Source organism: Eschrichtius robustus, chromosome 17, assembly GCF_028021215.1.
Source record: "Eschrichtius robustus isolate mEscRob2 chromosome 17, mEscRob2.pri, whole genome shotgun sequence".
NCBI lineage: Eukaryota > Metazoa > Chordata > Mammalia > Artiodactyla > Eschrichtiidae > Eschrichtius > Eschrichtius robustus.
In genome coordinates this window covers 85,408,538-85,478,947 of record NC_090840.1, presented here as the reverse complement: position 1 = coordinate 85,478,947, position 70,410 = coordinate 85,408,538, and the positions used below count along the sequence as shown (strand labels likewise).

Genomic DNA, 70,410 nt, shown 5'->3' with positions numbered 1-70,410 from the left:
GTCCAGTGGATAAGACTCCGCGCTCTCAATGCAGGGGGCCCAGGTTCGATCACTGGTCGGGGAACTAGATCCTGCATGCATGCCGCAACTAAGAAGCCTGCATGCTGCAACGAAGATCCCGCATGCTGCAACTAAGACCTGGAGCAGACAAAATAAATAGTAAATAAATAAATAAACAAATAAATATTAAAAAAATTTAATTTAGAACACACGTGCACACAGCGCACACATGCACACATAGGCACACGCACACTGCTCCCTCTGGTACCCTGTATTCCGGGAGGCCTCCCTCCGAGGGTGACCAGCATCTGGGCCACGGAGGGAAGTGAGGCACCTGCCCCCCAACAGAAGAGCCAGAGGAGAGGGCCGGGGGCTCTTGCTCCTGGTTGGGCAGCGGGGCCAGTGGGACAGACAGACTCGAGTCAGCCAGCTTTCCCAAGGTGGCCACTGTGCAGGTCTGTGCCCGCGGGCCTTGCAGATTCGGATGTTCCCAGGAGGTGCTCTGGGGGCTGGGGGGTGAAGGGCTGGGACCTGGGACCTCAGTGTGTGTGGCGCCTGGGGGGTGTTTCTAGCTCACAGACCGCTGGGCAAACCTGTGAGCGTCAGCTGCCAAAAACACGGACGGCTATGATTGACTAGGGGGTCTTAGAACGAGGCGAAGTGAAAGCCCTGGAATGTCAGCCATGGGCATTGGGAGGCCGGGAGTGGCCGGGGCCTCTAGGGGCGGTGTCGGGGTGAGAAGACCAGGGCACAGTGTGGAGGTGCGGTGCCGGACTGGGCTGTGGACCCAAGGGAAGAACTGATGGACGGCGGGGGATTCCAAAAGGGCCTGAGGGTCTGGCACCGGTGCTGAGTTCCTGTTTTTGGCGGCAGTGCTACGGTTATGTAAGAAGTTAACATTTGGGGAAGATGAGGGAAGCAATTCTAGAAACGCTGCATTATTTTTGAAACATCTTTGTACGTGTGAACTGATTTAAAAATGAAAAGTTAAAAATGTTTTAAAAACAGCACGGAGTGGGCTTGGCGGGAGCTGAGTGATTTTGGGGGTTCTTGTAGGAGGCCGGCATAGGGGGGCCCCGGCCTGCAGCTCAGAGGAGGGAAGATGAACCGTGTTGGGACTTGGGTAGGGGCGTCATGGAGAAAACATTTCAGGTGGATCAAAACTCAGACTGCAAGTGGAAAACTTAGAGGTCTTTAGAAGAAACGTAAGACCACCTCTTCACGTAGTAACAGAAAACATTTTTAAGTAATCCACCGATACGTTCAAGAATACGAACGGTGAAAAAATTTGCCTATCATGATACAGCAATCAAAAAGAAAAGAAGAGATGGCAGGCTGAAAGAAGATTCTTTCAATAATTAGTAGCCACTCATCACGATGGAAGATTAAAAAGCCCAAGAAATTGCCTGGCAGAGGAATCCAGGCTGATGGTTGTGCCTCAGGCCTCTTCAGGAGGACGGGGCCTGGCTCCCGCCCCTCGGGACACGTGGGCCCCTTGCGTCCTGCAGGGAGCGGTCAGTCCTCCCGCAGAGGGGCTCATACTCCCCTGCGTGGTGAGACTGCTGGAGACCATGGTGCCCGAGGCCAGCAGTGAGTCCCAGATAGGACAGAGGTGCATGCGTGTGTTCGTGTGTGTGTAGGTATATGTGTGAATCTCCGCGTGTGTGTGTATATGTGCGTGTGCCTGTGTATGGGCATCTGGTGTGTGTGTGTGTGCTGTGTGTGTGTATGTGTGTTACCAAACTCAGGTCCGGCTGCTCACTGCTCGAAAATCATTACCTGGTCATTGGTTACTTATTCTTCATTTCTACTTCTTTGATCCACAGATCAAAGAAGTTGATCCAGCAGTTTAGCAAGGTATCGTGCGATCAAAACATTTGAAAGGTGTGCTTGAGCCAGAGATGAGTAGAGCATGGGGGGAGCCAGGTTTCAGGTCAGTGATAAGACAAAGGGGACCTCCTGCAGAGAACTCTTTCCTGCCAAAAGCTGCTTACACTTGTGTGTGTGTGTGTGTGTGTGTGTGTGTCTGTAGGGGAAGAAGTGCTTTAAAGCTCCTTCCCAGGAGAGAACTGCTCTCCTGGATGGCTTCACCCTAGGGCCCCTTCTGCTCTGGTGGGCAGAGTTTGGTACTGGGGACCTGGGTCCTCAGCAGACTGTGCCTCTACCTCCCCAGGTGGCGCCACCCACAGCAGGTGCCCAGACTTATCCCACCCCTCCTGTTAAGTACTCACTGTCCAGAGAGGAGGTGGCTTCCAGAGGCTTCCTGGGGAGGGGTCTTATGACCTCCCTCTCGCTATGCTTTACTCAATCATGCCAATTCTGCCCCTTCCGACCTGCCCCCGGCTGCACAGGGAGCAGGGAGGTGACGTTGGTTCCTGAGCTCCTCACGCCCGGCAAAACCACAGGCATGCACAGCGCGGGTGGGGCTCCTGCGTCGGCAGCCAGCACTGCCTGCCCTGCGTGTGCCAGAAACCTGTCCGGACCAGTGGCTTCCCTCACATCAGTGGTCCTAGAAACACACAGCAAAGAAGGCTGATCTGGAAAAGCTAGATGCCACATCTGTTGTCATGTTAATCTACCACGGACACCTCTGTAACTAGCTTGCCCAACCTTCATACGTGGAGGAATGGCCCTCTGACCTGGGAAGCACATGCCTGGTTCTCATACTGGTCTGTCTAATTCTATGTAGAGGAGCAATTTTGTATCTGGTGGTTAATTAGACACAAGTTTGGTGGCAGAAACCAGCTCCTCTGAGAAATGTGATTGAGAACATGGAAATACAAGTGAGAAAACCACTCACCACGGTACAGTGCCTGTGATGGACATTCTTAGTCTTCAAATTACAGACCTGCTGAAACCGCTAGGTGGTGTTTTGGCGGGGGTGGGGGTGGGTGGTGGTGGTGGTGGTGGTCCGAGGAGCTCCAGTTCTTTATGTCTCAGCGCAGAAAGAATTCAGCGAGAGGCAAAGTGGTGGACAGAAGTGATTTATTAGAATAGGATGTTTGTGAGGCTTACAAGCAGGCAGGCGAGCATTGCGCTGCCCTGAGTACTTAGGCGGTTATATTTTTCTAATCAAAGGAAAAGAGGGGAGGGGGAGAAGACCACCTTCTTCCTCGTTCTTCGAGTCTTCCAACGTCAACTCCTCCTACATGTCGAGCAGGGGAGTTTTTGACCCTATATGGTGCATCCGGGACTTTCATGGCACCATGGAAAAGTTATTTCAGGTCTCAGTATAATGAGGGTGTTTCATTTTGAAATGTCACCTTTCCCTAAATTACTGTGTTTGTGTGTGCAGAGAGCATGTCCTAGGGGTCATTAACTTGTTGATATCACTGGGCAGGATGTATGACTTATTTTCCCACTATTGTTTTATTGCCTTGAGGCATGACTTGCACTTCCATTGCATGGCTTTTTTGGTAAGCAAGTTAGCTTGGTTTTGTTGTTAGGCAGGCCTGTCTGGCTTTGACGCGAAGCGACTTGCTCTGCCTTATGAGTCAAGCAAGCCCACATTGTTTCAGGATTTTCTCGTTACTTTCTCAAGTGATCACGAACTGACTGCGGTCTCCCAAAGCCACCTAAAATTGCCTCTCTATTTACGATCCCCTGGCGGGATTTTCGAGCTGACCCTGATTATCTCTATCCCTATCTATTCTCTATCCCTATCCCTATGCTCTTCTGAATCACTGAAACAAACTCTTGATATTTTGGAAAAACTACTTGCCCCTTTTGAAAACTATTTTAAGAACTCATCTTTGGGGTCAGGAGCATTTGCCAGACTGCTTTCTGTCCCCAGAGCAAGGGCAAATGGCGAACTCAAGGTTTTAATTCCCACAGATCGTATCATAGATGTTTACCGACGTTTTCATTAAGTATGGCTAAAATGCTGACGAAGATTTCCTCTGTAACAATTAATGAAGAATCACAAACGTGGGGGACTATATTGTATTTCCATAAACCAAAGTGCCCAGCCAACAGGGTACCCGTGACCAGAAGGTCTCAGGGCCTAACCCTCTGTGTCTGCAGACGTTGCCGTTGTCTTAGACGTGACTGATCTGGGTGGCGGGGGGGTGTCTTGGTGGCCCTGGGTCCTCATGGGGTGGGGCTCTGGCTGGGCGCTGGATCCTCTGAGGCCTGGCTTTCTCACAGGTGCATTTCTTGGCAAGGGCCGTTCCTGGGGTTCTCGGGACCCACGACCTAGCCAATGGGAGAGTTTTTGGAAACATCTTTCTTAAAAGTGTAAGGGGATGACTGGAAGCTCCTTGTCGAGAAGGAGTACCCTGCCTGGGACGTCCCTCAGGCTCCGCTGCCTCTCCTCAGGGGCCACCAGGGACTGTCCTGGGGGCTCCTCACCTGCCATGCCCCAGGCACTCCCTACACAGATGGGTCTGCCCACATTGCCACCCCCCCCAAGGCCCCTCCCCCAACACCCTTACATTCGAGGTCCCTGGTTACCCCGCAGGCCAGAGGGGACAGCCCTTGCCCGGGGTCACCCAGGGGGACAGGACCGCGAGGTCAGGAGGAGGGAGACTGGCCCACCAGGCTGGGGGTGAGGGTACCTGTGCAGGCCCGCTGGAGGCCAGCAAGGTATGCATGGGGTCTTCAGACCCCTCTTCCAGAGAAGCAGCTCCTACCCCGTACACGCCCACCCCCGGACCGCCCCACTGTGTGCCTGTGTGGTGTCACCGCCCACTCGAAGCCGGCTGCCCTGTTGAGGCTGGGGAGATGCGGGAAGGCAGGGTGCTGAGGGAGAGGCTTCTGGATTTCCAGGCGTCAGAGGCCCTGCCCAGTCCCGCCCCCAGGCCCATCCCAGTGGGGAGAGGCCCCCGCCCCACCCCCCTCAAGTCTGGGGTGGCCGCGCCATGTTCAGGGCTTGAGGTTGAGTCTCGCTTGTTTTCAGCTCAGGGAGTGAAGAAGGCGGGAGGAGTTTGGTCCGCTCCCACTCTGCTTGGCGCGGACGCGCAGGGGCGAGCGGAGGAGGAAATGCTTCACGGGGAAGAGCGGGGACCCCCACCGCTGTGCAGAGCTGGCCCCTCCGGGACAGGCGCCCCTATTCCCAGCCCCCAGCCATCGGAGCTCGCCCGGCCCAGGGAAAACGGGCTTGAAGCAAAGTCTCCCTTCGAGGGGGGGGGGGTCACAGGGGACCCCACCCTCTCCCCGATGGGGCTGAACAGCACGCAAAGATCAGGAGGCTGTGGAAAGCGTTTATTTTCGCTGTGAGTGGGACCCCGCCGGACGGGCTGTGGCCTTCGGTCTCCTACAGGCCCCAGTCCAGCCAGCGCCCCTCAGTTTCTGCATCTTGAGTCAGTGGTTAATTGACGGCGTTTGCAAAACATGTCCGGCTTGCTGGCACAGCAGGGCGCTGGGCGCCTGGGGCTGGGCTGGCTGGGTGGGTGGGGCCCCTGCGCCGGGCCCTGCGAGGGGACGAGTCCCGGCACAGCCTGTGTTTGCTGAGCACGCGCGGGTCTGAGCGCACACGTCTGCGCGGGCGTGCTGCGCTGGGACCGCCGTGCCGCCCCCGCGGAGCCGCGATCGCGAACGATGCCCCTCCCCATCTGAGTCCTCGCCGCAGGCGACCTCGCCGCAGGGGTCGTCACAGCAGGGCCCAGAGGAAGGTAGGGCCGGGGCTGAGCAGGAGCCCCCCGGCCAGGGCCCAGAGGCTGCGCCCCGCCGGGGCCACTCCATCACACAGGTCCTTTGCACAGCAGGTCCCGCCCCGCGCTTCAGACTTAGGGGTTATCGGCGCCGCCAGCACCCGCGTGGCTGTGGAAGCTATCTCGCAGGAAACGGCACAGTCCGTGCAATGTGACTCCACCTTCCCTGCGGGCACGGAAGGAGCCGTCTGGGGTGGGAGACCCCCTCTGACCCTCCTGGGGTCGTCCCCCCTCACCCTCTCCCCAGACTCGCTGGGCCCTCCATTCCTCTGCTGGGAGGCTGTCCTGTTCCACCAGGCACCCCCCCCCAGCCCCGCCCCCTCCAGGAGGCTTCTGGGAGCTAGCCCCTCTCTGTACAGATGGGGACACTGAGGCAGGCCGGTGAGGGGCAGGGCTGTGCCCCAGGTGACACTGATGTTGGCCCCCTGCCATTCCCAGAGCCCCCCTCAACCCATCCCCACGCTCTGGGTGCTGGGAACTCACCACTGCCTATGGCTGTGGTCAGGTCGCCCCTAAAGCAAACAGCAGGGCTCCAGTTGCATTGGGTGGGCTGGCACTGGCTGAGATTGCCGACATTGCTGATGCCATAGCAGGTGTAGCACCACAGGCTCAGGGCTGGGGCTGGGCAGGGACACAGGCCCAAGCTCAGAGGGCGGGAAGGCTGGGTTCAGACTCCCACACAACAGGACCACAGCTGTGTGGGAGCATGGCCTCTGGACGGCTGCCTCTGGGCCCCTCTGAAGGAACTGTGGCCCCTTTCCACACTCTCAGGTTCTGGAAGGCAGACCCCTCACATGCGCACAAGCACAGCTTCTCACAGGGCATTGCCACCCATGCCCTTGGGCCAGGTCCCTCGGGTGTCCTGGCACTCACAGAGCTCCGAGCACAGCAGGAGGACCAAAAGGACGAGATGGGGGCCTTTCATGATGCCTGGAAACGGCACTATTCCGTGGGCCCCTTTGGGGTGCCCCAGGTTTAGGCTCCTGCCTCCCCTCCCTGGCTGAGCCCCCAGCACACCTCCCTCCTGTGTCAACTCACCACTAGCTTCAGACTCCTTTTCAGCAAGCCAGCATCTGGAGCCACTTCCCTGGTGGCCCACTGTTATATCCCCCAGAACCCTTGTGCCCCACCCATAGGAATGCAGGGCTGAGCTCACCTGCCTCCACCTGCATCCACCTGTCAGACCTCATCCAGGACCTTGAGTCCCAGACCAGCAGGATGGGTGTCAGCTGGGCCCTGGTGGGAAGGAGTGATTGGCAGACATCCAACCTCTTTCTTCCTCAGAAGCCCTCGCTTTGGGTAAATCCCAGGAAGAAGGAAGCTGGGCGGCTCCCCCTTCCTCAGAACTGCAAAATTGAGACCTTTCAGAATCATCCGTCTCCCGGCCCCCTTCCTTCTCTGGGCCCCCAGCCCCCAGTCCCACAGGCCACCTCCAGTCCTCTGTGCATTCCCCACACAGCTGCGGGGGAGCCCCCTCCTGGGTATTCCTTGTCCTCAGCTTCCCCGGGCACTTACTGTCTTCCCAGCAAGCCTCTTCCTGGCAGCTCGGCCGGCAAAGTGCCTGCTGTTGGTGCCCGCCTGATGAAGGATTTGGGCCAGGAGGATCCTGTCCTTCCTGTGGGATAAAACGGACCTGTGAGGATGCCGCCGGGGGCTGCTCCCTGCAATGTGGGGGGGCAGTGTTTGTCCACCCATCTCCTGAATTAGCTGTGCCCCCAAAGCCCTGCTGTCCCCACAGGCTCCATTTCCAGAGATCTCTCTGGGGCAGATTCTGCCTGTCCATCCTGCTGCTGTCCTATTAGAAATGTTGGATGGGCAAGGCAAAGACTTGGAAGGAAGAAGTGTATTATACTCCAGGTCCCAGAGAGGGGGCTACGGTGTGCGCGGGGGCCACAGAGGAGCATAGCCAGCAAGGTACCCCACAGAACAGGTGGGGAGCAGAGAGAGAAAGGATCTGTGGGCAGAGCCTTTCCCGGGGTCAAGGGTTAGGTTGTTCCAAAGCAAGCCAAGCAAGCAGGAAAAAGCAGGAAGCGAAGTCCCGGGGCTGACCTGGTTATTGAGCTTCAGCTAGTTTTGAGTGTGAGCTCAGATTAGGACGGGGAGACAGGTGTTAAAACTGGAGCAAAAACTCACAATGGAGGATATTTTTTTCCTTTCAGTTCTATTGAGGCATAATTGGACATTCGGCACTGGATAAGTTTAAGGTGTGCAGCCTGATGATGTGACTTACACACATCATGAAATGATGACCACAGTACATTTAGTGACATCCATCATCGCACATAGATGAAAAACAGAAATAGAAACAAATCTTTTCCTTGTGATGAGAACTCAGGATTCACTCTCCTAACAAGTTTCATATATAACCTGCAGCAGCACTCATTCTATTTATCATGTTGTACATTATTACATCCCTAGTACTTCTTTATCTTGTAACTGGAAGTTTGTACATTTTGACTACCTCCATCCAATTCCCCCTCCCTTCACCCCGCCTCTGGTAACCACAAACCTCTTCTCTTTTTCTATGAATTTGTATTTGAAGTATAATTGACCTATAACTCTAGGTTAGTTCCCATTATACAACGTAGTGATTTGATATTGCCATACATTTCGAAATGATCACCACAGTAAGTCTAGTTACCATCTGTCACCATACAAAGGAATTATATAATTACTGACTCTATTCCCCACAGTGTACATTCCATCCCCATGACTTAGTTATTTTATGAGTGGAAGTTTGGCTCTCTTAATCTCCCTCATCTATTTCTCTCCTCCCCTCAACCCCTCCCCTCTGGCAACCACCTGTCTGTTCTCTGTATCTGTTTAGTTATATTTGTTCATTTGTTTTGTTTTTTAGATTCCACATATAAGTGAAATCATATAGCATTTGTCTTTGTCTGGCTTACTTCACTTAGCAAAATACCCTCTAGGTCCATCCATTTTGTCACAAATGGCAAGATTTCATTCTTTATTATGGCTGAGTAATACTCCATTGTGTATATACCACATCTTCTTTATCCACTCATCTATTGATGAGTGCTTAGGTTGCTTCCATAACTTGACTACTGTGATTAATGCTGCAATAAACATTGGGGGTACATGTTACTTTTCTAATTACTGTTTTCCTTTTCTTTGTATAAATACCCAGGAGTGGAATCAATGGATCATGTGGTAGTTCTTTTTTTTTTTTTTTTGTCATTTAAAAAAAATTGGAGTATAATTGCTTTACAATGTTGTGTTAGTTTCTGCTGTAGAACAAAGTGAATCAGCTATATGTATACATATATCCCCTCCCTCTTGAGCCCCCCTGCCCCCATCCCCCCCTCAGGTCATCACAGAGCACTGAGCTGAGCTCCCTGTGCTATACAGCAGCTTCCCACTAGCTATCTATTTTACACATGGTAGTGTATATATGTCAGTGCTACTCTCAATTCGTCCCACCAAGTAACACTTGTTACTTGTCTTTTTGATAATAGCCATTGTGACAGGTGTGAGGTGACATCTCATTGTGGTTTTGATTTACATTTCCCTGATGAGTGATGTTGAGTATCTTTTCATGTGCCTGTTGGCCATATATATGTCTTGGGAAAAATGTCTATTCAGGTTCTCTGCCCATTTTTTAATCTGGATGTTTGTTTTTTGATGTTTAGTTGTATGAGTTCTTTGTATATTTTGGATGTTAACCCCTTGTTGGATATATCATTTGCAAATATCTTCTACCATTCCGTAGTTGGCCTTTTTGTTTTGCTGATGGTTTCCTTTGCTGTGCAAAAGCTTTTAAGTTTGATTTAGTCCCTTTTATTTTTGCTTCTGTTTCCCTTGTTTGAGGAGACATATCCAAAGTAATGTTGCTAAGACTGATGTCAAAGAGTGTACTGCCTATGTTTTCTTCTAGAAGTTTTATGGTTTCAAGTCTTACATTTAAGACTTTAATCAATTTTGAGTTTATTTTTGTATATGGTGTGAGGAAGTAGTCCATTTTGATTCTTTTGCATGTACCTGTCCAGTTTTCCCAACCCCATTTATAGAAGGGGCTGTCTTTTCACCATTGTATATTCTTGCCTCCTTTGTTGTAGATTATGACCCATATAAGCATGGATTCATTTCTAGGCTCTCTGTTCTGCTCCACTGATCTATTTGTCTGTTTTTGTGACAGTACTATACTCTTTTGATGGCTGTACCTTTGCAGTATAGGTTGAAATAAGGAAATGTTATTTTTGTTTTCTTTCTCAAGATTGTTTTGGCTATTCAAGGTCTTTTGTGTTTCCATACAGATTTTAGAATTATTTGTTCTAATTCTGTGAAAAAGGCCATTGGTGTTTTGATAGAGATTGCATTGAATCAATAGATTGCCTTGGGTAGTATGTTCATTTTAATGATATCAATTCTTCAATCCATGAGCACAATATCTTTCTATCTGTTTGTGTCATCTTCAATTTCTTTCATCAGTATCTTATAGTTTTCCAAGTGCAGGTCTTTTACCTCCTTAGTTAGATTTATTCCCAGGTATTTTATTCTTTTTGATGTGAATGTAAATGTGATTGTTTTCTTAATTTCTCTTCCAGATAGGTCATTGTTAGTTCATAGAAATGTAACAGATTTCTATATATTAATCTTGTATCCTGCAACTTTATGAAATTCATTGATGAGCTTTAGTAGTTTTTTGATGGTGTCTTTAGGAATTTCTATATGTAGTATCATGTCATCTGCAAACAGTGACAGTTTTGCTTCTTCCTTTCCAATTTGGATTCTTTTAATTTCTTTTTCTTGCCTAATTGCTGTGGCTAAGATTTCCAATGCTATGTTGAATACAAGTGTCAAGAATGGGCATCCTTGTCTTATTCCTGATCTTAGAGGAAATGCTTTTAGTTTTTCACTGTTGAGTATGATATTAGCTGTGAGCTTGTCATATATGGTCTTTATTATGTTGAGGTATGTTCCCTCTATACCCACATTGTTGAGAGTTTATTTTTATCATAAACAGATGTTGAATTTCGTCAAAGCTTTTTCTGCATCTATTGAGATGATTATATGGTTTTTATTCTTCAGTTTGTTAATGTGCCGTATCACATTGATTGATTTGTGGCTATTGAACCATCCTTGCATCCCTGGGATAAGTCCCACTTGATCATGGTGTATGATCCTTTTATTGTATTGTTGGATTCAGTTTGCTAATATTTTGTTGAGGATTTTTGCATCTATGTTCATCAGTGATATTGGCCTATAATTTTCTTATTTATGTGATATCTTTGTCTGGTTTTGGTATCAGGGTCATGCTAACCTTGTAGAATGAGTTCAGAAGTGTTCTTTCCCCTGCAATGTTTTGGAATAGTTTGAGAAGGATAGCTGTTAACTCTTCCCTAAATGTTTGATAAAAGTCACCTGTGAAGCCATCTGGTCTTGGACTTTTGTTTGTTGGGAGTTTTAAAATTACTGATTCAATTTCAATACTGGTAATTGTTCTGTTCATATTTTCTATTTCTTCCTGACTCAGTCTTGGGGGATTGTACATTTTCTATTTCTTCCTGACTCGGTCTTGGGGGATTGTACACTTACAGGAATGTGTCCATTTCTTCTGGGTTGTCCATTTTATTGACTTATAATTGTTCATAGTAATCTCTTATGATCCTTTGTATTTCTGTGTTGTCAGTTGGATAGTTGCTACTGAGCACATGACAGGTGGCTAGTAGAAATTCAGGTGCTTTTTATTTATTTATTTACTATATGCTACCTGGTCTTTGTTGCAAAAACTATATATCCTGGCCCCTCCCTGATCGCTTCGGAGCAGAACTTCAGAGCTATCTGTGAAGCTGTCTTTTGGGCCTGAAGTCCTCAGAAAGTCCACCAAATAAAACATGATTCTCAGCTTTTAGGTTGTGCATTTTTTTTAGTTGTCGGTGCATACATGCTATGTCTTCCTGATAAATTGCTACCTTATCATTATGAAAAGTCTGACTTTATCTCTAGTTATACTCTTTGCTTGGGAGTCTAATTGCATTAACAGCTTTCTTAGGCTTACAGTTTGCATTGTATATCTTTTCTCATCATTTACCTTCAATCTATTTACTACTGCATCTCAGTTCTCTGACACCAGCTGTGGGTCCCACAACCCAAGTCAGTTCCTGCACTAACTGTCTGGAGTTGACACAGATCCCACAGCTTAAAGGGCAAGGTCCCCAGCTGCAAGTGGGGTCCCCAGGCTACCTGCACATCTGTCCTACTTGGCTACAAATTGGGACTTCCCGTGACCTCCATCCCCATTTTAGTTTTAATGATTTGATAGAACAACTCAAAGAACTCACTAAAAGCTCTGTACTTAGACTACTGTTTTATTATAAAGGATACAACTGAGGAACAGCCAACAGGAGGAGACGGATAGGACAAGGTTCTCACGTTGAGAGTCCCGGCACATCACTCTCCCAGCACATCAGTGGGTTTGAAAACCAGGAAGGTCTCCCAGCTTCACTGTCCAGAGATGTTATTGAGCTTTCATTACACAGACGTGATTGATTAACTTGTTGTCATCAATTGAGCTCAGTCTCCGGTCCCTCTCCTCTCCCCAGAGGTCAGGAGTCAGGCTAAAAGTTCTGACCCTTTAATCATGTGCTTGGCCTTTTGGGGGTGTCCAACCCCTTGCTGGAAGCTATCTAAGGGCCCACCATAAGTCATCACATTAGCATAAACTCAAGTGTGGTTGAAAAGAGTTCATTATGGGGCTTCCCTGGTGGCGCAGTAGTTGAGAATCTGCCTGCCAATACAGGGGACACGGGTTTGAGCCCTGGTTCGGGAAGATCCCACATGCCGCGGGGCAACTAAGCCCGTGCGTCACAACGACTGAGCCTGTGCTCTAGAGCCCGCGAGCCACAACTACTGAAACCCGTGTGCCACAACTACTGAAGCCCGCACGCCTAGAGCCTGTGCTCTGCAAGAAGAGAAGCCACTGCAATGAGAAGCCCGTGCACCACAACAAAGAGTAGCCCCCGCTCACCACAACTACAGAAAGTCCACGCGCAGCAACGAGGACCCAACACAGCCAAAAAAAAAAAACAAAGAACAGTTCATTATGAATAAGAAGGCACTCCTATCACTCAGCAAATTCCCAAGGTTTTGAAGCTCTGTGCCCGGAACTGGAGACAGAGACCAGATATGCTCTTTACTTTATCACGGCCGCCCCCATCTTTGACCATGGACCCTATGGTAACAGGGGCACACGTGTGGGAGCATAAGGGACACAGCAATATTTGGTGGAGGCAGGAGGGGAAGGGGTAGGAAGCCTTTAACTCAATTTCCTAATACGTTTGACTATCAGTATCTGTGTTATAATTTTACAACTGTGCCAGTGTAATACTATATTGTATTATGGTAGATGTGTTAAAGAAAAATGATTCTGACCCTTGTTAAAATGGTAAGGAAGATTTTCTTTAAGACTATTGCAGTAGGGGTAAGAGATTGAACTCAACTCCAAATATAGCCAAGACAGCAGAGGATTTATAGCCAATGAGCTGAGTGAGGGGGTCAGTGGATGGGAAATTACTAAGAGAGATATTGAGGGTAGGGGGGGTTCTTGCTAAATGGACTTAGCATGATATTTTGCTAAACCTGGACTTGGAAGGCCAAAGACAGGACTGGGGTCAAGGTTGAGGCCTGGTCTAGAATTTGGTCAAGGCGGGAGTCTTTCTGAGTTCCTCCTCTTGTTCAAGGAAAGAAGAGACATTCTTCTTGCCTCTGCACAGTGTACATCCATTTCTCATTCGATCGTCTTTTGTTTGTTAAGGACCAGCTGAGACTGGCATGTTGAGACTTGGTAGTAGAGAATATTTGATGGATGGCATGAGCCATCAGGTGTTTAATGAGGAGGATCTCTATGAAAATATAAGAAAAAAAGGGTTAATGGTTTGAGCAGACTATAAACTCAGTGTTCCAGAGGACACTTAGTAGAGAAGATTTCTAGACGCCGGGCTCAAAGGCTCTTTAGATGGTGGAATAAGCGTGACAGTGGCAATCTGGCAGATTCACTTGTTTGCAGTTTGAATGTTTTTGGTGATGGCATAGACATCAGAGAGGTTTTGGTATAATTGCCACAGTCATGGTTTTTTCCTGAAGCAGAACCTAGAAGATGTGGGAGTTCTGGTGCACTTCCTAGAGGCCTGCACAGTGGGAGCTGAGGATGAAAAGTGCCCATCCATGACCGGCTGTGGTGATGAGCTTTTAAGGTTGAGTTGTCTGGCCTCCTTCACAGGGCTTCTTTAGATTTTGAGGGAAAAGTCCAGCTCTGAGACAATCTAGAGTCTCAATAAGGATCTGGGCAGTCGGCTTTTAGTTCTCAGTGATGAGAGTGGGAGAAAATTTGGAAATGTTTGTTTGAAGAACTGTAGTCAGATATTGAAGGAAACTAGAAAAATCGAGACTCTTGTAGGGTCTGACAAACCCGGCAGGGTCCCATCCAGTTAGCAGATAAGTGACAAAGTCTCAAAGACATTGATCAGGACCAGAATCTGTTAACCCATGGGGTGTGCTATAGTTTTCTATTGAAATATAAAATTTCTCTCCACAGTCACTCCCCTTCTCGATCAAGGATAATCAAAGTAAGATTATTCTCATTTACAAAATAAGTCTGCTCTCATTAGGTTTGGCCTGATTATTTACATAAGTGCAGCAAGAATGGCAATTGACCACATGGGCCTTTTGGGGGTTTGCTTTGCTTGCACTTTCCACGTGGAATCTCAGTTTGAACTTTTAAAAGCTTCTTGAGGCTAGGAAGTCAAGCGAAGAACTTGACACCAGACTTTGCCTGCAGTACCTGTAGAACTGGGTGAATTCCTCTCTCTTTGAGATCCCCCTAAATATCCTGTTTCCCGGGCCTCCCAGGAAGTGACCTTCCCTCTCACCTGTAACGCTGGGAACCCTGTAAGCGGGGTACCAGGCAGGTTTTCCCAAGAGGGCTTTGTGAACACTGGTCCATAAAGTCAACCTCACTTCCTTAAAATTGGTCACATATAATTCTGTGCACATCATTCCATATGACATTCCAGTCAAATGTCTTGACTTGGTTATGTAATCAGTGTTTCCAATTATGTCCTGTTACAAGGACAGATTCTTTTTTTTTTTTTTTTTTTTGCCACACTGCACAGCATGTGGGATCTTAGTTCTCCAACCAGGGATTGAACCCATGCCCTCTGCACTGGAAGCATGGAGTCTTAACCACTGGACAGCCAGGGAAGTCCCAAGGAAGACAGATTCTTATTGAACCTATGTAAATAATTATATTGCCTTGAAGAGAAGAATACCCAATAGGAGTTTTTGAATTCTGGGAAGACCAGGCAGGAAGAAAAAGATAAATGTTTCATTTCTGTTTACGAAAGTACAGTCTACTAAATTGTTACTAGTCATAGATAACGAGAACATAGAAAGGAGTTCCTTATGTCTAGAAACAAAAGCATAATCATCTTTTGTTTGTCTACTCAGTCCCATGTCATAATTTTTTGTTCTGTTTGCTCTTGGCTTAGAAGTTTTATAAACCCACCTGCTTCTCCACTAGAGTTCTGGAAAGCCCCACTCAGTCCAGTGGTACCATCTCCAAGTTATGTAAGCAATGCCTTCAGACGATTGTGCCCAGAGCAGCTGTCAGAGTCCTTTCCGTGGTTCTCTGAGACCATTGCTTTTACTGAGGACAAGGCACTTTGGCCTGTAGCTGGTTGCAAATGCTTTCAGGGAAGAATCAGAGTGAAACAAAAACTATATATGGAAGACAAAAGACTTAAAGATCTGATGAGAGTGCATTAAAAAAATTGACACAATTGACAGGAAATATGGCTATTTTTGTGGCATAAAACGTTAAAAATAATAACTGGAATTATGACTGATAACATTATATCGTAGTTGTCTAATAGACAAAGAAGTCCTGGAACATTTGATGGACAGGGAAGTAATAGATACTGACAAATTTCTAGGAATATCAGACAATTTCTAAATTATTTATATTGCTAACATTTTATCCATACAAATATAACCTAGGAAAGGTTAAGCATCTCTTCTTATTTGGCAATGCTTCCCATGCAACTCAACATATCAAATAAATCTCATTATTTTTGATGTCTCTCTTTTTACAAGGTGAAAGAATCAACCCATTCTGATTTTCCAGGGACCCCTGGGAAATCGTTTTTAAATTTATTTTTTATTTTATTTATTTATTTGGTTGCACCGGGTCTTAGTTGCAGCACGCAGGCTCCTTAGTTGTGGCTTGCCAGCTCCTTAGTTGTGGCATGTGAACTCTTAGTTGCAGCATGCATGTGGAATCTAGTTCCCTGACCAAGGATTGAACCCAGGCCCCCTGCATTGGGAGTGCAGAATCTTATCCACTGAGCCACCAAGGAAGTCCCCCTTTGGGAAATCTTAATGTCTGTTTGAGATTCTCAAGATTTCTTTAGGATTTGATTTGGGAAGGCAACGTTACCAGAAATGTCAAAAGGTTTGAACACTTGACTAAATAGGATCATAGGTCTGTGAAACAAAACTTAGTTACCTATTTAACCACAGTGACAATGCAAGACTTTAAAAGTAAATATAGGAGGTAACACAACTGTAAGGAAAAAAAAAAAACAACAATACTCTAGCTCTTTTAAAATGAGAAGACTTCATTCTCTTAATCAAGAACATGATAAAGTCAACACCCAGCACAGGAAATTATTCTGATAAAACACAGAATTTTTGTTTTCTGGGCGGATTACAGATTACTCACAAGGTAAAGAGGGTTCTTTTACAATCTCTTACTAAGAGCAGACCAATAAACTGAGAAAATGTCATCTTTTTAACAGAGAGAGAAAACCAAACTCTAGTTTTACATTAGTGTACTCTCGATACTAAAGTTCACTTAAAAAAATGTTATAAATAAGCCCATCCAACCTTAGCCAGCTTTGACCAGGCAACATAAGATTCCTTTTGTTATATGCAGACAACTGTGCATAGTATTCTGTTTTATAATAGTCTGTTCGAATTCACTTATAGTTAAAAAAATTTAAATCTATCTGTATCTATATTTACATCTATATGACTCCTTTTCTACAAACCTGACACGTTCAACACTCATCCAGGTTTTGTCCTACATTTTCCTTCTCCATCTGGAACAACCGGGCTTTTTACTGTGGGGCAAGTTGCTTTTTACCTTCTATAAAAGCATCTTACTTTCCTTGTGTACTTTTCCTTTTCAAACTCATCCTACTTTCCATGAATACATTGTATAGAAAATTATTTCCTTTCACCCTTTTTGTTTCTAATAGTTTCATTTATATATATTGAACATAATTTTTAACCTAGCAACTTTTATTTTACAGAGAAAACTAGGGAGTAGATAACTGTGAACTGTTTGTCATATACTAGCATTCTGTAGCAGGCTAGCAAATTTCATGACTATACTATCTCACAACTTTTATAGGTCTATGCTTCCTCATAGTACAATTTTTCAATGAAGCAAAAAAAAAAGTTTATTAACAGAATAAAATATATTTAGAACTTCTGTAATATTTAGAAACAAGAAGCCAAAGTATATAAAAGTAAACTTATGTTTAGTCATTAATATTTCAGTAGTTTCTACTTAAAAATGATCTGGGTATTTAATGAATATCTATTACTTAATGGAGCGTTAAGTCTGAAGTTACAAAGTGCCAAGAAGATTTTGGAAACTTTTTAAAGCAGGCATATTATAAAACATAGTAATTGTTGAAATGTCCATTCATAAAACTTTTGTTTCATTTACATCAACTTAATACATGTGGTATTAACGAATATGTTTGGATTAATCATGAAAATTTCATAAGATATTAAACTAAGCTAGCCATCATCTCAAGTTATTTTCCTGTTAACTATTTTTATAGCATGTGCATGTTAGGCAAGTACCTCCAAAATCACAATAGCAGAAAAAAATTTAAATGTAAAATATATATATTTTGTTTTACTGCTGCATTTGATATACATGAACTAATGGACATCAAGTAATTCATTTCAAGTACATCTTTACTTCTACTTTTGTTGAATTTATAATTTTTATAACCTTAAACATCTAGTAGGTATAACATTAGCTTATTTGACTAGTAAATCTAAATAGAATAAAAATGTTTGCTCATGTGATTCTTAATGCTGATAACTCAGAAGACACAGCTTTTTATTTTTTTAAAAATTAAATCAACAATATTAAACTGATCTTATTTACCAAAGATTTAGCCAAATCACATGAACTAGAACAGCATTTGGGTTAGTTTCTATATTTATGAGAGTTTTAGGAATATTTCATTTATGTAAGTACTTGTTTATGTCTAAGTCAATTATACTAGAACAAGCTTCTTTATGGGATTTTATAAATTAATTTGATAATATCTGGAGGTAGGAAAATATCATATATATGTAGCATAGTACATACATACATAAGCATACAGGAAGATACGAACAGTGTCTTAGAGCTTTCATTCTGAAATCCTAGCCATGAGTCAGGCATAAACATAGGGATGCAAACGTCACCGGTTTATAAAAAGAGTTGGCTCTTGTCTTTGCCCCACTTTCTATCTTTACGTGCATTGTGTTTCTGGCAGATGAGGCAATCTGAGGTCACCTGCTCCACCTGCAGGTTAGAGCGTCCCACCAACGCCGTGGAAGAGACTCTCAAGATTTTCTTTCGCTGTGACATGTAGTCTTACAGGAGCTGTGGACTAAATTTCAGTTGAGGTGCTGAGGGGATACCAAGCAGCTTCTGGGCATCCCTAAAGCTCATCTAAGGGGATAAAGCATTCAGTCTGCTTCCGTTCAGCCTTCTCAGCCTGAGGTGGTTGCTTTTAGGGTCTCTGGTCCCTTGAGAGCCCCCCATTGGAGGTGGGCAGCCTAAAATTTGAGTGACTATAGGGATCTGAGGGCTGGAGTGGGAAGGGGAAGGTCCAACAGATGAACAGAGGGATGGGGGGAGATTGGGGTTTGAAGAGGGATGTACCAGAGGATTCAAGGAGCCTGGGGGAAAGGAAGAAGGAGAGGAGGTGATGGGAAGGGAGAAGACTTAGATGAACCACTTGGGGATCTTGAGTTTCCCTATGAGGCCACTGAGCCTCCAAACTACCCTTAGTAAAATCAAGGATTTTTACTAATGAAGGATTTGACAACAAGGAGGGAAGTGGACATGGTTGGCGCCATAGTGGTTGCCGCCATAGTGGCCAACCATATAGCCAGTGGGAGTCTTCAGAGGAGGTCGAAAGAGTGAGAACTTCCCATGGGGAAGAGAAGTGTGAAAGTAACGGCGACAAAGGAAGACAATCCGAACAGGGTGTCTACAAAGAAAACATGCCCCAAATAACAAAGAGCTGAATCCCAACCAAATGATATCCCAATGAGGATTTCCCATGTTCTAAACCAATGATGCCTGTTATGGACTAAATTATGCCCCCCAATTCATACCCTTCAGTACCTCATAATGTGACTATTTGGAGAGAGGGTCTTTAAAGAAGTAATTAAGGTTAAATGAGGTCATATGGATGGGTCCTAATCCAGTCAGAATGATGTCCTCCTAAGAAGAGGCAATTTGAACTGACAGAGAGAGACCAGAGGTGCACAGGCACAGAGGGGCGACCATGTGAAGGGGTAGCAAGAGTGTGGCCATCTGCCAGCCAAGGAGAGGGGCCTCAGGGGAAAATAACCCTGCCAACACCTTGATCTTGGACTTCCAGGCTCCAGGACTATGAGAAAATAAATTTCTGTTATTTAAGCCACCTAGCCTGTGTGTGGTATTTTGTTATGGTACCCCTAGAAAATGAATACAGTACCTTTCAAAAAACCCTGGGACTCTGACACAGCCTCAAGAGAATACTGAGAACCTTAAAAACCAGAATCTGTCTCTACCGTGCTTCATCCAGAGCACCAGCTCTCCATTTATATGGACTCACTGTTGGACCCACCATCAACCAGCCAGGAGTGAAGGCAAAGGCTCCCCAGGTGCACACGTGGGCTTGGGGTCCAATGATGAGTCACATCCTTTCGAGTCATGGTACCAGACTGTTAAAGACAAAGTATTCTGACAGTTGTTTAACTGGCAAGAAAGACTTTTTTCAAGACTATTGCAATAGGGGTCAAAAATGATTGCAAGAGGGCAGAGAGGTTGACCTCAACTCCTAATACAGTAGAGACGGCTGGGGATTTATATCCAACGAGCAAAGTGAGGGCTCAGTGGGTGGAACTTTGCTGAGAGGAGACATCAAGGGTGGGGGATTCCTGCTGATGGCAGGCCAAGGACTTGGACATTGAGGGTGGAACTTGATCAGATATCAAAGGTGGGAGCAGTCTCACTGAACTGATGTAGCAGGATTCTTTGCTAAAACGAGGAGACACAGGCCAAAGACAGGACTGGGGTCAATGTCGAGGCCCAGTTGAGAAGAGGGCTCAGAGGAGCCCGCTTTGAGTTTGGCCAAGGAGGGAGTCTTTGTCAGGTGTAGACTGAAAATAAGGGAATCGATGCTGGCACGTAACTAGAGTCCCACTCAATCACTAACAATCAGTCCAGCCCATCTTGACACTGTCGGAAACGTCTCCCAGGGCGAGCTCACTCGGGTCCGTAGGCTTCTCCTTGATCTTGTCCGCGTTTCAAGATCAGAGGTGGTCTCAGCAAAGTGTGGCTTCACCCCTCCAGGCATCTGGTGGAGCTAAGAGATGGCCTCGTAAGGGCGCCCGTTTTGAAGCATGCATGTAATCTTGGATTTCCTTCATTGCGTTTATCCTTTTACCCTCAGCTATTATTTCTCCTCTCCACTTATACCCAAACTTTCCCAGCTTTGGAAGGGACAGTAGGGTAGGGCCACTGCGCTGGTCTAGACTGCAGGCAGCGATTCTACTCTGAGTCCTGCCTGCTCCATCCACTCCTGGCCATTTAGGGCAGGGTTACACGGGTGCAGAACCAGTGGGCTGTTTCTGCCATTAGGCAATATGGCAGCGTTCACTGTGAGCCCCAATTTTGCCAGATGAAGTGAAAGTACAACCTACGCTATTATGCCCTTAGGGATTCTGACGTAAGGGTTTAAAAATAGTTACAGTTTCCTGCCTCTGGGGCTTGTGGTTGCAGGCCTCGTCCCGCAAGCCCCGCATGAGCTGCTGGGGAGAGACAGGTGGGGCGATGTGGGCCAGAAAGACAGTTTACTCATCATACCAGCGTCCCCTCGCCTTGGTAAGACTGAGGCTCAAAAGGTACAAAGGAAGGCCAAGGAAACCTGTTCATGGCTCCTGTGAAACTGGGAACTGAGACCAGTGCCCTGCCCCCGCCATCTGGGGTCCCTCCAGACAGGGAAATAGGTCACTGTCCTAGCTGGGCGATTTTCCTGATTACTATGGGATAGAAGGTTGCAGCTTCACAAAAGGGGCAGGAATGACTGCGTCTGTGCTCTTGAGTCACTGGGTCCCTCCCCACTATTGTCCTTTGCCCAGTAGCCCAGGCCAATGGGAAATTGAGAAATCCTATGAAGAGAGGGCCACTCAGGACTCTGGACCTCAGGAATGAGGGTGAGGTGCGGGCAGACAGTGAGGGAACGGGGACAGAGCAGAGGGGCTCTGGTTATCCACCTAATCCCGGGTCGGCGACAGAGGTGGGGGCCGAGGAAGCTCCCGTTCCCGTTGCTTCCGTTCCTTCTGTCCTGCGGCAGGGGATGTCTCAGCTCTGGCACTGGGTGGTCATCACGCTGCGGCAGATGATGAGACCTGGGTCCCCTCTGCCATTTGGCGCTCCAGACCCACGTTCTGCCTCCGCCGCGCTGCTGCGAGCCCCGGGGGGTGGCGGGTGGCATCTGGGTGCCTTGAAGGGCATCCTTGTCTTCCGGCCTCCTGCTGGGCTCAGCGCAACGAAAATAGCTGCCTGACGGCTGGAGGTGGGAGAGCATTCATCGCCACCCCCTGCTGCGGTTTTGCAGAGCCTGCGTCCCTCCTGAAGGCCGTGGCTCGCCCCGGTTTGGGATCTCCCTCGCGGTATTTATTTCACCCTCAGCGCTCGGGGCTCCAGCGCACGTTGGCTTCCGGTGCTTCAGCAACACGCGTAGGACTCTCTCAAGCCTCCCGCACCGGCCCCGGGTGCCCACCTGTTTCCAGCTGCAGCCTGGAAATCCGCCCCTGCCCCGTCCTCACCAGCTCCTCGGAGCTCTTAAAATGCCTGACCTTCAGCTACAGGCTTATTCGCTTACAACTACCTACCGGCAAGGTGAGCTCGGCGCGGCGGGTCGGGGCTGGCTGGGGGGACTCCCCGCGCGCTCTGCGGGGCCTGGCGCGGCCACCGCTGCGTAATGGCGCGCGGGGAGCGCGCCAGGTGACCGCCCCGGAGCCCGCAGCAGCCTCGCGCGGCCTCCGGGGGGCCTGCTCCCGGGAGGTAAATGAAAGGAGACAGTTCATTTCAAGGCGGTCACCAGCTGGCCTTCGGGCGCTCGCCCTTCTCAAATGCCAGCATCTGGGGAAACGTTCCGTCCCTTGTAGGCAGCCTGGCGCCACCTTGAGAGGCGGCTCGAGTCGCGCGGGGCGTGTCTGCCTGAGCCACGCGGGGCGCTGGACACAGTCTCTATGGCAGGCCCCGACAGTCCACATACCACCGCATCTCCAGGACCCTGGTCTGCTTCCGTCGTCCCCACCCGAAAACTGGGAGGATGCAGGCTCAGGTGCCTCGGGTACCCGGGGTCTGAGCAGACCTGGCGCCACTCTCTCAGGGGGCGCGTAGACTGTGCCCTGTGACTGTTTTGCTTTTATTAAAATACCCCATCTCTGCTCCCTAAAGTGGCAAGATATTTTTGTCTATGTGTGAGATGATGCCTAATGAGGGAAAAAGGGTCAAATGCTAAAACCACAAAGAAGTCTCTTGAGTCCACAGTACCCAAACAATAATGCTGTTTATTTCTCACTTGAAACAAGCCCTCAATGGGTAACTCGCCAAGGGGGCCCCTGGGGGGTCCGTGTCTCTGGCTCACAAGAAAGCAAAGGACCACCAACTCGTTCTGCGAAACAGGGAGACGATCGGTCCCTCCACAGGGGCTTCTCACGCCAGTGTTTTGCTGACTAGGATGGAGACAAAGCTCAGGAACAAGGTTGACCCCCCCGGTCGCACAGTTCCTTCCAGTTCCTCCTCAACTGTATAATCGGGTAAGATGTCCCTCTCAAGATTAGTAGGTCCTCCATAATTGCAAGTCATAGAACTACAACAACTAACCCAGTAGAAACTGTTAGTAAGAAAATATCTTTTTCTGGGGGCTTCAGGAGGCTGATGGGCTGCATACACAAACGTGCAGTTGTCTGTACAGTTCTTGTAAACGAGCAGTTCCCGAGGACTCAAACCTAAAAATGAAGTAGAGATGCAAATCTTAGATTCCACGATTTCTACTTGCAAATATCAAAGCACGTTTATCTTAACTAGCTCCATCCCCCAAATGTTGTCACACTGCCTAAAATTCTTGACTGAGCAAGAATATCCAAGCCCACTAGAGGTTCTGGTTATTCCATGAAGAACTTCCCCTGGAGATGTTTTTCAACCTACACTGCCACCTCATCTAGGCATCTGGCCTCCCTAAGTCGTCTTATGGTCCCTTGTCCCGTAGCTATACCAATGAGTCGTCCTGTTCGTTGTTTGTCATAAGGATTCCAGGGACCCAGAAATAAAATGGAGACCTGGACACATGTTTTGTTTGGATCCCGAAGATCACACAGACCCTCAAGCAGAGAGCCCCTACAGTAGGGCCTTCAGCTGATTTTCTGCAGTTGGCATGGCCCCTGTAGATGAGCTCCTGCTGAGCCCCTCTGCCTGCTGTTCCCAGCTCCTGGCCCAATATAGAAACGCTGATGCCCCAGGGCAGACCTGACGCACCATCCCAGGCAGAGCCCCACGAACACTGTGATGACCTTCGCTGGAGGGCTCACCAATGGCCTGAACCAACCAATGCTACCTGATCAGGGCTCCCCCTGAGACCTGCCTCGTGAATCCCTGCGTTAAATTCCACAGGCCTCATTCACCTGTTCTGTTCCCCTTGTGTCTCACAGCCTTTGCACAAATACTTCCTTTCCTCCTGGAGCTAGCCAGGATGGATGTACCCACTCGTGCATCTGATGTCACCTCTTTAAACACATCAGAACGAACTAACGGCTACACTCCAGTCACTTGCTTTTCTTTATGTTTCATATGTGATAAAGAGCTCATTAAAGTCCAACATTCAAAAGAAAAGTGCATAATCGTAGGCCAACAACTTTAATGGATTTTCACCAAGTGCATATCACCATGTGACAGCACCCAGCTCAAGAAACAGAACTGGGTGGAAAGCCCCGAATTCCTCCCTCCGTTCCTCCATTCAGGCACTAGAAGTGCCAAGGCCAAAGATAAGAAGGAAGGGTCTGCATTTCTGAGCCTATACATGAGTTTGCCTGCTTCTGAATCAATGCCCATGAAATCCTACTTTGTTTTTGTGGCTACCTTCTCTTCTCTGCTGGTGCTTGTGAAATGCATCCCTGCCTTTGTACATGGTTGTATGCTCTTCACTCTCGTAGTTGTATACTTGCCATTGATGAATATAAACCACAGTTTACTGTTGATGGACATTAAGGCCGTTTCTGGTTGTAACTACCCCAGGTGGTGCTGCAGTGAATATTCCTGTCCTTGTCTTGAGGTGGGGCATTGCGAGTGTTTCAGGAGCTCTGTACCCAGAAGTGGTAATGCAGGGTCTTTGACGTGCTCAAGTACAGCTTTGGCAGAGGCTGTTGAAGAGATTTCCACAGAGTGTACCTGCTTATACTCCACACGATCCCGCACACTTCAAAATCTCGCCAACACATGGTGTGGTCGTCTTTGAATGTTTAGTCATTCCCGTTGGGGTCATTGTATTCTTGTTTCACGTTGCATTTCCACCAAGAGGAATCGTGTTCAACAACTTTTCTTATACTTATTACCCATACAAATTTCACATCTGGTAAACTGCCTTCATGCACTTTGCTCAAATTTCTATTAGATGATCTACTATTTTAGTTACTGATGGGTAGGAAGAAGTTCATTCTATATTCTGAATACGAGTCGTTTAGCAGACATGTGTTTGAAGTGCTTTCTCCTCATCTATGGCGTGCATTTTTACTGTCTTATCAGTACCTTCTCAGGGGCAGACGTTGTGAATTTTTACATAATGCCAGTCATCATTTTTTCTTATGTGACCAGCAGTATTTTGTTCAGTTTTGAAAATTCTTAATTTTCCAAAGGACGTAAAGATAGCCTTCTACATTTTCCATTTTAACAACTTCATTTTTGAGTATTTATTGAGATACACAAATGTCCCGAACCTGCTTCTTTGGCGTGGTGTGAATACCGAGTATGTTATCTCGTGTATCCACCACTCGTCAAGGCAATCAAGAGTCTATCCCCACTCCAGGGCAGGGTCGGCTTCGTCAGAAAGCCTGTCACTGGATATATGTGTTTTCTGACTTTGCTTTTCTCCTCTGTTGGTCTATTTTTCAATCCTGAGCCCACCCCACACTGTCTTCATAAATGAGACAATATAAATGCTCTTGGTAGTTGAGAGTGCAAGTCCTCCAGGGTTTTTCTTCTCCCACTAGCTTGCCTTGGCTAATCCTAGCCCTTTCCATTTCCATAAACACTTGAATAATTGGAATCAACTTCACACGCACACACTCACACACACACACACACACCACCTGCTGAGACTCTGACTGCAATTTCACTGAACTTGTCGATTAATTTTTACTCCATTGGGACTCACCACCATAAGCTTGCTGTATCCTTCTATTGGTTTAAGGCTTTAACTTCCATAGTGTTTTTGCAGTTGCAGTGTGGAAATCTTGCACAAATCTAGTTGGATTTCTTCCTAGGTAGTGATATTTTTGTGCTCTTTGTAAATTTCACTTTCAGTTGGCCAGTCGTTGGTGTATAGAAACACAATTGATTGATTGTTGAATACTGACCTTGTACCCAGGGCCCGTGCTAAATTCACTTGTTGTTTCCAAAGCCTATGGTCTTTGGTGACTTGTAGCAGTGTAATTCCTGTCTTTCCAATCACCATGTGTTTTGTTTCTTCCTCTGGCCTAACTGAACCGACCATGAACTTGGTTCCATGGGGAGCAGAGGTCGTGATGGCAGGCATCCGCACCCCATTTTGACTCAGGAATATCTTCCCACCCTTCTATTGAAATATCATAATTTCTATGAGATAAAATTCCCTTCTGCTTCCATTTCCTTACACTTTTCTTCTTAACTGGGAAAGGGTGTTGGATTTTAACATAAAAATTTCTGCATGTTGATCAACATTCTATGATGTTTCCTATTTTCTTTGTTAATGTGGGGAATTGAACTAGTAGGTTTCAAACTGTAAGTCACAATGCAATTCTGTAATCATTCCCCTCTTGTCTGTCATCACACTTCCATGGTACATTAGTCCCAGATGATGAATGAATATTAATAAATTCTTATTAACTCAACTCCACACTTATTCAGAGTTTATTCATTTCCCCTTATTGTTCTCCTATTCCAGGATCCCATCCAGGGTAGGCATGCATTGGGCGTCCAGCAGGTCCCGTAGACAAGGGTTTTTTGGCAAATGTTTGGTTAGCACCTTTGCATCTCTAGTCATAAGAGATGATGGTCAGAGATTTCCCACTCTTCCACTGTCTTGCTCGGGTTTTGCATTAGGCTTAAGCTGCTACGGTAAATGTGCTGGGGAGCAGCCCCTCCCTGTTTGTTATCTGGAGAGGTTTGTGGAAGATTGGGGTGATTTCTCCCATGAAACTAGTGCGGTATTTGCCAGGGAAGCAAGCTCTGGTTCGCAGGTTTTTTGGAAAGTATGATGGACACTTCAGCCTCCCAATCTCATTGGGAGGCAGTTACGGTTAACAGTGTTTTTCAAGTTTTTGCCCATTTCATCAGGAATCTCACATTTACCACAGGGAGCCTACACATAACAGCCCCTTATTTTCTGTATAAGGTCAGTGAGGGCTGATTGATGCCTCCCTTTCCATTTTGATATTGGCAATGAGAATTTTATTTTTCTTCTTTGTGAGCTCTTCTTCTGTTTTACCAGTACTGTGCATCCTTCCAGAAAACCAACGTTGGCTTTGTGAATTTACCTCGTGTTCATTTCTGCTATCCTCTTTATATTTCCTTCCTCATTTCTCTGGGTGGATCATCTATTCTTCTTCTAACATCTTGAATGGAAGCTGAGAAAACTTTCACCCTGTTCTCTCTTCTACTAGATGCCTGTGATGTGATATATTTTGCACTAAGCACTTTTTCAGCTGCTTTCCCCACACTTTTAACTTGTCATAACTTCATAATCGTTTAGACCTTACTATTTCCCAATTTCTGTTGGGGCTTGTCTTCTGTGAAATTGGTTTAGAAATGCCCTGAATGATCACTAAGCAGTTGGGGATCTCCTGGTTCTCTTTGGAGTAATGATTTCTAGCTTAATTTCACTGTAATAGAGAAGGACCTCTAGGTAATGTCAATCATTTGAGACTTGTTGATGCTGGGTTATATCACGGCATGAACTCAACAAGTAGAGTCATGTGTGACCCTGTAAAAAGCTGTATCTGGTCATCTCTGGGTCTGCTGTTTTATGTGCTGATTGTTCCTAGTTTGTTAACAGAGCTGTTCAGACCTTCTGTAGCAGCGGTTGGCAAACAGGAGCCTTGGGACAAACCCCATCCACCAACCATGTCTGTAAATAAAGCTTGGTTGGAACACAGGGACGATCATATGTTTACTTAACCTGTATGCCTGCCTCCACCCCGCCAAAGACAGTGTTTTGTCGTAGCGACAGAGACTAGAAGGCCTACAAAGCTGAAAACATTTGCTGTCTGCTCCTTCCAGGAAACGATTACTGACCTGAGTCTACCACTGTGGTAAGTTTGTCTCCTTATTCCAGCATCCAAAAGCTGGGGAGAATCTTTTGTGTGGTAGGCATTGTCCCAAGGAGTCCAAGGTGCATCTACTTCTTGGGCCTGCTTTGCTGGAAGGCCTCGCCAGAGGACCACAATCCAAAGGGCGACAAGGAATTGCCCAGGCCGCACTGGGGCATCGACCCACATGACCAGGGACTGCCAAGGCGTGGAGGCCTTGAGATGCAGCTGTCCTCCCAGCCCCTGGAGACATCGCAGGTCACGTGTGCACAGGAGGCCCCACCTGGCAGGGTTTGTGTCTCTGTAAGAGGCTGCTACTGCCCGTTCCTGGGGCTGAGCCTAGTTCTGGGAACATGCTCTCAGGATGGGGACAGAGGAGGCCACGGCCAAGGGGCTGGGCACAGAGAAAGGACAGAGTGGCCCTGTCCCTGAAGCTGCTCAGGTGGGGTGACTAGTTCACAGGTGTAAGAAAGATAATCAGGTACTTACGAGTGGAGACAGTCAGGCAGCGCCTGAATTCATAAGGACACTCTCTAACATTTGGGCAGGTGAAGCTGTTTATGGCCCAACAGTCATGGCATTTCAAATTATAGGTCCCTAGATAACAGAGGGCAGTGTCAGGCTCCTGCTGCGACGTGCCTTTTCCTCGTGACCACCCGCTGCACCCCTCCGGCAGCTGTCCCCTTCCCTCAGCACCAAGGGCTCCCCGAGGCTGCACAGCTGAGCCGTCCGTGGGCTCTGAGCCAGGGCAGGACGGGCTCCCTGGACAGAAGCCGGCTATACCCGGGCGTTTTTCCTGTTCTCAGAGACAGCTTCCCAGGAACACCTCCGGGCGGCCAGGTGTGTGAAGCCTCTGCTCTGTTGATTGGACCCACCTTTTCAAGGAAGGCCTGGTGGTCATAAGGGGCCAAAGGCCCCCTGAGTTCCCTGCACTCGGCCACTCCTGCCTGTTCCAGATGAGGAAGGGCCACAGCTGGAGGCTCCCCCGCCCCCTCAGGCCCCAGGGTCCACTGGTCTTTGGAGGAAGCCTTCCTCCACCCTGACCCTCCCCTTGCTCACGGACACCCGTGCCCACCAACGGCACTGACGATGGAGATCTCAGCTGGCTGAGATGATGAAAGTTCCATTCACACCCTGAAAATGACCCCAATTAAGAGAAGTCTCACCCCCTCCAAGACACAGAAGGACTGATACTCACAGGCTGAGTCAGCGAAGCCCAGGGGCCAGCCCGGGAGGAGCAGTAAGGCCAGGAGGGGCATTGTCCCTGTGGGGCTTCAACCTGCAGCTGAGGAGACCCGGGGCGCAAGTCAGCGGGGGCGTGGCTCCCCCCGGGGGCTTCCGGCTCCCAGCTCGACCAGCACGCGAGTCCCGGCCCCCTTCCCACCCTCCAGCGCCTCTCGCTCCGGGCTGGGCGCTCCTCCGCAGGGACCGGGCAGCAGCCCTTCCCACACACGATGGCTGCGCCCAGCTCAAGCCTTCGTCCTGGACGAAGGCATCCTGCCTGCTCTCCACCGGCAGGGCGCAGCCGGGTCAGCGAGGCCCTGGGGCTGTCTCCACGTGGCCACACGGCCGCACGTGTCCGCGTATCTGCTCGCTGTCTCCCGACCTCAAGGGCGCCTCGTGCAACGAGCTTGAACATCGCCCACGGAGCTTATCTCCCGTTTGCACAAGCACCGCGACAAACGCAGGGGGCGGTGACTAGAGCAGGGGAACGAGTGCAGAGGCGCCGGGAGCCTAACGTGCCCCGTGGCTACGAAGCGTGGACCCCGTGCAATCATGTCTCCCGGGCCTGGGCATCACAGAGCCACGAACTCCCAGCAGGGGAGGGTCTGGGGCTCGTCACACCCGAGTCAAGACGCCAGCACCTGCTCCTGGGGACAACCGCCAGGCGCCGGGCAGGGCCCGCATCTGAAACCCATGTGCACCCCGACTGCTGCCAATGCCCGTGGTCCTCCTGGAAACTGCCCCCCCCCGGCCCCAGGCAGCCGTCTCCCTGGGGCGCCCCCTCCCCCTTGCCAGGAGCAGGACGTGCCCTCAGTGCCCAGTGGGGCTCCTCTCTGAGGGACGCTGCCTCGCCTGCTGCCGCCCGTCACCCCGAGGAGACCCACCCAGCTGCTGGCAGCCCCTGACGTGCACCTGCCACGGCACCAGCTGAGGGGCTCGGGACGGGGGCTGACGGTGCAGAGCCAGCCGTGCCCCTGAGGTGGGGACCATACGGGTTCCTCCCCGGCCCCCCTGCCTTCCCAAGTCCAGCTCTCTCAGGGAAGGCTAGGCCTCGACCCTGCTTGTAGCCAAAGGCCCTCCCGCTCGGGATGAACGCAGGCTGAAGCACCCGGGTGCGGAGGGCCGGGGTGGAGGGGCTCAGCGGCAGTGCCCGGCGGGGCTGCTGATTCGCTCAGCCAGTCGGCCGCCCACGTGGATGCCCCCCACGCCCAGGCCCTGCTTCCCCACTGCCCCTTCCCACGCGGTGCTGCCCGCTGTCCCTCATCTGTCCCCTCGCTCATGCCACCCTTGCTCCCAGGGCTGGTCTCACCAGCGGCTCGTGACCCAGAGCCAACGCCCAGAGGCCCTCTTCCTCTACTTGCCACGCCAGACACTCTGAACCCTCCTGCACTGCAGATACCCGAGTGGATGCTGACCAATTCCTACCAAATGTCTTCACTGACGCCCCGCTGAGACCTTTAGGCTGATGGGAAAATACTCAACAGCTAGGATGAAGTACACAGCAGAAATCAGACCGGAAAGTGTCCACGAGCAGTACAATTTCCTGCACCGTTTGTTACCCCCCAGCGCTCAGAGATTCGGGGTTTGACAGCTGAACAGGCCCTGGAGACGAAGCCAGGGCCCCTGAAAGGTGAAGAGTGGGGACAAAGATTCTCACACCGAGCAAACAGGATCCCCCAGGAGTGAAACAGGAGCAAAGTGTCAGAGAGCGAGGTGGGCCGGCGAGTGTGGCCTGCGGGCACAGAGATGCCTGGCGAACTCACGTGGGCCTGCGCTTCAAGGAAAAGCACGGAAGGAGCGCGCGTTTCTCCACAGCAGGCCTGGGGTCAGGAGGGACGTGACTGTGGGACTGTAAACTTCGGGCAGGAAAATCGCTTTGCAAAGGTCATGAACGTCCTCGTCCTGCGAAATGTGGCAAAAGCATGAGAAACCCCCACTGGAGGGACATGCCTTCCACTCGGTCACTCGGCCTCCAGGCAGAGTCGTGATGACCAGTGCAAGCTGACCACGACGAGAGAGAGGCAGGGTGCTACTCGGGCTGCCACAACCAGGAAACCCGGCTAGGTTTAAGTCCCATTTTTTGAGCTTTAGGACAGATGTGGAGGCACCAAGGCCCAGATGAACTGAAACTGCAGAGAGGGACGAGCCCTTCCCAGGGGAGTCACTGTCATCCCAGGTCCTTTGGCCTGTCTGGCCACTGGCTGAAGACCAGGCTGGCCTCAGGCAGAGGGAATCTGGTAGGGAAGGCCAACCAGGAGGGCTGTCTGGGCTCACGGGGCTGGCAAGGCCCACAGTCTCCAGGACCCATAAAGACCAAGCAGATTTTCCCACGGCAGAGCCTCCAAGAGCTCTCGGTGGATCCTGGGAGACCAAGTGCTCCTGGAAGTTGAGCCTGTGCCCATCACCCCACCGGCATCTGCCATCAGCCTCTGGTCCACGTGTGACAGGTGTTGGGGAGGAGGTGAATGAGCTAACGTCAGAAGGCTGACAGGGAAAACCCTTGGAACTGAAGATTCCAAGTGCTTAGAGGTGAACCTCACTCTCTAAGCATTTTCTCTAAGGTCAGGAATAAGAAAAGGACGTCCACTCTCACCACTTTTATACAGGATAGTTTTGGAAGTTCTAGCCACAGCAATCAGAGAAGAAAAAGAAATATAAGAGATGCAAACTGAAGAAAGACGTCAAACTGTCTCTATTTGCAGAGGATATGATCCTATACATAGAAAATCCTAAAGATGCTACCAGAAAACTACGAGAGCTCATCAATGAATCGGTAAAATTGTAGGATACATAAGTAATACACAGAAATCTCTTGCATTTCTATACACTAACAATGAAAGATCAGAAAGAGAAATTGAGGAAACAATCCCATTTACCCTCACGTGAAAAGAATAAAATACCTAGGAATAAACCTACCTAAGGAGACAAAAGACCTGTACTCTGGAAACTATAAGACGCTGACGAAAGAAATTGAACACGACACAAACAAATGGAAAGATATACTGTGTTCTTGGATTGGAAGAATCAGTATTGTCAAATTGACTATAATACCGAAAGCAATCTACAGATTCAATGCAATCCCTATCAAATCACCAATGGCATTTTTCAGAGAACTAGAACAAAAATTTAAAAAATCTGTATGGAAACACAAAAGACCCTGAAGAGCTAAAGCAATCTTGAGAAAGACAAATGGAGCTGGAGGAATCGCACACCCAGACTTCAGACTATATTACAAAGCTACAGTCATCAAAACAGTAACGTACTGGTAGAAAAACAGAAATATAGATCAATGGAACAGGATAGAAATCCCAAAAAAACCCCACCCACCTATGGTCAATTAATGTACAATGAAGGATGCAAGAATATAAAATGGAGAAAAGACAGTCTCTTCCATAAGTGGTGCTGGGAAAACTGGACAGCTACATGTAAAAGAATGAAATTAGAACATTTTCTAACACCATATACAAAAATAAATTCAAAGTGGCTTAAAGACCTCAATGTAAGACCATGTACTGGACTTCCCTGGTGGCGCAGTGGTTGAGAATCCGCCTGCCAGACATGTGTTTGAGCCCTGGTCTGGAAAGATCCCCCATGCCACGGAGCAACTAAGCCCGTGCACCGCAACTACTGAGCCTGCGCTCTAGAGCCCGCGAGCCACAACTACTGAGGCCCCGCGCACCTAGACCCCGTGCTCCGCAATAAGAGAAGTCACCGCAATGAGAAGCTTGCAGACTGCAACAAACAGTAGCTCCTGCTCACCACAACTAGAGAAAAGCCTGCGCGCAGCAACGAAGACCCAATGCAGCCAAAAATAAGTTAACTAATTAATTAAAAAAACAAAGAAAAAAAACCAACCAGGTACTATAAAACTCCTAGAGGAAAACATAGGCAAAACACTCTTTGACATAAATCTCAGCAATCCCTTTTGGGGTCCATCTACTAGAGTAATGGAAATAAAAACAGAAGTAAACAAATGGGACCTAATCAAACTTAAAAGCTTTAGCATAGCAAAGGAAACCATACACAAAATGAAAAGACAACCTACACAATGGGAGAAAATATTTGCAAACCATGAGAGAGACAAGGGATTAATCTCCAAAATATACAAACAGCACATACAGCTTCAATATAAAAAACAACAAAAACAATCAAATCATGGGCAGAAGACCTAAATAGACATGCAGACATACAGATGGCCAAAAGGCAAATGAAAAAGAGGCTCAACATCGCTAATTATTAGAGAAATGCAGATCAAAACTACAATGAGATATTATACCAGTCAGAATGGCCATCATCAAATAATCTACAAATAATAAATGCTGGAGAAGGTGTGGAAAAAATGGAACCCCCCTACACTGTTGGTTGGAATGTAAAGTGGTGCACCCAGTATGGAGAACAGAATGGAGGTTCCTTAAAAAACTAAAAATAGAGCTACCATATGATCTTGCAATCCCACTCCTGGGCATAAATCTGGAAACAACCATAATTCAAAAAGATACATGCACCCCAATGTTCATTGCAGCACTGTTTACAATAGCTAAGACATGGAAGCAACCTAAATGTCCATCGACAAATGAATGGATAAAGAAGATGTGCTATATATATAAACTGGAATATCAGTCATTAAAAGAATGAAATAATGCCATTGGCAGCAACATAGATGGACCTAGAGATTTTCATACTAAGGTAAGTTAGCCAGACACAGAAAGATAAATATCATAAGATATGGCTTATATTTGGAATCTAAAAAAAAAATACCAATGAACTTATTTCCAAGTCAGAAAGACATTTACAGGCATAGAAAACAAATGTATGGTTACCAAAGGGGAAAGGGGGGTGGGAGAGAGACAAATTAGGAGGTTGGGATTAACAAATATACACTACTGTATATAAAATAGATAACCAACAAGGACCAACTGCATAGCACAGGGAACTGTACTCAGTAGTCTGTAATACCATATAAGGGAGGAGAATCTGAAGAGATATATATATGTATATCTTCATATATATATTTATATATGAATCTCTGTGCTGTACACCTGAAACTAACACAATACTGTAAATCAACTATACTTCAATTAAAAAAGAGATATGTTAATTGCTTGGGAAGCACTGTCAAACAAGTGATGCGAAAACACCCTTAGATTATGTTTTTGTGGATATATGTTATTAGTATAAGTATTCCAGCAATTATATTAAATTCTTAGACATCTGATATGTTATCACTTGTAAGTCTACCTATTATCTTGAGGTGTTATCTGTCACAGAAATAACCCACTTTCTTTGACAGTTGTAACTCTCATCGGATCTTTACCTCTGGCCATTTTTTAAGTCGTCTGGCACTTACAGTTATTGTTCTACTCTGACGCTTTTATGAAAGTGTTCCTGCAAAAGTGCTTCATCTTCAGGGAGATTCACGGAAAGGACTCGGACAAGCACTCTAGAAAACACCTTTCTGATAACGCTTCAAATCATACCACTGAGCTAGGGAAGAGTTTCCAGAACTCTAAGGGAAACACGGATGGCTTCAGAAAACCTCTCACAAAAGATCAAGAGCAACAAGAAAACTCACACAAGGAAGACCAATCTCAGACGTACCACAGCTGAACGGTGGAAAGCGATTTTTAGTAAGTGAAAATCTGCACATCAGCCAGAGGAAACCCAGGCCGTACCTTTAGGCAGCCAAATCCCAGCCATGTCTGGTCTTTCCACAAAACCAGGAGAAACAGAAAACCTCACGGACAATCACTTCCAAACGCTGTAGAAAGAAGACACCGATCACCAGGACCTCTATTCTAAGGAAGGGAAAATATGCTCCAAAAAGGAAGGTAAAATGAATATGGTTCGACACAAAAACAGTTCGGCTGTCGCCTTACCAGCAGATCCCACTACAAGGCATGTTTACTGCACATCGCATTTAGAAATAAAGCATTTGACAACAAGAGCCCCACGCAGAGGGGGTAACAGAATTGAGATGTGGAAACAGCTCCATTAGTATCAGCCAGTGTAGACTTCAAGGCAAAAAGCAGCGTGAGAGTTAAAGGCAGATGGAGATTTCACATCCATAAGGGATTTCTGAAACTCACTCAGATACCTTTCCTGACTACAGTGGCGTTAAGCAAAAACCAGTTGCTTCATGTGTTCGGACATTAAGAACAATTCCAACTAATAAAGCCTCCACACCCCCATCTCTCCCAGGAGAAAACAAAAACTATTTTGGGCAGCAGGATAATTAAAATATTACACAACAAAACCAGACCTAATCAGCCTCAAGGCCTGGCAGGAAAGGAAGGGAGGCCAAGCACACATCAGAAAGGCAGAAAGGCTGAAGCCCAAGGATCTCATTTTCCATCTCAAAAGCCAGGAAAGTGACAGCAAATTCAACCCAGAACAAAGGGCCTGAAAAAAGACACAACGGAAGCTGGAATGGGGAGGGGCCGCTTCCTGGGAGGTTGGAGGTTCCTGTAACCAGTGGAGGGGCGGCTAGGGGGGTAGGGGAAGACCAGAGACCCCATGGGTGGGCGTGCTTTGGGGTTCGGTTGGCTGGCTGGCGTCCGCGGGATCCCGGAACCTTGCTCGAGGAGGTAGGGCCGAACCTCAGGACCGGCAAACGCTGACCGGAGGCCGATTCCGAGCCTGCTACACGGCGCCCACCGCCCGTGACCTGCCCAACCTTCTAGAAACGTCAACGCTCCCCGTGTCCTGCCCGGACCTTCTGGAACCTTCTCCCCATCTCCGTGTCCTGCCCGGACCGTCTGGAACCTTCCCCTCCCTGCCATCCCCGTGTCTTGCCCAGACCTTTTGGAACCTTCCCCGTGACCCCGTGTCCTGCGAAGACCTTCTGGAACCTTCCCTGATGCCCGCGTCCTGCCAAGACCTCTGGAACCTTCCCTGTGGTCCCGGGTCCTAGCGAGACTTTGGAACTTCCGCCGCAATCCCCGCCCCCTCGCCCCGCCCCGCCCCGCCCCGCCCGTCTTGCCCAGACCTTCTGTAAACTTCCGGGCACGCAGGACTCGACCAAGCTGTAACCTAGGCGGTAACCTCCAGGTCCCCAGCGAGCCTGCTTTCCTGTTTCTCCCATACTAGGCGTCATCACCGGATCTTGTCGCTCCTCCGCCTTTGATCCTATTTGAAACAGTTATTCGGTGCATGTAATTGTCTAGTTCAGTTCAGATGCAAAGTGTATCATGATGTTGCAGACTTTTGATATGTGTTCTCACTCATTCAATGTTGTCTTGGTAGCTCGTCCTTCTATAGGTGGTCATCCTTCTTAGTGTGTGTCCTGTAGCAAATCCTTCCACCGTTGTTAGCAATTCAGTCGTGTGACTGTAAGAGAAGGGCTCACGGTCTGTGCTTGTTCATGCTTATTAAGATAAGTATGGGCTTCCCTGGTGGCGCAGTGTTTGAGAATCTGCCCGCTAATGCAGGGGACACGGGTTCAAGCCCTGGTCTGGGAAGATCCCACATGCCGCAGAGCAACTAGGCCCGTGAGCCACAACTGCTGAGCCTGCGCGTCTGGAGCCTGTGCTCCGCAACAAGAGAGGCCACGATAGTGAGAGGCCCGCGCACCGCGATGAAGAGTGGCCCCCGCTTGCCGCAACTAGAGAGAGCCCTCGCACAGAGACGAAGACCCAACACAGCCAAAAATAAATAAATTAATTAATTTTTTTTAAGAAAATCAAGTTGGCATAGATTACTGCCATTAAAAAAAAAAAAGTATGTAAGTGAAAGGTAAACCTCGTTTACATCACTCGTACAATTCAATTGTGTGAACGTGCCACTTTTAATTTTTATTTCTTTATTTTTAATTTTAATTTTTAAAAAAAGTTTATTTATTTTTTGCTTCGTCGGGGCTTCGTTGCTGCGGTGCGGGCTTTCTCTAGTTGGGGTGAGCGGGGGCTACTCTTCGTTGCGGTGCGCGGGCTTCTCATTGCGGTGGCTTCTCTTGTTGCGGAGCACTGGCTCTAGGTGTGCGGGCTTCAGTAGTTGTGGCACTCAGGCTCAGTAGTTGTGGCGCACGGGCTTAGTTGCTCTGCGGCATGTGGGATCTTCCCAGACCAGGGCTTGAACCTGTGTCCCCGGCATTGGCAGGCGGATTCTTAACCACTGTGCCACCAGTGCCACTTTTTAAAAACTGAAGTAGAGTTGAGGTCCAATACCATACAGGTTACAGGGGTAGAATATAGTGATTCACAATTTTAAATCTTCTACTCCACTTAACTTATTAGAAAATATTGGCTACATCCCCTGTGCTGTACAATATATCCTTGTAGCTTATTTTATGCATAATAGTTTGTACCTCTTGATCCCCTACCCCTATACTGTCCCTCCCTCCTTCCCCCTCCCCACTGGTAACTGCTAGCTGGTTCTCTATATCTGTGAGCCGGTTTCTTTTTTGCTACAGTCACGAGTTTTTATTTCTTAGATTCTGCGGATGCGTGGTAACATACAGGATGTGTCTTACTCTGTCTGACTTACTGCACTTAGCATAACGCCCTCCAAGTGCATCCATGTTGTTGCACATGGCAAAATTTCATTCTTTTTATGGCCGAGTAGCAAGTTCATTCGGGGTTTTCCGTAAGATGGCATGGAAAGTAGCTAACTAACTTTTGGGACACCCAATATGTGCCACATTGTCCTTATCCATTCATCTGTGGATGGACACTTAGGTTGCTTCCATGTCGCGGCTATTGTAAACAGTGGTTCTAACATCGTTTTGCATTAGCGTGTTTAGTTTTTCGGGTATGTACCCAGGAGTGGAACCGCTGGGTCATTCTCCGTCTTTTTCTGTTGGACACAGACTGTTAGTAACCGCATGGACCTGGGAGCAGGCTTCCCGGGACGGGGCCTTTGAAGTCCAGGCTTCAGGGAGAGGGCGGGCCCTTGCCTCCTCCAGGCGGTCCTGGCTGGCCTCACGCTGCAGTTGGCATTCCCGCCCCCAGGCGGCGGCCAGGAGGGCAGACATCCCGGCCAGCGGGTCCTGGGGCTCTGCGTGGGCGGGCAGGTGGGGCAGGGGCTGGGTCGCGGCTGGGGCTCCGGTTGCCTCCCCCAGCGCAGGGCAGAGGGAAGGAGTCTGGGAACCTTCCTGGGGCGCAGGCTCCGTGCCTGGAGTGGGGATAGGAAGGACCGGGGATGAAGTGTGGAGAAGCCGGGACCCAGCACCCAGGGGAGGACGCAGGTTCTGCTTGGGAACGCCCTCCATATTCAGGGCCACCGTGCGCTGGCCTTGCCCGGTGACGCCTCTGACCCGCGTTCTTCTGCAGCCAACGCCGGCGCGCCCTCACCAGGATAGGAGAACGTCAGGGCGGCGCTTCCCTCTCAGGCCCCTGGGCCTTGTGGGGCTGGGCTGGGCCCTTGCCCACAGCTGTGCCTCCGGGGAGACCTCCTGGCTTGCTGGGCCTCAGCACAGGAGGAAGTCTGCAGGGAGGGGCTGCCAGGCCCACGGGGCGGTGACATGGGGAGCAGGGCCCTGAGAAGCCTCTGGTGTCTTCATCAGTGAGGAGCCCTTGCAAGAAGGCTCTCCTGGCACCTGCACCTTGGATTCAGGGCCGGGCGGTCTGGGAGGCACCAGGACTTCAGCGCAAGTACCGGAGCCTGTGGTGCCGGCGCCTCGGGGTGCAGCCGCCTCTGCAGTTCCTCGCGGCAGGGGGTCGGCTTTGGGCTGAGCTGTATCTCCAGCACCCTGCGGCAGAATGTGTAAGGACGGGGAAAGCTGGCACACGGCAAAGCCCCGACAGCCCCAAGGGCAGACCAGGAGAGGCCGGGAGGGGGAGCGGGGTGGAGGGCGCACAGGCAGGAACGGGCAGCAGGAGGCTGGCCAGAGTGGCCTGGGCCGATGCGCCAGCACACCAAGGGCAGGCTGCGTCTTCTCGGCCCAAGGACAGCTCTTACACCATTTGGGGCTGAGGCACGTCGTACATCTCAGCTTGACGAGGGGCCTTGGCGGTTCTGACTCATCAACCCAGCCGAATGTTCCCCAAGGAAGCGTCAGGAGCGGGGAACGGATCAAAGTAGAATGACCAGTAACCCTCAGGTCATCAGCCACCTGCTAAACCCACACGTACCCTCCGTCCTGCCTCCAGAGCCTGCGCTGCGCTGGCCTCACCGTCCCACCCCCAAGTCAGGGTCAGGGCGCTGGGGCCCCTCTGGCACACCGGGCGGAACGGGGGGCCTTGGGATGTGACAGAAGCCCCGGGCTTCAGTCGCCTGTTGAGAAAATGGGAATGGCGACAGCGCTACCCAGCTCAGGGGAACGCTGCCAGGCATGGGTGAGACGAGTCGGGGCCCCAAACCGTGGACCCCCTCCTAGGGTTGGCTCTTAGGCTTGGCTCCGGCTGCGTGCTTGCTGGCCAGGGTCCCCGGGAGAGGGGGAAGGCCACAACCACACCCCCGTCATAGACTCTGCCCACCCTGGGAGCACAGGTTCCGGGGGAAAGGAGGGTGTGGGTCCCGAGCACAGGCCCTGTGGGGGGAGGCAGGGACCTCTCACCCTCCTGCCTGAGGAGGGGCTTGCAGGCCACCCCTCCAGTGACCCCTTCCTCTAGGTGTTCTCTGCTCCTCAGCTGGACCAGCAAGGCCGGCCAGACAGGGCCTCGGCCGCATCAGCGCCCTGGCAGTCCCAGTGCCCCTGCCTGTGGTGTCTTTGGATCCCCCTCTCTGCCCCCGTGGGACTGAAAGCCCCCCTTGGGAGAACCCCTTGCTGGCTCCTGCCTCCACTCCCTGGACCCAGCACAGGGCCCGGGGAAGAGTGGACAAAACACATGTGGCCTCAAGAAATTAGAGCAAAGCCCTCACCACTGCTTCCCACTCTGGTCCTTGTAGAAAAGGGCTGAAAATACCCAAGGACCCCTTTCATCCCTTGCTAAGATAAGGCACCTATCCATCTTGCTTCTTTCCCTCACTGGAGGGGGAGGGAGGCCTCTCGCCCTCACCCCCACCCCATCGGGTCCCTGCTCCCGACCCTGCCCCTGCTCTCAACAGCCACCCCCCAGCAGGCCTGCGTCACTGCCGGACTAGGCGCCCGTCCATCTCTTTCCTTCCCCCGCTGGAAGCCTCCAGCCCTGACTGCTGCCCCGGGTTTCCTGGTCTGGCCCAGGGACAGTTTCTCCTCTGACGTGATCCAGTCGGCTGGTCCAGCGAGCCAGGCGAGATAAAAGGATGGGGCTGAAGGGGGCGGGGGTGCAGCACGATGGCGCTGTGGGCAAAGGCCAGAGTGTGGGTGGCAGGGCCCTGGCTGTCCCTGCACAGGGCACGCACACTGGGCACCAGAGCCACTCCGGCCCCCAAGGCGGTGCTGCCCTTCGAAGCCATGCCCCGGTGTCCTGGCCACCAGTGGATGCGGGTGCTGCAGATCTGGAGGGAGCAGGGCTCTGAGAACATACACCTGGACATGCATCAGACCTTCCAGGAGCTGGGGCCCATTTTCAGGTAAAGCTCTCCCTGCCCACCTCGGCGAGAACACCCTAACTCTCTGTCCCTACTGGCAGCTGAGTCCCTGCTGGGCACCCGGGGAGTGGGGGGGAGGGGCAGGGAGGGGCTTCTGCGGGGCAGGCCTGTGCCTTTGATGCTGCAGACTGGGGCCTTCGTGAGCACGGAGCCCTGCGTGGCTCGCGGCTGGGAGCACAGAACGCAGACCCCAGAGGAGGGGAGGCTTCAGTGAGGCGGCGGGAGGGACCGCCCGCTCCGGGCCAGCGGCGGACTGGTTCTGCAGATGGGGCCCCGGGGAGGACACGGCGCCACGGCAGGGCTGGGAGCTTGTCCCACAGGTACGACGTGGGAGGGAGACACATGGTGTTTGTGATGCTGCCCGAGGACGTGGAGCGGCTGCAGCAGGTGGAGAGCCCTCACCCCCGGCGGATGTTCCTGGAGCCCTGGCTGGCCTACCGACAGGATCGTGGGCTCACGTGCGGCGTGTTCTTGCTGTGAGGGCGAGTGGGGATGCGGACGGAGGGGGCGGGCAGCCTGGGCGCAGACAGGAGGCGAGCCAGGGAAGACCCTGAAGCATGCCTGCCCGGGAGCCATCTGGGTGGGTGGAGAGAGGGTGACCACTAGCTCTGGATGCAGATCACGCCCATGCCCTGGGGGTCGTGTGTGCCCTGGGGCTGGGGAGGGGAGCCCGGCCCCTTCCTGCAGGGCCAGAGGAAGAAGAATGATGCCTGCCGTCAGGGAGCCCGGCACCTGCACAGGCCTCCGAGGGGCTTGCGTGTGGCTTGGACTTTTCCCCTGGTCCATCAGGGCCCCGTGGAGGCCCTGCAGGCTGCACCCCGTCGGCACTGGGCTCTGCGTGAACATTAGGAGAGACACGACTTGGTTCCTGCCACGGAGCAGCAGAGGCTCTGCAGGGAGGGGGCAGGTGGGGCTGGCACCAAGGCAGCATCGCAGGAGCCGGGAGGTGAAGGTCTCCAGGGGCCTCGCCCGCTCTGGGGTGTGACGAGAGCAAAGCTGGGCCAGGCCTGGCTGGGGGCTCAGCCCCCTTCCTCACAGCAAAAGCCTCAGCCCCAGAGAGGGCCCGGGTGGGAGACGGGTGTGCCAGGCACGGGGCCTGCCAGTTTGCAGACACCCCCGCAGCAGGCTCAGGCAGAGGCGCCCGTCTCCCCTGGGCGAAGCGCACGAGGCCACCCTGAGGAAGAGGTGCCGCTGAGGCCCAAACGCGGGCAGCCTGCCCCCTAGGAACCAACAGGCGGCTCCCCGCCTCGCCTACTTCCCTCTGGGGAAAGGAAGGTGGGGTACAGGGCCGCGGCCAGCTGCTGACTCTGGACGCCCTGATGCCCCGCTCCCTGCTCGACAGAAACGGGCCCCAGTGGCGTTTGGACCGGCTGCGGCTGAACCCAGACGTGCTGTCGCTGCAGGCTGTGCAGAAGTACGCGCCCCTGGTGGATCGGGCGGCCAGGGACTTCTCCCGGGCCCTGAAGGCGAGGGTGCTGCAGAATGCCCGGGGCAGTCTGACCCTGGACATCAGGCCCAGCATCTTCCACTACGCCATCGAAGGTGTGGGCTCGCGACCGGGGCGGGCCGGGGGAGGTGGTCGTGGGGCCCTGGGCGGCCTCGGGCTCAGGAACCCCCTCCTCCCCGCAGCCAGCCACTTAGTCCTTTACGGAGAGCAGCTGGGCCTCTTTGCCCAGCACCCGAATCCTGACAGCCTGAACTTTATCCACGCTCTGGAGGCCATGTTCAAGTCCACCGTGCAGCTCATGTTCGTGCCCAGGAGGCTGTCTCGCTGGACGAGCGGCAGCATGTGGCAGGAGCACTTTGAGGCCTGGGACTACATCTTCCAGTACGGTGAGGGCGGCGGTCGCGAAGCGCTGCGACCAGGGGCCCCAGGGCCCCCTCCACGCACCACAGTCTGGGGAGAACGGAGGCCACAGGAGGGACCTGTGGCTTCTTCATGGTCCCCAAGAGAGTTGGCAGTGAGGCTGAACTGGGCCGATCCGAGAATGGGGGTAGGACATGGAGACCTGGGGGTATTGAGGGCTGAAGGGTAGGAGGATGACAAAAAAAGTGCTTCCCAGCACCAGACCCAGGGCCTCTGTCTCTGTGTGTCCCGCAGCCAACAGAGCCATCCGGAGAATATATCAGGAGCTGGCCCTCGGCCACCCGTGGCACTACAGCGGCATCGTGGCAGAGCTGTTGATGCGTGCGGACATGACCCTGGACACCATCAAGGCCAACTCTATCGACCTCACTGCTGGGAGCGTGGACACGGTCAGGCCAGCGCCCAGCCCTTCCCATGGAACAGGGAGCCCTCCTGCCTCCAGGCTGCCCCCTCCCATGGCAAACGTCTCCTCCGAGCCCCTCCCCAGTCTACGGCTCCAGCTTCCGAACTGAGAAGGGGGAGCACGGGAGCCAAGCCTCAAAGGCAGGGGTTTGTGGTTACTCTCGTGGGAAACCACGCTCCAGGCAGCGTGCAGAGTGGACGAGGCCCAGGGACATGCAGCAGAGACCCCGGGGACCATCTAGGTCCTGCGGCAGGGGCGGGGGAGGCGCGGGGAAGGGCCGAGGCACGGCTGGAGGCCCACACAGGGACCTTTCCCAGGGACAGAGTACCTTTGGCTCTCACTCAAGATCCTTTGGCAGTGACAGACTGATGGGAAGGACAGCAAGGGGCTCCAGTGTGTGGGCAGGAGAGCAGGTGTCTGGCAACACGGAACAGTGGGCAGGGTTGGGCCCCGAGGTGTGAGTGCAGCCGAAGCTGCCTGCCTCTGGACCGCACCTGCGTCCGCCAGCATCTCTGAGGGCCTGCTCTGGGCCAGGCACCCAGGATCCTGAGCAGAGGCACAGACCCCAGGTGCACACACTCCCTGAGCAGGGGCTGTGATGCAACCACAAGGTGAGAGAGCCCAGGGGCAGGGCCTGTGCCTCAGGAGGTAGCTCTGGGAAGGCTTCCTGGAGAAGGAGGCCTTTGCGCTGGATGTGGAAGGACCACACAGAAGTTAGGCCAGGAAGAGGAGGCTGGGAGGGCAGCAGGCCAGGGCCTGCAAGAGCGGACAGCGAGGAAGGGCTGTGAGGCTGAGTGGGGGGAAGAGGGCAAGTGGGCAGAGGAGGGCAGGCGGGGTCAGGGCCCCTGTCAGGAGGGGCCTTGGGCACTAGGCCTGTATCCAAGGCCAGAGGAAGCCAGTGTAGGGAGTGTCTCGCTCAGACTTCTGCACCCTCTCGGGCCACAGGGCAGAGCACGGACTAAAGCTGAGGAGCGACAGGGAGCCGTATCTGCATATCCGGAGGTGCCAGGGCCGCGCTGCCTTGGGGACGGCATTTAGGAGATATTGAGCCTCCCAGATCTCAGGCTGGGCTGGCGGACGCCTCTCCCTGCACATGGAGATGATCCAGGAGGAGGAAACGGTTGGGGCCCGGGGTGGCTGGTTCATGTTAGGACCCCGTGTTCGGACCTGCCTGTGGCTGGCCAGGGAGGTGACCCACTGGCAGCAGATGGACCCGGGGCCCCTGAACCCTCCCCGCTGAATAGACGGCAAGAGTGAGCGCCTCCTGGGCCCAGAGGAGGGTCAGGGCCAGACTCTGAAGCGGCTGGAGGAAGCCTGGGTCTTCACAGAGGTTGGGGATACCTTCCCCGAGGGATTCAGGGCAAGTAGACAAGGTGGCTTTAGGATCTTGGGGTTCAGGTCTCTGGGCTTTGTCATCTCTGGGCACACAGGTCCCTGCCCCAGGGGACGGCGGCCATCTTTCTGGGAGGGGTGCCCTGGGGGTGGAGGGGCACGGCCTGTGCCCAGGTCTGAGCCCTGGCCCCGTGGCTCCTGCAGACGGCCTTCCCCTTGTTGATGACTCTCTTTGAACTGGCTCGGAACCCAGAAGTGCAGCAGGCCCTGCGCCAGGAGAGCCTGGGGGCCGAGGCCAGGGTCTCAGAAAATCCCCAGAGGGCAACCACGGAGCTGCCCCTGCTGCGGGCGGCCCTCAAGGAGACCTTGAGGTAGGCGTGGTAGACCTGGGCTACCCCCGCTGCCCTGGCCCCGCCGTCGGGACAGCCCGCTCGCCGGGGCTTGCAGGCAGACGCCGGGGCTGCTGATCGGCAGCTTGGCCCAAGGCCACGTCCCCCTGCACCTCCTCTTCCTCTCCCTAGAGGGATGGGGGTGCTTCTCCCTCTGGGATCCCACCTCAGTGTCCCGGGACCATCGTCGGTCGTGTCCTCATTGGCCCGGGGCTGCTCAGGCCTGGGCAGCTTTGGCTGACTCAGGAGATGAAAGGAAGCAGCCCCTCGCGATTTGGGCTTCCCGGTGCCAGGAGCGGCCTGTGAGGGCGCTGGGGGAGCTGCCCTCGGGCCGGGGGCGCTGGGCTAGGAAGGCTGCACAAGGGAAGCGAGGGCCCTGTCGCAGCTGAGGGCCCTGTCGGCCGCCCCTTGTGCACAGGCTGTACCCCGTGGGTGTCTTCTTGGAGCGACAGGTGAGCTCAGACTTGGTGCTGCAGAACTACCACGTCCCGGCCGGGGTGAGTGAGGCCGCAGGGCTCCTCTGTCAGACACCCCGCCCTCTGACCTTCACCCACAGGGCTTCTGACCCTGCCCCTCCCCACCTGTCTGCAGACGTTGGTGAAGGTGCTACTGTACTCCCTGGGTCGAAACCCCGCCATGTTCGCCAGGCCCGAGCGCTATCATCCCCAGCGCTGGCTGGACAGCCGGGCCTCTGGTACCAGGTTCCCACACCTGGCCTTTGGCTTTGGCGTGCGCCAGTGCCTGGGGCGGCGCCTGGCAGAGGTGGAGATGCTGCTTCTGCTGCACCACGTGAGTGCGCCTGGGCGGGGCCTGGGCGGGGCCTGGACGGGGCCTGGGCGGGGCCTGGGCGGGGCCTGGGCGGGCAGCCTGGGCGGGCAGCCTGGGCGGGGCCTGGGCGGGCAGGCTGGTCGGGAACCTCAGGCTTCTGCTCCTGGGGCACCCACCCTCCGGGCCCTGGAAGGCAGGGGAGGCCCGGCCAGGCAGAACCCGCGCCTCTGTCCTAGGTGCTGAAAAACTTCCTGGTGGAGACGCTGGTGCAAGAGGACGTAAAGATGATCTACCGCTTCGTATTGATGCCCTCTACCCTCCCCCTCCTCACCTTCAGGGCCATCAGCTAGTCACGTCGCCACTCGGTCGGGCTAGTCACACCACACACTCCCTCTGCCTGAGCCCAGGCCACCCCTCTTTTCTCCCATGGGCCCTGCTTCCTGAGCCACACCACCGTCCAGGCCGCACGTTGCACAAATGCAACAGCCCAGCCCTCCGAGGGTCAGGGCTTGCCAGCCTGTGCAGCGAGGCCTGGGCAGAGCTGGGGATGAAACTTGGTCTCAGGTCCTGGTCATGTGCCCGGTCCCACCAGGGCCCTGTCCTGCAAGGGGCACCATCTGAGGGCCTTGGAGCCCCTGTCGCCTCAGCACTAGCTCCAGGCTCCCCGTGAGTCCATCCAAGCAAAGGGGCCTCAGACGCCGCCCTCTGCCTCCCTGTCCAGTCTCTATGCCCTCTGTGCTAAACTCTGCCCCCCTGCAGGAGCTGACAACTTGGGCGTCCCCTGCCCTGCTCGTTGCCATTTCAAATGCCGCCCTTTTGTCTGCAGTGCTCTGGCGTGGACTCGCCCTTCAAGCTGGACTGTTAGTTGTCCATCTACCTGTTCCACTCAGGCCGCGTGGGCTCCTCCTGGCAGAGCCAGTCCTCTGGGATTGTGGCCGAAGTGCCCAGCCAAGGGCCTGCATAGGCAGGTCAGCAGTCATGTTTACTAGAAGAGTAGCTACCAAAGAGCCAAGTTGGACATCTGGGTCAATGGTACGCATCTGACAGCAGGAGGGATGTTGACCGCCTCCGGCAGGAGCTCGGGGGCCGCAGAGAAGCCTCTAGAGGAGGGCGTGGGGCCATCTCGTGCTCCCTTTAGCGGAGCCGGTCTGGATGGCCCCGCTGCCCTCGTGCAGTGCCCCTGTGCCCCAGAGCAGAGTGGCCACCCTGACCTCATGGGTGGAAGAGGCTTTGAACAACTGAGAACCAGCCGGGGTCCCCTAGTTGGCAGGAGCATGTCTGTCCCATGCTACCTGGGGTCAGGTGACACCTCCAGGTAGAAAGGGGGCCCAGAGGCAAGAAGGGGTGGTGGGGCCTCTCCACTCTCCCTCCCTCCCCACTCCCACCTCGTCTGGTGAGAAGCAGGTACTCAGTCACGGCGAGGCAATAGGGCAGGAGGAGTTGTGTTTCTGGCTGCGCCGGCCCTGCTGGCACTGAGCCACCTCGATGGCATCTGTTCGGTGCCAAGATCTCTGGAGGAGAACAAGAGCTTGCACACCCCTGGCCACTCCGCTCCACCCGCGGCAGAAGAGGCCTGCTGCCACCAGTGTGGTCTCCGCTTGCCCCAGTCCGGCACTGTGGAGGGAGACTTGGAGAATCACGGAGAAGAGAGGAGTTTCCAGACTCTGTGGTCGCACAGGCACAAGCTGGAGCCCTGGCTTAGCACGTGGGCCCAGCCCTCAATCCCTCTGAGCCGCAAGCTCTTCCTCTGGGAATTCTGTATAATTACCATTTCACCAGGCCTCAAGGGCACAGAGGGAGACTGGTGCTCGGGAAGTGCCCAGCTTTCTGGCTCGACCGGCACTGAATAAATGGGGATTTCTTCTCCCACTGCTCAGAAGTTGTCTCCTTGTTTGTGGCTCTGCTCTGTGGAGAGTGGAGGGTGTGTGATGGCAGGAAAGGAATGAAAACCTCGTACCCTGGGGTGAAGGTGTTTCATTCTGTGAAGTTTGGCACGTGTGTTTGCTTGATCTTCACAGCAGCCCTAAGAGGCACCCACTGTGCTCATCCCCATTTTGCAGGCAAGGAAACTGAGTTCATTCACCTGCTAGAGTCTCACAGCGCATCCTTGGCAGGGGTACCACCAAAGCCAGGATGCCAATCCCATCTCTAAGGCCCTCAGTGCATCTCCTTCCCGTTGAAGGACCTTGGCTTGGGAGTGATCGTGCACATCTTGGAGACAACCTCCAATTTAAAGCATCTCTGGATGCTTTCAAGATCGTCTCTTGGTTTTCCGTGTTTCTCCAGTTTTCCTGTATCAAGCCTATGTAGAAGTCTCTTTTTCTTTATCCTGCTTGGAATTTCCCATGCCTTTCCAGTGTGAGTGTCCATCTGGCTCTTTCTAAAAGTCTTCCAGGTTATCTCAACAGTCTACTGTGTAATCGTCATAATTCTTATGCCTCTTCACATCTTTCAAGGTAGAAATAGTATTGCCTTTAAGAAGCCCGATGCCAGGACCTGGAACATCTGCCATGGTCCGTGTGCCGCTGGGGCCTGGTTTGAGGCTGTGTCCTCCAGTCGCCCAAAGGTTATCGCTTTCCCAGGGCCACTCTTTGTATTAATTACGCAGCCTGGGGTTTCCTCTGAGGCATGAGCAACATAATTCCTAAACCAGCGTGGGGGCCTTTTCTCAGTTCTCGGGGGGAGCACGTACCGTCCTCCATCCCAGCCTTAGGAAGCTAGGCTTCTTCCTCGCCTCCCCATAGTGCTGGACGGCAGGTTTCCAGGCTGCATTTTCAGTGTTGTTGTAGTGTTTTAAAAGTCTTGCCTTTCCGTGGGGTTCTGATCACAGTTTCTAATCTTACTTGTGTCCTACGCCTCTCGTCCTTTCCCCCCTCTAACTGGGGCCACCAGATCACTAGACTTGGAGACTTGTGCCCAGCCCTCCCCTGCTGGCTGCTGTACTGGTTTCTGTGCTCCCTCCTCCCTGGCCCAGGTCCCTCCTTGTTTCAGGATCCTGAAGAGGTCCTGTCCTTTCTGCCAGCCCAGAAATGCACTCTTGACATGTTTTTGATTCTGTAGAGCTGCTGGAGTGGGAGGCTTTTCAGAGTATCAGCTCCATCCCTTTGCTCAAACCTGAAGACCTTCAGTGGCACATTTAAATAGGCAGTCGGTGTCTGGAGGCTCTCCGTCTGCGGCTGCCCCGGGGGAGGACCGGGCATCCCCATAATTGTCAATTCAAATCTCTGCAAAATGTTTTTCAGCTTCCTTGTGGAACGAGTTGCCTGCTTTGCAGGAGAGGTCCTAGAATTACTGGTTGGTGGTTGTATGTGCTTGGTAGAATGTGGGACAATGGTAGGATTGCTAGCCAAAGTTTAAAATGGCTGTACCCCCTTTCATTCACCACTTAACACATACTTACTGGGACCTTCTACGTGTCAGGCACTGTGCTATATGGTAGTGAGAAAGACAAGACCTCAGTGGGATTATATCCTATGAGTCTAAATTATAGAAATGGATGTTTATTTCAATAATTTTCATAATGTCAAAAATGGACACAATGTAATTTTCTTTCAGTAAAAGGATTGCTAACTTTCGGTGTGTCTGTTCATTAGAAGCCTAACCATCAGTGAAATGAAAAAGTGAGGTCCATGTGCAAGCATTTGTATAGGATGGTGTTCACCAGGTGTTAACGAAAAAGGCGAGTCCCAGAGTTACACCAGGATGCGGATGGGCTCACACATTCTTGCAGATACACCCACAGCCCCAGACAGACACACAACCATAGTATAAACCTATATTCTACTGCGTTTTAAGCAGCACATTAACAGTGAGGAGAACTATCAGAAAGCCTCTGGAAATCAAAGACAAGCGTCCAGTAGATTTGTCACGACAACACCGTTAGATGTCAGAAAACATCAGAACAATACACTCTCGGGTGTAGGGAAAATGGCCATCCACAGCGGATTTAAATCCGCTCAATGTCCATTCAGGAATACTGGCTAAGGGAAACATTTTCAAAGAAAAGGCGAGTGACAAAAGCAGTTCGCTAGTCACACACCTTCACCAAAAGAGCTACCCGGAATTTGCTTCAACGGAAGGAACGCGGACCCTAGAGAGAAGATGCGGGATTTAAAGTGGGAGTTTGAGCCCAGCAGCTGACAACGCATGGCTACATTCGATTAATCCCTGACTGTGGAGAGGCCCAAGGGCACAGATCCTGTGGGTGCGGGTGTATGAGCCCCCCAGGACTTAGCACTGAAGTACTTAGAGCATTCCGGAGTCGCTTCCCTGCTGTGATGTGCGCTCTTCCTCAGCTTTCAGAACCAGCCCCTCTGAACCCTCAGCATGTGCCAAGGCCCTTTATCTCCAGCACCGGACGCTCCTGGACAGGGCCAGGCGCCCTCAGCCTCGGGCTTCCCTGCTGGGGAGACTCAGGAGCCTGAGTGGCCGTTTTAGCGACAGCTGTGCGAGCTTGGAAAAGCCGTGGAACTCCTTCTAATCCTCCAGATCACTCCTAAATCTGCAAGGACGCTACAGGAATAATGACAGCATAGTCACACTAGTATGGCTTTAACGTATCAGCCACTAGCAATCTGGAGCACTTATGCGTTATCAGATCCACATTTTGTATCTGTCCCATCCAGACGCGGCTGTGAGTGAGGATCTGTCACCGTCCCATCTCGTCCATCAGAAAATGGGGCCCAGAAAACAAGGGTCTTTGTCCGACGGTTCAGGCTAATCCGCGGGTCGGTGGGGATAGGAACCCTCATCCCTGTGACTGCAGGGCCTGAGCTCCGCCTGGGCTCGCCCAAAACGCCAGGCAGGGGAGAGGACTCCTGCCAGGGGAGCGAGGGTCAGAGGTCAGGGGGCGTGAGGAGGAACAGCCCTGGGGAAGCTGACCCCAGCTAGACAGGCTGAAGGATTCCAGGCCCCAGCTGGGACGGACTCTGGGGTTCAGTGGGGAAGAGGCCGAGCGGCCAGCATTCCGCCAGGGCCTCAGTAGCTGAGGTAACAAGCATCCAGGCACCCCAGGCCCCCAGCAAACGGGCTGCTGCCAACAGGACTAACACCCCCCCCCACCCACCGAAGGCTGCCCCCGGCTAGCACCCACCCACGCGAGGAGAGCCCCGCACGCACACCCCGCACGACACTCAGGGCGCCGTGCTGTGGTCATGCCCGGCGACCACCGGTAACAGAGTCTCGGGTGACAGAGACAGTCACTGCCCGCAGTGCCTCCATCCAGGCACCTGCGCCTGTGGCTCCTTGCGCCGCGTGGGGCCTCCCGATGGTCCCTGTCACGGGTCTGGTGCTCCTCCTTCCAACACCCGCTGCACAGCCATCGCCTCCAATCCTCAGGCCCTCCTTCCCGTGAGGTCTGCGGGAGCAGCCAGGGCCGAAGCCCAGAGCTGCCTGGAAAGAGGGCGCCCGCACCCCGCAGGACGCCGGGCAGCACGCCTCGCGTGACACAGGTGCCTGGGAGCCTGACCAAACCCCTCATGGCGGACATCGTCGGGTCGAAGCCACAGAGGTGGGCAGCCACTGACCTGGTCTCTGCTGAGGTGAGGCGCCTGGCAGGGCCTTGCCTAGTCACCAGAGAAGATTCCAGAGGGAGTAAGGCTGATTCTTGTGGCAGGAGGGAAAGGCACTCATGAATCAGCCGCCATCCGTTTGGGGAGCAGTGAACCCCAATCACAGGAAGCCAGATGAGCACAAGGGGCCCTGGGGTTCCAGAACGGTCCAGACAGGGCACTGGCCTCAGTCCAGGAGAACAGGGTGTCCTCACAGTCCCCCAGGAGGTGACCCCCATCTGGGGAGGCAAGAAGGGCCTGTCCACACTGGCGCAGTGGTCAGGGTGCGGCAGCAGAGGTGACACAAACACCCTCTGGGGACCTCATCGTGTGGCCACCACTCTGTCCACATTGGGGTAGGTTTCAACCAGGGTGACCAGCGCTCTCTTCTAGAGACCGGAGCCCTGGCGCCCACCTAGCTCTGATATGGAACTCAGAATCCAGTGCAGCAAAGGGATGAAAAGTACTAAGTAAGAAATGTCCCTCTCACCCCACCCAGGCATTTGATGGGAGTGCCTTCCCGAGCTGGAGAACAGCTTCTTGCCCACTTACTGGTAAACACATGGTACGTGCTCTGTGCCAGAAACAGCTCTGAGCGCTTTGCAAACACTGACTTGTCTGGTCCCCTTCACAGGCACCACGATTCTCTCCACTTTATGGGAGGTGGCTGGGGCACGGAGTCAAAGGCTCACCACAGCCGCACAGGCAGGGATCCAGGAAGCTGTCACCCGAGGAGGGAGCCCTGGGTCATGGCCTTAGCCACTAGAGAAACTACTCATCCTCTGCCCCAGACCAGGCCTGGCGGGGCTGGGCCAGCAAAGTGGAGGGCGTGCCAGGCAGGACGATGAGTGGGCAGACACAGAGTGGATGCGAAAGCCGCCGTTGCAGGGGAGCTCCACTGCAAGGACGTCCCCCAGTTAGCTGACACCTTGGGGATGGAGAAGGACCCAGAGCCCCTCGCCTGGCGTTTTGCATGTCCCCTGCATTCTCCAGGGCCCGCTCAGGCTCACCCCCCTCCCCACCTCCTTCAAGAATCCTCATCAAATGACTAGCAAACCAAATTCAGCAACATATAGAAAGAAGTAGACATTCTGAACCAGGGGGATTCATCCCAGGAATAAAAGGTTGGTTTCATATCCAAAGGTCAATTAATTGTAAGAGGACAATAGTCCCATCAGTAGAATAGAAAAGAAAATTCACGTTCTCCCCAACTCAAGAGACACAGAAAGAGCATTTAACGCAATTCAACACCTTCATCGTGGTAAGAAATCCGGAACAAACTAGGAGTAGATAAAGGGCACCTATGGAAAACCCACAGCTAACATCATGCTTCACAGTGAAAAACTGGCTGCTTTCCTCCTAAGACCAGGAAGAAGGATGTCTGCTCTCACCACTCCTACTCAACGTGGTCCTGGAGGTTCTAGCCAGAGCAGTTAGGCAGTAAGCAGAAGTCATCCAGATTGCAGAGGACGAAGGAAACCTATCTCGATTCACAGATCATATGATCTTGTATATAGACTATCCTAAGGAAATCATCTTAAAACTATTATATCTAATAAAGTAGTTCAGCAATACTTCAAGATACACGTGCATGATACAAAAATCTATCGTATCTCTCTTCATTTGTAAGGGCGAATCTGAAAATAAAATTAAGAAACCCATTCCATTTGCAGGAACGTGAAACACCTAGGAATGAGTTCAGCAAAAGATGTTCAAACTCTATACTTGGAAAACTACAAAGCACCGTCAAAGAAATGAAAGAAGATCTGTAGAGTTGGAAAGCATCCTGCATCCATGGGTCAGAAGCTGGTATATTGCTATGATGACAATACTCCTCATATTGGTCTCCAGATGTGATGCAACCCCTATGAAAATTCCAGCTGACTTTGTAGAAAGTGCCGGGCTGATTCTAAAATTCACATGGAATGCAAGGAATCTATGTAGCCAATGTAATCTTTAAAAAGAAGGACAAGGTAGGACTCAAGCTTCCCGATTTCTAACCTTACTACAAAGCCACAGTCATCAAGACAGGGTGGTACTGGCACAAGGACAGACAGACAGACCAATGGAGGAGAACTGAGTGTTCAAAAATGAAGTGATACATCTGTGGTCACTTGATTTTTTACAAAGGTGCCAAGATTATCCACTGGGGAGCATATATTTTCAAGGAATGATGTTGGGACAACTTTATAGCCACGTGGGAGAAAATGAAATTGGACCTTTACCTCACTCAGACCTTACACAAAAACTAACTCAAGGGCTTCCCTGGTGGCGCAGTGGTTGAGAATCTGCCTGCTAATGCAGGGGACACGGATTCGAGCCCTGGTCTGGGAAGATCCCACATGCCGCAGAGCAACTGGGCCCGTGAGCCACAACTACTGAGCCTGCGCGTCTGGAGCCTGTGCTCTGCAACAAAGAGAGGCCGCGATAGTGAGAAGCCCGCGCACCGCGATGAAGAGTGGACCCCGCTCGCCACAACTAGAGAAAGCCCTCGCGCAGAAACGAAGACCCAACACAGCCAAAAATAAATAAATTAATAAATTAAAAAAAAAAAAACAAAAAAAAACAAAACTAACTCAAATGCACAAAAGACCTAATCATACGAGCTAACACTGTAAAAATCTTAGAAGAAAACATAAAGGTAATTCTTCATGATCCTGGTTTTGGCAAAATATTCTTAAATATGACAGCAAGGGCACGAGCGCCAAAAGAAAAGCTAGATAATTTGGACTTCATCAAAGTTAAAAATGTTTGGTCTTCAAAGGACACTTCCAAGAGAGTGAAAAGACAAGCCACAAAATGGGAGAAAGTATTTCCAAATCATATGTCTGATAAGATACTTGTTTTCTGAATGTATAAAGAACACTCAAAACTCTGTCATAAAAGGACAATCCACGGGACTTCCCTGGTGGTCCAGTGGTTAAGACTCTGTGCTTCCACAGCAGGGGGCGAGGGTTCGATCCCCGGTCAGGGAGCTAAGATCCCACATGCTGCTCGGGGAAAAAAAAAAAAAAAAGACAACCCAATTTAAAGTTGGGCAAATCAGTTGAATGGACATTTCTCCAAGGAAGATGCACTCACAGATGACCCACACACACATGAAAAGATCCTCAGCCTCATGAGCCGTCAGGGAAACGCAAATCAAACAACAGAGGGGTGCTACCGCATACCCACTGGGATGGCTAGAATCAAAAAATCAGAAAATAACAAGTGCTGGTGAGGATGTGGAGAAACCAGAACCCTCATGCACTGCTGGTGGGGACGTAAAATGGTGCAGCCACTGTGGGAATAGCCTGATAGTTCTTCCAATGGTTAGAGAGTGATCGTAGGACCCAACAACTCCACTACTAGGCATACACCCAAGAGAATTAAAAACCTATGTCCACATAAAAGATGTTCACATGTATGCTGGTAGCAGCATTGTCCATAATGACCAAAGGTGGAAACAAGCCAAATGTCTTTCAGCTGATAAACGGATAAACAAAATGAGGCACAACCACACAATGGAATATTATTTAGCCAGGAAAAGGAAGTACTGAAACACACCACAACATGGATGAACCTTGAAAGCTCTAAGGCAAGTTAAAGAAGCCAATCACAATCGACTCTGGGTTATATGATTCCATTCACAGAAAATGTCCAGAACAGGGAAGTCTATAGGGACAGAAAGTACATTTATGGTTGCCTAGTGATGGGGGGTTGAGCCTGGGCAGTGTAAAGGGATAATCACGAATAGGTATGGGATTTCTTTTCAAAGTGAGGTAAATATTCTAAAATGGACTATGGTGATGGTTGACATAGCTATGAATATGCTAACAATTATTGAATTCTATACATTACATGAGTGAATGGCATGGTATGTGAATTACATGTCAGTAAAGCTATCTAAATAAACAAACAAACAAGGTAACAACACATGTTACAACAGGGATGAACCTTCAAATATTATGCCCAGTGAAAGAAGCCAGACACAAAAGGCCATATATTGTATGATATCTTTTGTGTGGAATATCCAGAGTGATGGGTGATTTCACGTGTCAGCTTAGCTAAGCTATGGTGTTCAGTTCACTGGCCAAACACCAATCTCGATGTTGCTCTGAAGATATTTTTTAATGCGATTAGCTCTTTCATCAGGAGATTTTGAGTACAGCAGATTATCCCCCATAATGTGGGTGGGCCCCATCCAATCCGTGGAAGACCTTAAGAGCAAAGACCCAGGTTCCCCAAGTAGAAGAAATTCTCCTTGAAAGACTACAGCACAGACACCCTGCCTGAGTTTCTTGCCCACAGCCTTGCGGAATTCAGACTCAAGGCTGCAACATAGTTCTTAGCTGAATTTCTAACGTGGCAGTCTGCCCTACAGATTTTAGACCTGCCAGCACCTACAAGTGTGTGAACCAATTCCTGAAAATAGTTATCTCCTTCCAATGCCTTCTCTTTCTCTGTCTGCTGATCCCTCCCTCCATCCCCTCCTCTCTCACAACGTCGATTTATGTGTCCTGCGGGTTCTGTTTCTCTGGAGAACCCTGCTGGAGAGACCCAGCACAGGCAAATCCACAGAGACCGAAGGCAGATCAGTGGTTGCCAAGGCCTGTGGAGACGGGCAGGAGCTGCTTGCTTGACGTGGGGCTTCTTTGGGTGTGAAATATTCTGGCATTACACAGTGGTGATGGTTGCACGACACTGGGAAGGTGCTAAAAGACCCTGAAGTACACACTTTTAAAATGATGAATTTGATGTTCTGTGAATTTTATCTCAGTCACTTCAATTCAGGTATTGAGTTAAAGGAGAAGGAGGAGGAGGAGAGCAACGACGGTCTGATTTTCTGTTCCGTCCACACCTTCTCCCGATACCGGCCATGGGGGCATGGAGAGTGACAGCAGCACCCCGGACCTCTCTCCCTGCCATTTCAAGGCAGTCACCAGCTGGCCTTCAGGCCCCTCGCCCTTCTCAGATGCCAGCATCTGGGGAAACATTCCGTCCCTTGTAGACAGCCTGGCGCCACCTTGAGAGGCGACTCCAGTCGCGCGGGGCGTGTCTGACTTAGCCACGCGGGGCGCTGGACACAGTCTCTATGGCAGGCCCCGACAGCCCATATACCACCGCATCTCCAGGCACCCTGTCTGCTTCCGTCGTCCCCACCTGAAAACTGGGAGGATGCAGGCTCAGGTGCCTTGGGTACCCGGGGTCTGAGCAGAACTGGCGCCACTCTCTCAGGGGGCACGGAGACTCTGCCCTGTGACTGTTTTGCTTTTATTAAAATGCCCCATCTCTGCTCCCTAAAGTGGCAAGATATTTTTGTCTATGTGTGAGATGATGCCTAATGAGGGAAAAAGCGTCAAATGCTAAAACCACAAAGAAGTCTCTGAGTCCACAGTACCCAAACAATAATGCTGTTTATTTCTCACTTGCAACAAGCCCTCAATGGGTAACTCGCCAAGGGGGGCCCTGGGGGGTCCGTGTCTCTGGCTCACAAGAAAGCAAAGGACCACCAACTCGTTCTGTGAAACAGGGAGACGATCAGTCCCTCCACAGGGGCTTCTCACGCCAGTGTTTTGCTGACTAGGATGGAGACAAAGCTCAGGAACAAGGTTGACCGCCCCCCTCCCCCCCCGGTCGCACAGTTCCTTCCAGTTCCTCCTCAACTGTTTACCGTGTATGAGGTCCTTCTCAATGTCAGTAGGTTCTCCTTCATTTCAAAATATACCGTTACAGCAACGAGTCCAAAAGAAACTGTTATTTCTTAACTGTCTGGGGGTTTCAGGGGTCTGTAGGGCTGCATACACAAACGTGCAGTTGTATGCACAGCTCTTGTAAACATATAGCTCATGAACTCTGGGACCTAAAAAGAAGTAGAGATGCAAATCTTAGATTTCACGATTTCTACTTGCAAATATCAAAGCACGTTTATCTTAACTAGCTCCATCCCCCAAATGTTGTCACACTGCCTAAAATTCTTGACTGAGCAAGAATATCCAAGCCCACTAGAGGTTTGGTTATTCCATGAAGAACTTCCCCTGGAGATGTTTTTCAACCTACACTGCCACCTCATCTAGGCATCTGGCCTCCCTAAGTCGTTTTATGGTCCCTTGTCCCGTAGCTATACCAGTGAGTCATCCCGTTCGTTGTTTGTCATAAGGATTCCAGGGACCCAGAAATAAAATGGAGACCTGGACACATGTTTTGTTTGGATCCCAAAGATCACACAGACCCTCAAGCAGAGAGCTCCTACAGTAGGGCCTTCAGCTGATTTTCTGCAGTTGGCATGGCCCCTCTAGATGAGCTCCTGCTGAGCCCCTCTGCCTGCTGTTCCCAGCTCCTGGCCCAATATAGAAACGCTGATGCCCCAGGGCAGACCTGACGCACCATCCCAGGCAGAGCCCCACGAACACTGTGATGACCTTCGCTGGAGGGCTCACCAATGGCCTGAACCAACCAATGCTACCTGATCAGGGCTCCCCCTGAGACCTGCCTCGTGAATCCCTGCGTTAAATTCCACAGGCCTCATTCACCTGTACTGTTCCCCTTGTGTCTCACAGTCTTTGCACAAATACTTCCTTTCCTCCTGGATGTACCCACTCGTGCATCTGAGGTTGCCTCTTCAAACACATCAGAAGGAACCAACGACTACACTCCAGTCACTTGCTTTTTACACTCCAGTCACTTGCTTTTCTTTATGTTCCATATGTGATAAAGAGCTCATTAAAGTCCAACATTCAAAAGAAAAGTGCATAATCGTAGGCCAACATCTTAATGGATTTTCACCAAGTGCATATCACCATGTGACAGCACCCAGCTCAAGAAACAGAAGTGGGTGGAAAGCCCCGAATTCCTCCCACCGTTCCTCCATTCAGGCACTAGAAGGTCCAAGGCCAAAGATAAGAAGTGTCTGCATTTCTGAGCCTATACATGAGTTTGCCTGCTTCTGAATCAATGACCATGAAATCCTTCTTTGTTTTTGTGGCTACCTTCTCTTCTCTGCTGGTGTTTGTGAAATGTGTCCCTGCCTTTGTACATGGTTGTATGTTCTTCACTCTCGTAGTTGTATACTTGCCATTGATGAATATACCACAGTTTACTGTTGATGGACATTAAGGCCGTTTCTGGTTGTAACTACCCCAGGTGGTGCTGCAGTGAATATTCCTGTCCTTGTCTTGAGGTGGGGCATTGCGAGTGTTTCAGGAGCTCCGTACCCAGAAGTGGTAATGCCGGGTCTTTGACGTGCTTGAGTACAGCTTTGGCAGAGGCTGTTGAAGAGATTTCCACAGAGTGTACCTGCTTATACTCCACACGATCCCGCACACTTCAAAATCTCGCCAACACATGGTGTGGTCGTCTTTGAACGTTTAGTCATTCCCGTTGGGGTCATCGTATTGTGGTTTCAAGTTGCATTTCCACCAAGAGGAATCGTGTTCAACAACTTTTCTTATACTTATTACCCATACACATTTCATATCTGGTAAACTGCCTTCATGCCTTTTGCTCAAATTTCTATTGGATGATCTACTATTTTAGTTGCTGATGGGTAGGAAGAAGTTCATTCTATATTCTGAATACGAGTCGTTTAGCAGATATGTGTTTGAAGTGCTTTCCCCTCATCTATGGTGTGCATTTTTACTGTCTTATCAGTACCTTCTCAGGGGCAGACACTGTAAATTTTTACATAATACCAGTTATTTTTCTTATGTGACCAGCAGAATTTTGTTCAGTTTTGAAAATTCTTAATTTTCCAAAGAACATAAAGATAGCCTTCTACATTTTCTGTTTTAACAACTTCATTTTTGAGTATTTATTGAGATCCACTAATTTCCCGCACCTGCTTCTTTTGCGTGCTGTGAATACCGAGTATGTTATCTCGTGTATCCACCACTCGTCAAGGCAATCAAGAGTCTATCCCCACTCCAGGGCAGGGTCGGCTTCGTCAGAAAGCCTGTCACTGGATATATGTGCTTTCTGACTTTGCTTTTCTTCTCTGTTGGTCTATTTTTCAAATCTGAGCCCAACCCCACACTGTCTTCATAAATGAGATGATACAAATTCTCTTGGTAGTTGAGAGTGCAAGTCCTCTAGCGTTTTTCTTCTCCCACTAGCTTGCCTTGGCTAATCCTAGCCCTTTCCATTTCCATAAGCACTTGAACATTTGGAATCAGCTACACACACACACACACACACACACACACACACACATACACACACACACACCACCTCCTAAGACTCTGACTGCAATTTCATTGATTTTGTAGATTAATCTTTACTATATTGGGACTCACCATCCATAAGCTTGGTGTATCCTTCTATTGATTTAACTTCGAAAGTGTTTTTGTAGTTGCAGTGTGGAAATCTTTCACAAATCTAGTTGGATTTCTTCCTAGGTAGTGATATTTTTGTGCTCTTTGTAAATTTCACTTTCAGTTGGTCAGTCGTTGGTGTATAGAAATACAATTGATTTTTATTTTATTATTTGTATTTATTTATTTATTTACTTATTTATTTATTTATATCATTTTTTTTGGCTGCCTTGGGTGTCCGTTGCTGCGTGAGGGGTTTTTCTAGTTGCAGCGAGCAGGAGCTACTCTTCCTTGTGGTGCATGGGGTGACTTCTCTTGTTATGGAGCACGGGCTCTAGGCACACTGGCTTCAGTAGTTGCGGTGTGTGGACTCAGTCATTAACTCACGAGGGCTCTAGGGCATGTGGGCTCAGTAGTTGCGGTGCACAGGCTTAGTTGCTCCGCAGCATGTGGGATCTTCCTGGACCAGGGATCAAACCCATGTTCCCTGCATTGGCAGGTGGATTCTTAACCCCTGCACCACCAGGGAAGTCCCCACAATTGATTTTTTAAATTCATTGTTGAATACTGACCTTGTATCCAGGGCCCGTGCTAAATTCACTTGTTTTTTCCAAAGCCTCTGGTCTTTGGTGACTACTAGCAGTGTAATTCCTGTCTTTCCAATCACCATGTGTTTTGTTTGTTCCTCTGGCCTAACTGAACCAACCATGAACTCGGTTCCATGGGGAGCAGAGGTCGTGATGGAAGGCATCCACACCCTATTTTGACTCAGGAAAATCCTCCCACCCTTCTATTGAAATATCATAGTTTCTTTGAGATAAAATTCCCTTCTGTTTCCATTTCCTTACAGTTTTCTTCTTAACCGGGAAAGGGTGTTGGATTTTACCATAAAAATTTCTGCATGTTGATCAACATTCTATGATGGTTCCTATTTTCTTTGTTAATGTGGTGAATTGAACTAGTGGGTTTCAAACTGTAAGTCACAATGCAATTCTGTAATCACTCCCCTCTTGTCTGTCATCACTTCCACTTCGATGGTACATTAGTCCCAAATGATGAATATTAATAAATTCTTATTAACTCAACTCCACACTTCTATTCAGAGTTCATTCATTTCCCCTCAATGTTCGTGTCCAGTTCCAGGATCCCATCCAGCATACATATGCATTGGAGGTCCTGCAGCTCACATAGATAAGGATTTTACTGGCTAAGGTTTGGTTAGTACCTTTGCATCTTTAGTCATAAGAGATGATGGTCAGAGATTTCCCACTCTTCCACTGTCTTGCTCGGGTTTTGCATTAGGCTTAAGCTGCTATGGTAAATGTGCTGGGGAGCAGCCCCTCCCTGTTTGTTATCTGGAGAGGTCTGTGGAAGATTGGAGTGGTTTCTCCCATGAAACTAGTGCGGTATTTGCCAGGGAAGCAATCTCTGGTTCGTAGGTTTTTTGGAAAGTACGATGGACACTTCAGTCTCCCAATCTCATTGGGAGGCAGTTACGGTTAACAGTGTTTTTTAAGTTTTTGCCCATTTCATCAGGAATCTCACATTTTTCACAGGGAGCCTACTCATAACAGCCCCTTATTTTCTTTATAAGGTCTGTGAGGGCTGATTGATGCCTCCCTTTCCATTTCTGATATTGGAAATGAGAATTTTATTTTTCTTCTTTGTGATCTCTTCTTCTGTTTTACCAATACCATAAATCCTTCCAAAAAACCAACTTTGGCTTTGTGAATTTACCTTGTGTTCATTTCTGCTATCCTCTTTATATTTCCTTCCTCATTTCTTTTTTTTTTTTTTTTTAATTTATTTATTTATGGTTGTGTTGGGTCTTCGTTTCTGTGCGAGGGCTTTCTCTAGTTGCGGCAAGTGGGGGCCACTCTTCATCGCGGTGCACGGGCCTCTCACTATCGCGGCCTCTCTTGCTGCGGAGCACAGGCTCCAGACGCGCAGGCTCAGCAGTTGTGGCTCACGGTACCAGTTGCTCCGCGGCATGTGGGATCTTCCCAGACCAGGGCTCGAACCCGAGTCCCCTGAATTGGCAGGCAGACTCTCAACCACCGCGCCACCAGGAAAGCCCCCTTCCTCATTTCTCTGGGTGGATCATCTATTCTTTTTCTAACATCTTAAATGGAAGCTGAGAAAATTTTCACCCTGTTCTCTCTTCTACTAGATGCCTGTGATGGGATATATTTTGCACTAAGTACTTTTTCAGCTGCTTTCCCCACACTTTTAACTTGTCATAACGTCATAATCGTTTAGACCTTACTATTTCCCAATTTCTGTTGGGGCTTGCCTTCTGTGTAATTGGTTTAGAAATGCCCTGAATAATTACTAAGCAATTGGGGATCTCCTGGTTCTCTTTGGAGTAATGATTTCTAGCTTAATTTCACTGTAATAGAGAAGGACCTCTAGGTAATGTCAATCATTTGAGACTTGTTGATGCTGAGTTATATCATGGCATGAACTCAACCAAGTAGAGTCATATGTGACCCTGTAAAAAGCTGTATCTAGTCATCTCTGGGTCTGCTGTTTTATGTGCTGATTGTTCCTAGTTTGTTAACGGAGCTGTTCAGACCTTCTATAGCAGCAGTTGGCAAACAGGAGCCTGTGGGACAAACCCCATCCACCAGCCGTGTCTGTAAATAAAGCTTGGTTGGAACACAGGGACGATCATATATTTACTTATCCTGTATGCCTGCCTCCACCCCGCCAAAGACAATCTTTTGTAGTAGTGACAGATATAGAAGGCCTACAAAGCTGAAAACATTTGCTCTCTGGTCCTTTGAGGAAACGATTGTTGATCTGGGTCTATAGCTGTGACAAGTTTTTTCTCCTTGCTCCAGCATCTAGAAGCTATGGAGAGGGAAGTGTTGATGAGAAATAAATTGGGATCATGAAGTTGTCTACAGTACAGAGGCCAGTGCCGACGGGGCTGCTTGCAGGGCCTCCACGGGGCCCTGATGGACCAGGGGAGAAGTCCAAGCCACACGCAAGCCCCTCGGAGGCCTGTGCAGGTGCCAGGCTCCCTGACGGCAGGCATCATTCTTCTTCCTCTGGCCCTGCAGGAAGGGGCCGGGCTCCCCTCCCCAGCCCCAGGGCACACACGACCCCCAGGGCATGGGCGTGATCTGCATCCAGAGCTAGTGGTCACCCTCTCTCCACCCACCCAGATGGCTCCCGGGCAGGCATGCTTCAGGGTCTTCCCTGGCTCGCCTCCTGTCTGCGCCCAGGCTGCCCGCCCCCTCCGTCCGCATCCCCACTCGCCCTCACAGCAAGAACACGCCGCACGTGAGCCCACGATCCTGTCGGTAGGCCAGCCAGGGCTCCAGGAACATCCGCCGGGGGTGAGGGCTCTCCACCTGCTGCAGCCGCTCCACGTCCTCGGGCAGCATCACAAACACCATGTGTCTCCCTCCCACGTCGTACCTGTGGGACAAGCTCCCAGCCCTGCCGTGGCGCCGTGTCCTCCCCGGGGCCCCATCTGCAGAACCAGTCCGCCGCTGGCCCGGAGCGGGCGGTCCCTCCCGCCGCCTCACTGAAGCCTCCCCTCCTCTGGGGTCTGCGTTCTGTGCTCCCAGCCGCGAGCCACGCAGGGCTCCGTGCTCACGAAGGCCCCAGTCTGCAGCATCAAAGGCACAGGCCTGCCCCGCAGAAGCCCCTCCCTGCCCCTCCCCCCCACTCCCCGGGTGCCCAGCAGGGACTCAGCTGCCAGTAGGGACAGAGAGTTAGGGTGTTCTCGCCGAGGTGGGCAGGGAGAGCTTTACCTGAAAATGGGCCCCAGCTCCTGGAAGGTCTGATGCATGTCCAGGTGTATGTTCTCAGAGCCCTGCTCCCTCCAGATCTGCAGCACCCGCATCCACTGGTGGCCAGGACACCGGGGCATGGCTTCGAAGGGCAGCACCGCCTTGGGGGCCGGAGTGGCTCTGGTGCCCAGTGTGCGTGCCCTGTGCAGGGACAGCCAGGGCCCTGCCACCCACACTCTGGCCTTTGCCCACAGCGCCATCGTGCTGCACCCCCGCCCCCTTCAGCCCCATCCTTTTATCTCGCCTGGCTCGCTGGACCAGCCGACTGGATCACGTCAGAGGAGAAACTGTCCCTGGGCCAGACCAGGAAACCCGGGGCAGCAGTCAGGGCTGGAGGCTTCCAGCGGGGGAAGGAAAGAGATGGACGGGCGCCTAGTCCGGCAGTGACGCAGGCCTGCTGGGGGGTGGCTGTTGAGAGCAGGGGCAGGGTCGGGAGCAGGGACCCGATGGGGTGGGGGTGAGGGCGAGAGGCCTCCCTCCCCCTCCAGTGAGGGAAAGAAGCAAGATGGATAGGTGCCTTATCTTAGCAAGGGATGAAAGGGGTCCTTGGGTATTTTCAGCCCTTTTCTACAAGGACCAGAGTGGGAAGCAGTGGTGAGGGCTTTGCTCTAATTTCTTGAGGCCACATGTGTTTTGTCCACTCTTCCCCGGGCCCTGTGCTGGGTCCAGGGAGTGGAGGCAGGAGCCAGCAAGGGGTTCTCCCAAGGGGGGCTTTCAGTCCCACGGGGGCAGAGAGGGGGATCCAAAGACACCACAGGCAGGGGCACTGGGACTGCCAGGGCGCTGATGCGGCCGAGGCCCTGTCTGGCCGGCCTTGCTGGTCCAGCTGAGGAGCAGAGAACACCTAGAGGACGGGGTCACTGGGGGGGTGGCCTGCAAGCCCCTCCTCAGGCAGGAGGGTGAGAGGTCCCTGCCTCCCCCCACAGGGCCTGTGCTCGGGACCCACACCCTCCTTTCCCCCGGAACCTGTGCTCCCAGGGTGGGCAGAGTCTATGACGGGGGTGTGGTTGTGGCCTTCCCCCTCTCCCGGGGACCTTGGCCAGCAAGCACGCAGCCAGAGCCAAGCCTAAGAGCCAACCCTAGGAGGGGGTCCACGATTTGGGGCCCCGACTCGTCTCACCCATGACTGGCAGCTTTCCCGTGAGCTGGGTAGCGCCGTCGCCGTTCCCATTTTCTCAACAGGCGACTGAAGCCCGGGGCTTCTGTCACATCCCAAGGCCCCCCGTTCCGCCCGGTGTGCCAGAGGGGCCCCAGCGCCCTGACCCTGACTTGGGGGTGGGACGGTGAGGCCAGCGCAGCGCAGGCTCTGGAGGCAGGACGGAGGGTATGTGTGGGTTTAGCAGGTGGCTGATGACCTGAGGGTTACTGGTCATTCTACTTTGATCCGTTCCCCGCTCCTGACGCTTCCTTGGGGAACATTCGGCTGGGTTGATGAGTCAGAACCGCCAAGGCCCCTCGTCAAGCTGAGATGTACGACGTGCCTCAGCCCCAAATGGTGTAAGAGCTGTCCTTGGGCCGAGAAGACGCAGCCTGCCCTTGGTGTGCTGGCGCATCGGCCCAGGCCACTCTGGCCAGCCTCCTGCTGCCCGTTCCTGCCTGTGCGCCCTCCACCCCGCTCCCCCTCCCGGCCTCTCCTGGTCTGCCCTTGGGGCTGTCGGGGCTTTGCCGTGTGCCAGCTTTCCCCGTCCTTACACATTCTGCCGCAGGGTGCTGGAGATACAGCTCAGCCCAAAGCCGACCCCCTGCCGCGAGGAACTGCAGAGGCGGCTGCACCCCGAGGCGCCGGCACCACAGGCTCCGGTACTTGCGCTGAAGTCCTGGTGCCTCCCAGACCGCCCGGCCCTGAATCCAAGGTGCAGGTGCCAGGAGAGCCTTCTTGCAAGGGCTCCTCACTGATGAAGACACCAGAGGCTTCTCAGGGCCCTGCTCCCCATGTCACCGCCCCGTGGGCCTGGCAGCCCCTCCCTGCAGACTTCCTCCTGTGCTGAGGCCCAGCAAGCCAGGAGGTCTCCCCGGAGGCACAGCTGTGGGCAAGGGCCCAGCCCAGCCCCACAAGGCCCAGGGGCCTGAGAGGGAAGCGCCGCCCTGACGTTCTCCTATCCTGGTGAGGGCGCGCCGGCGTTGGCTGCAGAAGAACGCGGGTCAGAGGCGTCACCGGGCAAGGCCAGCGCACGGTGGCCCTGAATATGGAGGGCGTTCCCAAGCAGAACCTGCGTCCTCCCCTGGGTGCTGGGTCCCGGCTTCTCCACGCTTCATCCCCGGTCCTTCCTATCCCCACTCCAGGCACGGAGCCTGCGCCCCAGGAAGGTTCCCAGACTCCTTCCCTCTGCCCTGCGCTGGGGGAGGCAACCGGAGCCCCAGCCGCGACCCAGCCCCTGCCCCACCTGCCCGCCCACGCAGAGCCCCAGGACCCGCTGGCCGGGATGTCTGCCCTCCTGGCCGCCGCCTGGGGGCGGGAATGCCAACTGCAGCGTGAGGCCAGCCAGGACCGCCTGGAGGAGGCAAGGGCCCGCCCTCTCCCTGAAGCCTGGACTTCAAAGGCCCCGTCCCGGGAAGCCTGCTCCCAGGTCCATGCGGTTACTAACAGTCTGTGTCCAACAGAAAAAGACGGAGAATGACCCAGCGGTTCCACTCCTGGGTACATACCCGAAAAACTAAACACGCTAATGCAAAACGATGTTAGAACCACTGTTTACAATAGCCGCGACATGGAAGCAACCTAAGTGTCCATCCACAGATGAATGGATAAGGACAATGTGGCACATATTGGGTGTCCCAAAAGTTAGTTAGCTACTTTCCATGCCATCTTACGGAAAACCCCGAATGAACTTGCTACTCGGCCATAAAAAGAATGAAATTTTGCCATGTGCAACAACATGGATGCACTTGGAGGGCGTTATGCTAAGTGCAGTAAGTCAGACAGAGTAAGACACATCCTGTATGTTACCACGCATCCGCAGAATCTAAGAAATAAAAACTCGTGACTGTAGCAAAAAAGAAACCGGCTCACAGATATAGAGAACCAGCTAGCAGTTACCAGTGGGGAGCGGGAAGGAGGGAGGGACAGTATAGGGGTAGGGGATCAAGAGGTACAAACTATTATGCATAAAATAAGCTACAAGGATATATTGTACAGCACAGGGGATGTAGCCAATATTTTCTAATAAGTTAAGTGGAGTAGAAGATTTAAAATTGTGAATCACTATATTCTACCCCTGTAACCTGTATGGTATTGGACCTCAACTCTACTTCAGTTTTTAAAAAGTGGCACTGGTGGCACAGTGGTTAAGAATCCGCCTGCCAATGCCGGGGACACAGGTTCAAGCCCTGATCTGGGAAGATCCCACATGCCGCAGAGCAACTAAGCCCGTGCGCCACAACTACTGAGCCTGAGTGCCACAACTACTGAAGCCCGCACACCTAGAGCCAGTGCTCCGCAACAAGAGAAGCCACCGCAATGAGAAGCCCGCGCACCGCAACGAAGAGTAGCCCCCGCTCACCCCAACTAGAGAAAGCCCGCACCGCAGCAACGAAGCCCCGACGAAGCAAAAAATAAATAAACTTTTTTTAAAAATTAAAATTAAAAATAAAGAAATAAAAATTAAAAGTGGCACGTTCACACAATTGAATTGTACGAGTGATGTAAACGAGGTTTACCTTTCACTTACATACTTTTTTTTTTTTAATGGCAGTAATCTATGCCAACTTGATTTTCTTAAAAAAAATTAATTAATTAATTTATTTTTGGCTGTGTTGGGTCTTCGTCTCTGTGCGAGGGCTCTCTCTAGTTGCGGCAAGCGGGGGCCACTCTTCATCGCGGTGCGCGGGCCTCTCACTATCGTGGCCTCTCTTGTTGCGGAGCACAGGCTCCAGACGCGCAGGCTCAGCAGTTGTGGCTCACGGGCCTAGTTGCTCTGCGGCATGTGGGATCTTCCCAGACCAGGGCTTGAACCCGTGTCCCCTGCATTAGCGGGCAGATTCTCAAACACTGCGCCACCAGGGAAGCCCATACTTATCTTAATAAGCATGAACAAGCACAGACCGTGAGCCCTTCTCTTACAGTCACACGACTGAATTGCTAACAACGGTGGAAGGATTTGCTACAGGACACACACTAAGAAGGATGACCACCTAAAGAAGGACGAGCTACCAAGACAACATTGAATGAGTGAGAACACATATCAAAAGTCTGCAACATCATGATACACTTTGCATCTGAACTGAACTAGACAATTACATGCACCGAATAACTGTTTCAAATAGGATCAAAGGCGGAGGAGCGACAAGATCCGGTGATGACGCCTAGTATGGGAGAAACAGGAAAGCAGGCTCGCTGGGGACCTGGAGGTTACCGCCTAGGTTACAGCTTGGTCGAGTCCTGCGTGCCCGGAAGTTTACAGAAGGTCTGGGCAAGACGGGCCGGGCGGGGCGGGGCGGGGGCGAGGGGGCGGGGATTGCGGCGGAAGTTCCAAAGTCTCGCTAGGACCCGGGACCACAGGGAAGGTTCCAGAGGTCTTGGCAGGACGCGGGCATCAGGGAAGGTTCCAGAAGGTCTTCGCAGGACACGGGGTCACGGGGAAGGTTCCAAAAGGTCTGGGCAAGACACGGGGATGGCAGGGAGGGGAAGGTTCCAGACGGTCCGGGCAGGACACGGAGATGGGGAGAAGGTTCCAGAAGGTCCGGGCAGGACACGGGGAGCGTTGACGTTTCTAGAAGGTTGGGCAGGTCACGGGCGGTGGGCGCCGTGTAGCAGGCTCGGAATCGGCCTCCGGTCAGCGTTTGCCGGTCCTGAGGTTCGGCCCTACCTCCTCGAGCAAGGTTCCGGGATCCCGCGGACGCCAGTCAGCCAACCGAACCCCAAAGCACGCCCACCCATGGGGTCTCTGGTCTTCCCCTACCCCCCTAGCCGCCCCTCCACTGGTTACAGGAACCTCCAACCTCCCAGGAAGCGGCCCCTCCCCATTCCAGCTTCCGTTGTGTCTTTTTTCAGGCCCTTTGTTCTGGGTTGAATTTGCTGTCACTTTCCTGGCTTTTGAGATGGAAAATGAGATCCTTGGGCTTCAGCCTTTCTGCCTTTCTGATGTGTGCTTGGCCTCCCTTCCTTTCCTGCCAGGCCTTGAGGCTGATTAGGTCTGGTTTTGTTGTGTAATATTTTAATTATCCTGCTGCCCAAAATAGTTTTTGTTTTCTCCTGGGAGAGATGGGGGTGTGGAGGCTTTATTAGTTGGAATTGTTCTTAATGTCCGAACACATGAAGCAACTGGTTTTTGCTTAACGCCACTGTAGTCAGGAAAGGTATCTGAGTGAGTTTCAGAAATCCCTTATGGATGTGAAATCTCCATCTGCCTTTAACTCTCACGCTGCTTTTTGCCTTGAAGTCTACACTGGCTGATACTAATGGAGCTGTTTCCACATCTCAATTCTGTTACCCCCTCTGCGTGGGGCTCTTGTTGTCAAATGCTTTATTTCTAAATGCGATGTGCAGTAAACATGCCTTGTAGTGGGATCTGCTGGTAAGGCGACAGCCGAACTGTTTTTGTGTCGAACCATATTCATTTTACCTTCCTTTTTGGAGCATATTTTCCCTTCCTTAGAATAGAGGTCCTGGTGATCGGTGTCTTCTTTCTACAGCGTTTGGAAGTGATTGTCCGTGAGGTTTTCTGTTTCTCCTGGTTTTGTGGAAAGACCAGACATGGCTGGGATTTGGCTGCCTAAAGGTACGGCCTGGGTTTCCTCTGGCTGATGTGCAGATTTTCACTTACTAAAAATCGCTTTCCACCGTTCAGCTGTGGTACGTCTGAGATTGGTCTTCCTTGTGTGAGTTTTCTTGTTGCTCTTGATCTTTTGTGAGAGGTTTTCTGAAGCCATCCGTGTTTCCCTTAGAGTTCTGGAAACTCTTCCCTAGCTCAGTGGTATGATTTGAAGCGTTATCAGAAAGGTGTTTTCTAGAGTGCTTGTCCGAGTCCTTTCCGTGAATCTCCCTGAAGATGAAGCACTTTTGCAGGAACACTTTCATAAAAGCGTCAGAGTAGAACAATAACTGTAAGTGCCAGACGACTTAAAAAATGGCCAGAGGTAAAGATCCGATGAGAGTTACAACTGTCAAAGAAAGTGGGTTATTTCTGTGACAGATAACACCTCAAGATAATAGGTAGACTTACAAGTGATAACATATCAGATGTCTAAGAATTTAATATAATTGCTGGAATACTTATACTAATAACATATATCCACAAAAACATAATCTAAGGGTGTTTTCGCATCACTTGTTTGACAGTGCTTCCCAAGCAATTAACATATCTCTTTTTTAATTGAAGTATAGTTGATTTACAGTATTGTGTTAGTTTCAGGTGTACAGCACAGAGATTCATATATAAATATATATATGAAGATATACATATATATATCTCTTCAGATTCTCCTCCCTTATATGGTATTACAGACTACTGAGTACAGTTCCCTGTGCTATGCAGTTGGTCCTTGTTGGTTATCTATTTTATATACAGTAGTGTATATTTGTTAATCCCAACCTCCTAATTTGTCTCTCTCCCACCCCCCTTTCCCCTTTGGTAACCATACATTTGTTTTCTATGCCTGTAAATGTCTTTCTGACTTGGAAATAAGTTCATTGGTATTTTTTTTTTAGATTCCAAATATAAGCCATATCTTATGATATTTATCTTTCTGTGTCTGGCTAACTTACCTTAGTATGAAAATCTCTAGGTCCATCTATGTTGCTGCCAATGGCATTATTTCATTCTTTTAATGACTGATATTCCAGTTTATATATATAGCACATCTTCTTTATCCATTCATTTGTCGATGGACATTTAGGTTGCTTCCATGTCTTAGCTATTGTAAACAGTGCTGCAATGAACATTGGGGTGCATGTATCTTTTTGAATTATGGTTGTTTCCAGATTTATGCCCAGGAGTGGGATTGCAAGATCATATGGTAGCTCTATTTTTAGTTTTTTAAGGAACCTCCATTCTGTTCTCCATACTGGGTGCACCACTTTACATTCCAACCAACAGTGTAGGGGGGTTCCATTTTTTCCACACCTTCTCCAGCATTTATTATTTGTAGATTATTTGATGATGGCCATTCTGACTGGTATAATATCTCATTGTAGTTTTGATCTGCATTTCTCTAATAATTAGCGATGTTGAGCCTCTTTTTCATTTGCCTTTTGGCCATCTGTATGTCTGCATGTCTATTTAGGTCTTCTGCCCATGATTTGATTGTTTTTGTTGTTTTTTATATTGAAGCTGTATGTGCTGTTTGTATATTTTGGAGATTAATCCCTTGTCTCTCTCATGGTTTGCAAATATTTTCTCCCATTGTGTAGGTTGTCTTTTCATTTTGTGTATGGTTTCCTTTGCTATGCTAAAGCTTTTAAGTTTGATTAGGTCCCATTTGTTTACTTCTGTTTTTATTTCCATTACTCTAGTAGATGGACCCCAAAAGGGATTGCTGAGATTTATGTCAAAGAGTGTTTTGCCTATGTTTTCCTCTAGGAGTTTTATAGTACCTGGTTGGTTTTTTTTCTTTGTTTTTTTAATTAATTAGTTAACTTATTTTTGGCTGCATTGGGTCTTCGTTGCTGCGCGCAGGCTTTTCTCTAGTTGTGGTGAGCAGGAGCTACTGTTTGTTGCAGTCTGCAAGCTTCTCATTGCGGTGACTTCTCTTATTGCGGAGCACGGGGTCTAGGTGCGCGGGGCCTCAGTAGTTGTGGCTCGCGGGCTCTAGAGCGCAGGCTCAGTAGTTGCGGTGCACGGGCTTAGTTGCTCCGTGGCATGGGGGATCTTTCCAGACCAG

General features: G+C 50.9%; 2 protein-coding genes across 3 annotated transcripts; one reads left to right on the top strand and one right to left on the bottom strand.

Annotated features, from left to right (window-relative positions):
* Nucleotides 1-5,590: 5,590 nt before the first annotated feature.
* LOC137751073 (lymphocyte antigen 6H-like) lies at nucleotides 5,591-6,576 on the bottom strand. Its single transcript, XM_068525496.1, has 3 exons — nucleotides 6,525-6,576; nucleotides 6,135-6,272; nucleotides 5,591-5,817 (listed from the first exon to the last, which is right to left on the bottom strand). Exons 1-3 carry the CDS (start codon nucleotides 6,574-6,576, stop codon nucleotides 5,591-5,593), a joined length of 417 nt encoding a protein of 138 aa, XP_068381597.1.
* Nucleotides 6,577-39,936: 33,360 nt separating this feature from the next.
* LOC137751147 (cytochrome P450 11B1, mitochondrial) lies at nucleotides 39,937-45,302 on the top strand. Of its 2 annotated transcripts, XM_068525587.1 has the most exons (9): nucleotides 39,937-40,175; nucleotides 40,514-40,669; nucleotides 41,536-41,735; nucleotides 41,823-42,035; nucleotides 42,304-42,449; nucleotides 44,000-44,166; nucleotides 44,603-44,681; nucleotides 44,776-44,973; nucleotides 45,189-45,302. In XM_068525587.1, exons 1-9 carry the CDS (start codon nucleotides 39,937-39,939, stop codon nucleotides 45,300-45,302), a joined length of 1,512 nt encoding a protein of 503 aa, XP_068381688.1. The 2 variants fall into 2 exon arrangements, with proteins under 2 accessions (XP_068381688.1, XP_068381689.1); XM_068525588.1 differs by lacking the exon at nucleotides 44,776-44,973.
* Nucleotides 45,303-70,410: the final 25,108 nt, after the last annotated feature.

Coding starts and splice junctions, on each gene's coding strand:
- LOC137751073 (XM_068525496.1), bottom strand. CDS start 6,576: ATGAAAGGCCCCCATCTCGTCCTTTTGGTCCTCCTGCTGTGCTCGGAG. Junction 6,273..6,524: donor CCTGCTGTGCTCGGAGCTCT/GTGAGTGCCAGG, acceptor GTCCCTGCCCAG/CCCCAGCCCTGAGCCTGTGG. Junction 5,818..6,134: donor GACCACAGCCATAGGCAGTG/GTGAGTTCCCAG, acceptor CCGTGCCCGCAG/GGAAGGTGGAGTCACATTGC.
- LOC137751147 (XM_068525587.1), top strand. CDS start 39,937: ATGGCGCTGTGGGCAAAGGCCAGAGTGTGGGTGGCAGGGCCCTGGCTG. Junction 41,736..41,822: donor CTTCCACTACGCCATCGAAG/GTGTGGGCTCGC, acceptor TCCTCCCCGCAG/CCAGCCACTTAGTCCTTTAC. Junction 42,036..42,303: donor CTTCCAGTACGGTGAGGGCG/GCGGTCGCGAAG, acceptor CAGCCAACAGAG/CCATCCGGAGAATATATCAG.